Source organism: Euleptes europaea, chromosome 13, assembly GCF_029931775.1.
Source record: "Euleptes europaea isolate rEulEur1 chromosome 13, rEulEur1.hap1, whole genome shotgun sequence".
In the NCBI taxonomy this organism is placed as follows: Eukaryota; Metazoa; Chordata; class Lepidosauria; order Squamata; family Sphaerodactylidae; genus Euleptes; species Euleptes europaea.
Genome location: NC_079324.1, coordinates 50852904 through 50907730, shown reverse-complemented (window position 1 = coordinate 50907730; position 54827 = coordinate 50852904). Strand labels below are relative to the sequence as shown.

Below are 54827 nucleotides of genomic sequence, written 5' to 3'. Positions count from 1 at the left end.
GACGGTCCTGTTGGGAGCCTGGCTCAACAGCACCTTTCATCGCCGTCCACTCATGAAGGCGAAAAGCCGGAGATTCTCTCCTCAAGCAGCAAAGATCTGTCCAGCGAACCAGATGCCGATGCTCAGTCACTGATGACTGCTTGCCAACAGTGGCCTCTTAAAGAGGCCGAATGCCTCTCCTGATGTGCGCTAGATGGATCGGAAGACTGACCCTTTCATCCCATCCCTTCTGAGTTGGAAGGTCATGTTGCTCTGACCCTTGGTTTAGGTCCCCACGAGCAAGAGAGAGAAACTGGGCCCAACTTCTTGGCAGGATTAAAGAGCCAGAAGGGCTTAAAGACGGTCTAGTTTAAATTTCAAGGCCAACGTCATCTCTGAGAAGGAGTGACTCCAGTTTTCTTGGCGTGAGGGACGAGGTGGAGGCTATGAGAGAACTGAGCAGCAGCGCGGGATACTGGCTGGTTTGCTGCGCATGGCTTTTGACAATTGGACCACTTAGTGGTATTGAGGGGGGTTGTGGCCATCGGGAGGCCCACAAATGCTGTCCAGGTAGGAATAATGACTGCTCGGATTTCTCTCGGAGGAGAGCTCCATGTTACTGTGACACCTACTGTGAGAAAACGGGGGACTGTTGTGAAGATTATCATGCCATCTGTCAAGTATCAGGTGAGTTACTGCTCTGGGTAGCATAGATGTTGCCTCTTGTGATGCCTCTTGGATTTGCAATGTCATTATCCCCTGAAAATGTACCTTTTAAAAATGTTGGGAAGGCATAAAGGTCTCTAGAAAGGGGCTGTTCTGCATACTCGCTATCCAAGTGAACCACCGTTTCCAAAACACAGGGACTTGCAAAGTTGTGATCTGACTTCTCTGGCATTCTGCAACAGAGAATGTCCTGTAGATTCTGTGGGGCAGTGATCACTCTTTAGTAATTAAAGGTATCCCCCTAGACTAAAGGGCATCTTGGATATACAATCACAGACATTTACGTATGTGTCAGTAACATACCACCCAAGGGCCACAACGTCCCAGATATCATCCCATTTACCAGAATGGGTGGTAAAACCAAGCCCATGTCTACTGTCTTCTATTCTCTACCACAGAGTGAAGCTACTCACCAGTCCAGATGTGCGAAACAGGATTTTTTAAAAGAAATGTTTTGTTTTAATAGGGATATAAATTGGGAAAACGTCCAGTGTTGAAATTATAATGTTTTAGCTGGGTTATGGAAGTGTCTTAGCATTCTCTGTCTTAGGCCTGATTTTCATTGAGATTATAATGTTGGGTCTGGGCTAGGACATCTCAGATTTCAGGGGTTATGAGAATAGTTAATATGAGTGAATGGTATGGTGTTCTATACAACAAGGGGGAAAACCTGGACATAGAAAATGTTATGTTAAGGAGAAGGCTAGGCTACAAACCTTCAACCTCATCAATCTTTTAAATTTATATTTTTATTTATATTATTTATAGTCCACCTTTCTAACAGAGACTCAAGGTGGATTAAACATAGGTAGTCATTACAATCAACAAAATGGGACATTCAATATCCAACGCATTAGGATTTTAGAAATTTTCCCTATTCAGGGAATTTTTCGTAGGGACAAACTTGCAGCTGCGTGAGCCGCTCCCTGCAGTCTGGGGTGGTACAGCCCACATCAGGTGAACTGGGCCTTAATTTTAACAACAAATATGTTGTTTTATTGTTACTCACATTTCACTGACCTGAAAGTATGTCCCAGGAAGTGAGTCACCTACCCAGCATCAGCAAGAGACACCATGACTGACTGAAGATTTGAGGGTGGGATTCTGGTTCAGCTAGGGATGCTAGCCTCCAGGTGGGACCTGGGGATCCCCTGAAATTACAGCTTATCTGCAGACTACAGAGATCAGTACCCCTGGAGAAAATGGATGCTTTGGAGGGTGGACTGAATGGCACTGTACTCCACTGAGGTCCCTGTCTTCCCCAGACTCCATCCCCAAATCTCCAGGAGTTTCCCAAGTTGAATCTGGCAACCCTACCCCCCTCCATTCCCTGCTGGTGGCCGGGGGGGACAGGACCTGGCAACCCTAGGCTCAGCTCTATCTAGGGTTGCCAGGTCCCTCTTCCCAACAGTGGGAGGTTTTTGGGCAGAGCTTGAGGAGGGTGGGGTTTGGGGAGGGGAGGGACGTTGATGCCATAGAAGCCAAATGACAAAGCTGCCATTTTCTCCATGCGAACTGGTCTCTATCGACTGGAGATCAGTTGTAATAGCAGGAGATCTTCTGCTATTACTTGGAGGTTGGCAACCCTAGCTCTATCCCCTGACTGTACTGATGAAGATGAGTGGAGGGAGAATGGCCTCGTTGACAAGACTGGGGCCATTGATTTAATACTTGTTTTGGACTAAGGCAGCCTTGGCTCTCCTTCGGGCCAGCTCAAGATGATTGCGGGGTTGATCTGTGTGAATGAAGGACCAGGAATGTTAACATTTCTTAACGACTGCAGATGTTTCCTCAACTGGCAGTTCACCTGGAGGCGTGAAGCAGAAGGCGGCATCTTGCAAATGAGACTTTGCAGCTTGAACTCAAAATGGGCAAGTAGAGGGATGAAGGAGGTGCTCAGAGTTTCTACCCAATGTTAGATCAGTGAAGCACAGCATAGGGCCTGCAGGCCACGGGTAGCCCACAGAGCCATATTGTGTGTCCCTCGGCACCTACTCCCACGAGGCAGAAATTCCCACCTCCTCTGAGGAATGGTCAGAATGCCACTTATGAGGCAGCATTCTGACCCCTCCCTAGGGTAGGGGAAACATCTCCACTGTGCCCAAGAGGGTTATGACTGATGGTGATGTCATGGGGTGGCCCCTTAGCTCCAGCCAGATTCATTATGGCCCATGTTATCGTTTGAGATGTGCGATGCTGTGGGAACTCTGGGAGCAGTCGAGGGAGGGCTGCGCAAGTTGCCTTCTGGTAGATCTTCTGCCATCAGCAGAAGTGCCTGTTTGCCTCCGCTTGTACTCTGCTTCTAGATGTAGGGGTAAAGCAAATGCATTTAAGGCATTGAAAGGGACAAGCTAAGTGAGTTATGTATTTTGACAAGTTGGGTCTGGGTTCTCCAGCTTGCTTTTTCCTCAGTCACACAGCAGCTGTGGGGAAAGTCCTCAGGAGCCCAATTGGCCTTGGGACAACAGCATAGGTGGGAGCTCCTTCGCAGAACTACACTTTCCAGGGTTCCTCTGAGACAGCTAAGATAGTGAAGAGTCACACCCCTGGTCTTGGTTTGGTTATGATCTGCTTCTATAGGGACATATGCTGCTGACGATCATTTAAACAAATTCTTCTCTGCTGTATTGTCAGTTTTTGTTGCTGCTGCGGAATTGATATTTACTCTGGTTTTTCTAAACACCTGTATTGTTTGATGGCTGTTTCGTTCATGGGATTATTATCAACTACTGAGAGAATCAATTGATGAAAGGCGTGTAGGAATAAATGCCCAACAGTGCAATCCTAAATATAGTTACACCCTTCTAAGCTCATTAACTTCAATTGATTACGAAGGAGGAAACTGTGTTTAGGATTACACAGTTAAATAAGTACATAAATACAAATATCAGATATTGAAAATTCATGAACAAGTGAGGACTAATAACTTTGAAACAAAATCTCTTTTCTTAATTATTGGATTAAATTCCATCCAGCTAGAGCAAGTGACAATTTACTTATTTGCTCTTCCATAAGATATGGTGGAACGTGCTGTCAAGTTACAACTGACTTATGGTGGTCCCAGAGAGTTTTCAAGGCAAAAGGGGTTTAGAGGTGGTTTGCCATTGCCTTCCTGTGAGCCAGTGTGGTGTAGTGTTTAAGAGCGACAGACTCTAATCTGGAGAATCAGCTTTGATTCCCTGCTCCTCCACATGAAGCCTGCCGGGTGACCTTGGGCTAGGCACAGTTCTCTCAGAACTCTTTCGGCCCAACTTATTTCACAAGGTGCCTGTTGTGTGTGTGTGTGTGGGGGGGGGGGGAATGGAAGATAGTTGTAAGCTGTTTTGAGACTCTTTACAGTAGAGAAAAGCAGGGTATAAAAACCTATTCTCTGCATAGCAGCCCTGGACTTGCTTGGTGGTCTCCCATCCGAGTACTAACCAGGGCTGAACCCTGCATAGCTTCTGAGATCTGACAAGATGAGGCTAGCCTGGGTCATCCAGGTCAAGGCTGTTGGCGTATGTTAGAAAGCGTTGCAGCTCTACAGGCGAGTAAGCACAGAAGACTCAGCACGTAGTACAAAAGTGCTCTTTTATTCACAGTGACAGAATGCTCCGCTTGGTCATCAACTCTCCACAACCCACAACCCAATACATATATAACACACCTATATACATATCTGGCATAGTCTCTCAGCCAATCACCTGTTGGCTGCCTTGTCTCCAGGACTATCCAGCTCAGTCCAGTACAAGCCAGTTTTTCTGCTCAGTCATTGAGCTGTCATGTGACACCACCAATCACCTGGCTGTCACATAGATCTTTTACATCTGCTTGCCATGTGCAGTCTCATGTTCCAACACTCCTCCTAGACTGACATTGCAAGCCCCAATTTGCTTCTAAATAGTTCAAACTTTTCCGTAGACAAACATTTGGTGAAAACGTCAGCAATATTTACATTTGAAGCACAATGTTTCAGAACCATTAAACCATTGTTTACCGCTTCCCTGACATTCTGGTATCTTATTGTGATGTGTTTACTTCTTGTTCTTATACCTTGATATCCAGCCAATTGCTGTGCTGCAGTATTATCACAGTAAACACTTACAGGCATTTCACATTCAAGATTTAGGTCTTTAGCCAGTTGACACAGCCATTCCAGCTGAATCTCACTGTCGCTTAATGCAGAATATTCTGCCTCACATGTGCTGGTAGCTACATGAGTCTGTTTTAAAGACTTCCACATAACCAGTGCCCCATGTAGAAATAACACGTACCCAGTGGTAGACTTTCCTTCTTCTCTTTCCCCCCAACTGGAGTCACTATACACTGTGATTGTTTCCTCTGCATCAGCCTTTAAACACAACCTGGCTGAAGCTGAGCCTTTTAAGTATCGCAGCACCCTTTTTGCTGCATTCCAGTCTTTCATGTATGGACATGCACATTTCTGGCAAAGCAAATGTACTGCCATACAAATGTCTGGTCTTGTCCAACATGACAGATATAACAATGAACCCACCAACGATTGGTATTGATTTTTATCATGGAATACCTTATCATCCACCTCTTTCACATACCCTGTTGTCATGGGAGTCTCAGTGCTTTTGGCCTCTGTCATTTTAAATTTTTCTAGGAGCTGTTCAATCTTTTTCTCCTGGCACAATTCAAAATATCCTTCTGGGTTCCTGGTAATTTCTACCCCCAGATAATTTTGAATGTCACCAAGATGCTTCATTTTAAACAGTTTTCCAGTTGCCTCCTTAAACCAGTTTAGTTGTTCTTTTGTATGACACAACAAACAAAGATCATCAACATATAAAAATACAACACAGTCAGAGCCCTTTACACATTTGGTAAACATACAAGGATCAGCAACACCTTGCTTAAACCCAAGATTTGCCAATGCTTCACTAATGCATTGGGACCATGCACGTGCACTCTGCTTTAATCCATACAGAGCCTTATGCAATTTTAATACTCCTTGTTTACCCTTGCATTCAAACCCAGGGATCTGCTCCATATATATTTCTTCACTTATTGTTGCATTCAGATATGCTGTGGTGAAGTCAAAATGGTGCACTAACATGTTATCTCTGACAGCTTTACACAATGCAGCTCTTATAGTATCAGCCTTCACAGTGGGAGCAAATAATTCATCAAAGTCTTGTCCTTCAACTTGGGAATAACCCTTAGCCACAAGCCTGGCCTTCCGGAGTATCTTCCCTTCTGGACACTGTTTGACTTTGTAAAGCCATCTGCACCCTATGGCTTTTCTTTGAGCTGGCAGTTTTGTTACAGAGAATACCTTATTCTCTTTCAGGGAATCAAACTCAGTTTGCATGGCTTCTAGCCAGGCCTCTTTTTCCCTGCTTTCCAAAGCCATTACCTCCTGAAAGCTCTTTGGTTCTTTGACTTGTACATGATTTACATCAGTGGTCTCAAAACCATACCTCTCCGGGGGAATTCCTTTAGTGCTCCTGCTTGACACCCTAGGAATCTGTCTCCCCTCTTCAGCCCTTGGCGATGAAGCCCTTTGAGGAGACCCCTCCTGCTTCACCCCATCTGCATCCTGTGAGAGATCTGTCAATGGTAGCCCAATTTCTTTTGGCTCCTCCTGTCCATGAATTCTGGCCCAGTTATTACTCTCACAAAAATTCGCAGCTCTGCTGTAGCTGAGAGAATTATGTTCATCAGCAAACCTGTATGATTTCATGCCAGACTGATACCCAAGGAAGGTTAGTTTTTTAGCTCTCGCTCCTCCTTTCCTTCTCTTGGATATTGGCACATCAACCCAGGCTTTTGTACCAAACACTCTGAGGTAACCTAAGCTAGGATCCCTCTGGTACAAAACCCTATAAGGTATGTCTTGTATGGACCTGGTCCAGATCCTGTTGGAAACATAGGAGGCGGCCTTTATTGCTTCTGCCCAGTATGTCATTGGCAACCCTGCATCCTGCAACATGGAATACATTTTTGTTTGTAGCATTCCCCCATGTCGCTCAGCAACACCATTTTCTGCTGGCACCGCCACGTTGGCAACTCTGTGCCTCACACCTTGCATCTGCAACCATTTCTTAAACTCATTTGACATGAATTCTCCCCCAAAATCTGTTTGGAGAGAATCCAAGGTACATTTAAGTTGTTTCTGCACTCTTTTGGCCCAATACTTAAATGTTTCAAACACCTGTGACTTCCTTTTCAAAGGATACACCCAGGAGAATCTGGTGCAATCATCCACCAGAATCAACGCGTAATGGTTACCTGAGTGACTCTCCCTGTAGGGGCCTATTACATCTGCATGCACTACCTTTAATGCAGTGTCTGAGAGTCTCTCACTATGCTTAGCCACTGGGTAAGCCTTAGATTTGGAACTTTTGCATACCTCACAATCCAGGTAGTTCCCACACTCTTTAACTTTTTCCTTCCCCAGTAAGGCTAGCGTTTTCTTTATGGTCTCATAATTTGCATGAGCCAACCTTCTATGTAGCAGATGTATGCAATTGTCATGGGGGCTCTTATTAGTTATCATCTTTGCCTCCACATGCCTATTTTCTACCACATACACATTATTACACATTTTCCCTGTAAGAAGCACTTTCCCACCTTTGGATATCTTACAAGCCTTGTCTGTAAATGTTACAGTATATCCAGCCCTGTCAAGGGCACTTACACTTAGCAGATTGTTCTCTAGTTCAGGGACACATAGCACCTTTTTAAATGTATAGTTCAAAGCTGGGAACCACACACTCCCCTCACGTGTCACCTCAGAATTCCTTCCATCAGCGAGGCTTACGTGCGGCAAACTTGAGTCCCGTGTGTCTTTTAAAAGTTCCTGATGCCGGCAAATGGTCTGTGACGCACCAGAGTCTAAAATCCAGACACCGGCTGTGTCACTGTGCTCAGTCAGCACCAATGATGCCTTCTGACCGCTCACAAACTCACGTGACGACTGGTCCCTTCGGCTTTTCTTCCTTGCTTCTGGGCAGTCACGCTTTAAGTGATTTGTAGCCTTGCAGATGTAGCAACGTCTGACCCTCAGAACCACGTGCTGCTGTAAATCACCCGGCTTTCTCTGCTCCGCATTCCTTTCTCCGCCGGCAAACCTCCGCGTCTCCTGGCTTGGCAGGTTTCCCTCCGGCTTGGCAGGCTTCTCAGGATTTCTTGCAAGCAATCTCTTTTCATGTTCCAAAATTCTTCCAATAACATACTGTAAAGTTAGTTTATCAATTTCAACCGACTCCAGAGCTGTAATTAGCATGTTATACTGCTCAGACAGAGAGCTCAGGAGTATATAAACTTTATCATCCTCCGGTAGAGTCTTCCCCCTCTGCTCCAGCATTTGGAAACATTCAGTCAGTTCATTTATATGGTTTCTCACAGGAACTGACGGCAAAAGAAAAGTTCTGTACAAACGCCTCGTTATGGCTATCAAAGAGCCAGCTGTTTTTTGGACGTAGACCTGAGATAATGAGTTCCAGGCTGCTTTCGCTTTCAAAGCTCCCGTCACATGGACAAGCTGGTCGTCAGCCACGCTCAGCACTATGCTTGCCAGTGCCTTCTCATCTTTCACCACGTCCTGCGGCGTCTCAGGATCCGGTGGGTTGGAGACATAAATCCACAGTGCCTCTCTTTTAAGGTAGTGTTGCATTCGTAACGCCCACACATTGTAGTTGGTAGAAGTGAGCTTCTCCACAAGCAAGGACATTGCAGCTTGAGCCATAATTTCTCCCGCTCCCTGCTGCTCCTGCTCCGTGTCGCTCTCCTCCTCCGCCTCAGACGCACTGCTGCTGACAGACCTGCTGGGCACCTCCTCTGCTCCGTCTGACTCAACCTCAGACATCCACTCGCCTTCTGCTCACTACAGCCCTTGTTCCACAGATAGTACCTCTGCTCAGAACCTCCAGGATGTAGCGCAGTTGAGCTGTTCTGGGCCGATAACCCTGTTGGCGTATGTTAGAAAGCGTTGCAGCTCTACAGGCGAGTAAGCACAGAAGACTCAGCACGTAGTACAAAAGTGCTCTTTTATTCACAGTGACAGAATGCTCCGCTTGGTCATCAACTCTCCACAACCCACAACCCAATACATATATAACACACCTATATACATATCTGGCATAGTCTCTCAGCCAATCACCTGTTGGCTGCCTTGTCTCCAGGACTATCCAGCTCAGTCCAGTACAAGCCAGTTTTTCTGCTCAGTCATTGAGCTGTCATGTGACACCACCAATCACCTGGCTGTCACATAGATCTTTTACATCTGCTTGCCATGTGCAGTCTCATGTTCCAACAAAGGCTCCATAAGATATTCCAGATACAAAAGTCTTTTTAGCCTGGCCATGATTGCAGTGTTATACTATCAAGGAAAAGAACTTCCTTTGATACTTCACCTGGGCCCAAAACCACATTTCAACAGGGTCACAACCTGCTCAAAGTAACTGTACGTGGTTTGTTACAATGCCAGTGCAATGCACTCCCAAACTATGGATCTCTGGCATACTAATGTTGCTTCTGTGTAGCAGTTTTGCATGGGTTGCAATCCAATTTAAGCAAGACGATGGGTCCATACAAAGTCCAACAGGTAGGCTTCTCATTTTCACTCAGGGGGTCTACAAACTGTCAGCAACAAGGCGGCTTGTTCTTTTCTTTTCCACAGTGTTGCTTCTGTTTCTCTTCTCCACTGCTCCAAAGTATTGGAGGCAAATCAACCGCCTGAGGTTTTGCAAACTAGGGGCCATTAAAATAGTCAGCTTTGAGTCATTTTCATTGAAGGCCTCGCCTGGGAGAGGCCAGCGCTTATTTTAGTGATAATGGGAAAGTCCCCCGTGCTGCTCTGTCCCAACCTCTCTGCTACCATGGGCATCCTTTGTAAAGAGAATTGTCTGTTGATGTCGGTCACAGCGCTCCTGATGGGGTGGGAGGGCGGGGAGACCGCACCAAAAAGCCGTCCCTAATCTCCAGAGAGATTAGCCCAGTCACAACTCAGCTCGATTACTGAGCAATGGCATCTGCCCCTAAATAAAAGAGTCAGGAAGCTGGAAACCCACATAGCACCACCTTGTTGATTTAGAGACAGACTCGCTTTCGAAATATTTCACGAGTTGACCTAGGAGTGGCTGAAGAGTTTTGATCCATTTCATTCCATGCAAGCTAGTAATTAAGAAATTTAAAAATGAATTCACCTATCATTCTCTAGCGTGTCCAGATTCCATTCTGTACGAGCTAGTAATTGAGAAATTGTAAAACGAATTAACCTAACATTCTCTAGCCTGTCCAGAGTCTATTCCTTATGAACTAGTAATTAAGACATTTAAAAACGAATTCACCTAACATTCTCTAGCATGTCCAGATTCCATTCCATACGAACTAGTAATTGAGAAATTTAAAAATGAATTAACCTTACATTCTCTAGCATATCCAGATTTTTCGTATCACTCTAGAGAATATGATAGGTTCCCTATACCAAAGTTTCTTAAACTGTGGGTCGCGACCCCATATGGAATGGAATTAGGGGGTCGTGAAAAATTTGGCAACAGTATAAATTTCTTTATGATTTATTATCCATAAATGTTTGATTTGTATACCTATTTTATATACCTATATAACCGGGGTCGCGCAAAATTTTCTCGGGTGAAAAGGGGTCATGAGTGGGAAAAGTTTAAGAAGCCCTGCCCTATACCATGTTCAGAGTGTATCCTACATTGATTTATTTTTTTTAATTACTAGTTTGTTTATTCTAAATGATGTAATATTGGTATTAACATTTATTGATGTAATTGTATCTATTTTAACTTTGTTTTACTAGAACCCCTGACGAAGCTTATCACAAAATATATTGGGATCTAACAGTCAAATAAATTGCTGTCTTGCAATTTGTTCTCCTTTTTTTACTCCTGACCTGGATAGGCCAGCCTAATCTTATCAGATCTCAGAAGTAAAGCAGGGTCAGCCCTGGTTAGTATTTGGATGGGAGACCACCAAGGAAGTCCAGGGTAGTGAAGCAGAGACAGACAATAGCAAACCACCTCGGAATGTCTCTTGCCTTGAGAACCCCATGGGGTTGCCATAAATCTGCTGTGACTTGACAGCCAAAAAAGAAAAAAAAGTCCAGGGAGATTAAAATAATCTCCTACTTGTTTCTGGATGTTGCAGGGTTTACTTCCTGGGATTTTTTCTCTGTTAGATGATTCAGGGTTGTCGAAAAGAAGCTGTTTTGAGCTGGGGGCTGCCTGTAACCAAGGAAAGGCCTGCCACCAAAGCCTAGGAAAGACAAATATCCTTATCCAGAAGATGCTATAGGTCATTAATGACACACTGAAGTGGTTTAAGTTGTGTTCTGTAGGTTTTGATCAATGGTGTTCTGTTGTTACCTCCTTTGGGTCGGTCTCGTAGCAGGCTGGCTCTGGATACCAGTCTGGCTGTGTTGATTTGCTCTTTTACTTTACAAGGTGGGTATTGTAATCCAAAAATGCTTTTTGTAAATCCTCCAGGTGGAAGTCCCTGTCTGAGGGATCAGAACAAGTGTGATTGTAACACAATGGTTGACTGTAGACTATTGCTTTATATGTTTCAGGTAGTCATTGAAAGCATGCAGGTATGTTTGACTGTGAGTGAATTTTTGATATATATTTCCTTTAACGCCGCCCATTTGCTCACCGCTATACTTTGGACTTCCAGCTAATTTCCATTTAAACTACCTGGGCCGTCTTGACAATCTTAAACTCAGGAAAGTCTTTATGCCAGCTAGGACTAATTCATTGCCTTCAGCGATCCTCCGTGGCAGATTCCTGAAAACACATTACGCTGAAAGAGTCTGCAGACGTGGCGCAGGATGTCCTGACGCCCTGTCTCATATTCTTTTGGACTGCCATCTTTATGATACCCCAAGAGAAAACCTCATAAAACCTATAGTTTTGAACTTCTCCGCAAATAATATGAAAATACTTTACAAACGATTATCTGATAAGGATCCTGAGATAACCGAAAACGTGGCAAAATTTCTGACGATAGTAGTCAACCAATGGGAATCTAGTCGAAAGTAGAATCACAACATTAAGGAATGATTTATATTAATTTTATTTACTCTAACTTTTATCCTTTTATATACTGCAGATTGTACTATGCCAATAAAGGTATTTGAAATTAAATTTGATATATAAGGTGGTGCTTATGTATCCATTGCATAATTTCACAGCGGTGGTCCAGTAAATGTACTTTTTGTGTAGTTTGGTCCATGGTGAGATTTGATTAATTAACTGAGGTATAACTAAGAGCTCTTTTAATACCATTGTAGCTTTTAGTTTGATACCGTAAGTGTTATTTTAAGCCGCTCAATGGTCTATAATTTTTATGCTGTGGTTGGGTTTTTAGTGTTGGATTTTAATGTTAGAGTTTAATTAACAGCATTTAACTTTTTATTGTGTTTGGAAGCGGCCTTAGGCAGGTTCCCTGTAGAGGCAACATGAAGCTTTGCTAAATACACAATGTTAAATACATTTGTCCATTTAGGTCACTTAAAAAAAATTAAATAGACATTTTCTAGACATTTCTCAAGTTTGTACGTATTGTGGGAGCTCGTTGGGGGCAAGTAACAAGCTGAACTGGGAGTAGAGAAATGATACTTTCTCCCTGGCCACGTTGGGGTTAAAAGGAGGATTTGTTTCAGTAACTTATTTGGGGGTCAGTTAACTAGAGCCCTGTCCTCGGTTACCCCTTTAAACAAAACATTTAGGCAGCCTTCCAAGTTAAATTCCATAGTTGATGCGGGGAGGGGGTTATTGTTTAATCACCTGGAAGCTAGAAAGCCAGCTAACGGTTCCCTCTCCAACAGCGTATCATTTGTAAGGTGGCTATGGCACTGCATAGGAAATTTTTAAAAATCAAAAACAAACTTATTTTACAGATAGTACCAGAAACTCTTTTGAGAACTGGGCCAGCATGCCGTTCCTTGGTGAAAATCACGTGTAAGAGGTTGGGAGAGGCTGGGTTTCTCACTAAAGCAAATAAGTCACAATGGTAGATGAACCGTGCCTGAACTTTTGGACAAGCTCTGTGAGAAACGGAGAGCTGTGGAATCCACAGGATTCCGGGAGAGAAAATGAAGGTGACTGTCCGTGCTGTGGGGCAGATGCTTCCCATGTGGAAAAATAGACTACGCCCGGAGACAGACAATAGCTTTTAGGAGAGTTGTGAAATGGCTTGAAAGGGGTTTCGTTTCCTACAGGGCACACATTTCTCTTGTCACATTATCAGCTCTCCGCTAGTGGGATTTAGTGCCTACTCTTCATGAGAGGATCCTATTGCAAGACTTGAAATTTGGGAGTCTGCTATCGCTGCCTCCAGCATTAGAATCGGCGGTGAGAATTTTCAGGCAATTTAAACAAGAGAGAGATCTCATTATATGGTTTTCCAAAAGTGATCGTTCCAGTGTCAAGAATTCAAAGGCCACTGAAGGAATGGAGAGTGCTCTAATCCTTCTCGGCCACAGAAACACATCCTTGCTATCTCCAAAGTGACCCAACAGGGCAGCTGTTAGTGATGCGGGCAACGTTCCCCTTTGATCAAGACAATTGGCATCGCTCAAGTTGGGCAGGCTGGTTCTTATGCTGGCAAAAAAAGAAGCAGATGTTGTCATCTGGAATTCCTCAAGCATGAGAGAGTCTGAACAAAATTAAGATTGTAGTCTGCAGAAAATTTCCAAAGGCAACATTGGCCTGATACCTTCTTATTAGGACTAACCAACCAATATGCACAAACTTTCCAGTGCCACTGGATTCTTCACCAGAGTGGATGTTCAGCACAAAAAGCAAAAGTTAAAAAAAGAGGAGAGAGGGAAGAGAAAAAGATGCTTCAGTTTATGATGGGGTTCTGTAGAGCATTAAAGTGGAACACAGGAAATGTTGCAGATATAATTGGATTAGGTAATATTGGGTGCAAAACAGTTTTTGAGATGCACCACCAGAGGTGCACCAGTTCAGAGGGATGTCCCAAATTTTGCAGCAGACTTGCTCAACGGCCCAACATACCATTTTGGATCTCATGATCGGACATGAGTTGATTCAGGAATTGTTCGGGCCCACACCAAACAACCTGCCGGGGAGAGCGAGATATAAGAGTGACGAATAAATAAAATAAATAAACTTGAGCAGAAGCTGAAAGTATTTGCTGCTGCTTTGCTTTTGCTAATTTTGGGTGGGAGATCAGAAGCTGGCTCCCAGCTAATCGGAAGGATCTGCTTGGGTTTTCCTGATTCCCCCTTACCAAACTTTGCTGCTTCTCAGCCTCGCAATGAAAGTTTTTTTTGGGAAGATCAGAAGCGGAGTTTCAGGGGATTCCCTGTGATCAGCTCGAAGGTGACTTCTGATACCTCCCTAACCTCAAGGCTGGGGTGCAGCCTATTAGTTCCTTAGCATGAATGGGTCACAAACAGAGCTCAAATATATGATACACCCAATATCTGTTGGGTCAAGGGTGCATGGACATACTTGCAGTCAAACGTACATCTGAGGAACTCACCTTAAGCAGTGCTTTTTTGCTAGGCGCTGCAAGGGGGGAGAAGGAGCTTCCTTTCCCTAGATTTAACAGCCACTGGCCATCCATCAACCACTTCAAACTTTAAAAGGGGGAAATGAAATTTATTTTTTCCTTGACACTATAAAGAGAAAAGTTGCCACATCTCTCACACAATTGACCGATCTATTTGACCGCAGATGACCAAGTATCCGCTTCTCAGAAAGTGTCTGTAGCTGTTTTATCCAGGGAGTGACATATTTATTTCGTGCAATATTATTTTGTGGACATGCTAAAACAATGTGGGCTAGGGAGTTTATTTGATCTGGACAAAATGGGCATTTTCATTCTTCTAATTTTACTGTATCTCCCTTGTGTCTCGGCTGAGTCTAGGGCACTGCATCTCGCCAATAAGAAAGCTCGTCTGAACGTACGAATTTCTAAACAGCGGAAATAGTCTGGCAAGAAGAAAGTTCTGTTGAAGGGTATCTGGAAGAAGCGAGGTGAGCTTCCAGTTTCCTCCTGCCTGGTTTTAGCCAGTGGAAATGATAGCAGGGAGTTTGCCCCTTTTTGGCTCCACATGTCTTTCCTATGGCTTGTGGAGCTGGCAAAAAGCCCCCCTGCCACCATTTCCACTTGTGAAAAATGGACATGAGGGAAACTGGAAGCTCCCGTCCTTCCTCGCTGTGCTTCCTCCCAACACCAAGCACATTAATGCTGCTGAAGTTGAGTTCCCCCTATGCATATCTGACTGTGAGTCCAATCACACACCCGTGACATGATACTTGTCTAGTACATCGTGTCTTTTGGTCCATAGCTGAACAGCAAATTGGCAACCTGATCAGGATGCATACACTGCCTTGGTTAGACCACACCTTGAATATTCTGTTCAGTTTTGGGCATCGTGGTTTGGGAAGGATATCAATAAACTGGAACAAGTCCAGCATAGAGCAATGAAGTTGGTGAAGGGTTTGGAGACCATGTCCTATGAGGAGAGGTTGAAGGAATTGGGAATCTCTATGTTGGAGAAGAGACGCTTGCGAGGTGATATGGTTGCCACCATATCACCTTTAGCTATCTTTAGCTATTTTGATAGCTAAAGAGATGCCATGAGGAGGGTGGGGCAAATATGTTTTCAGTCATGTTGGATGACAAGACTAATGAATATAAATTACAGCAAAGGAAGTTTCATCTAAGTTTGAGGAAGATTTTTCTGACTGTAAGGTGTGTTCAACACTGGAAAAATCTCCCTCATGAGGTGGTAGATTCTTCATTATTGCAGGTTTTTAAGGATAGGTTGGATACCTACTTGTCATGGATGTTATAGTTGTAGTTCCTGTGTATTGCCCTGACCTGGATGGCCCCAGGCTAGCCTGATCTCGTCAGATCTCAGAAGCTAAGCAGGGTCAGCCCTGGGTAGTATTTGGATGGGAGACCACCAAGGAATACCAGGGTTGCTGTGCAGAGGAAGGCACTGGCAAACCACCTCTGTTAGTCTCTTGCCATGAAAACCCCAAAATGGGTCGCCATAAGTCGGCTGCGACTTGACGGCACTTTACACACACAGTTCCTGTGTTTGCAGGGGGTTGATGAACCTGTTGGTCCCTTCCAACTCCAACAAACAAACAAAGAAATAAATAAAATTGACCTTGCGGGTTATCAAGCATCCCTACTGGGACAGAGAGCCCGAAAAAGGCCTCTCTCCCTTTGAGAATATAAAAGCCAGCAAGTGTTTCTGGAACGGATTAAGGCCGATGGCTAAAAACAGCATAATTTGGAGGTTGTGTTTTGTGTTTAGGTTGGACTGTTCTACATGAAACCAATCCAAAACTCTATTCCTCTAAAGATATTCTGGTGGGAAGTGGGGAGGAACACGGGCAGTAGAAGCTACTTTGATACCTCATACAAGAAGATGCCTTAGACTGAATCAGACCTTAAGTCTATCAAGGTCACAAAAATCACAAAATCACACAAGGTTGGAAGAGACCACAAGGGCCATCCAGTCCACCCCCTGCCATGCAGGATCCCACAATCAAAGCGCTCCTGACAGATGGCCATCCAACCTCTGCTTAAAGACCTCCAAAGACGGGGACTCCACCCCCCCCTCCCCGAGGCAGCGCATTCCACCGTCGAACCGCCCCAACCTCAGAAAGTTCTTCCTAATGTTTAGGTGGAATCGCTTTTCTCTTAGTTTAAATCCATTACTCCGTGTCCTAGTCTCTGAAGCAACAGAGAACAATCTAGTTCCCTCATTAACATGGCATCCCTTCAAATATTTAAACATGGCTATCATGTCACCCCTTAACCTTCACTTCTCCAGACTAAACAAACCCAACTCCTTAAGTCTCTCCTCATAGGGCATAGATTCCAGACCTTTGACCATTCTGGTAGCCCTCCTCTGGACATTGTCTACTCCAGCAGAGAGACAGCTTGGTGTCGTGGTTAAGAGCGGTGGTTTGGAGCGGTGACTCTGACCTGGAAAACTGGGTTTGATTTGCCGATGGCGAAGAGGGGCCTGGCAACCCTAATATGGCTCAGGGTCACAGCATGTGGGAAGAGAGGGGGTTTAATACTCCCCTCCCACAGATCACTGCCTCCACTTTCAACTGCTTCTAGCCTTGGAAAGAAAAAAGAAAGAGACAAAGAGAGGGGTCCCTGCCCTTCTTTCCTTCCTAGTGCTGGAGACGCTCAGCAGAAGTGTACAAGAGGGGGTTAGGGCCATCCGGAAAGTTGCATTGAAATGAGCTTTCACCTTGCGCAGCAGCGTATTTTGACAAGAGGGCAGATGAAGATGGGGGAGGCAGGGGTTTGGCAGGCCAATGTATCCTCCCCTGCGGGACATGGGATTTTTAAGCAGGCACGCTAGACAGTCAAGGGCGAGGCCCCGAGAAGAGAGCTGGATGCAGTGAATCAGAAGGAAGGAAAGTTAAACTGTTTTGCCAATGGAGACAGGAGGCTTATTCGTCGACGGGTCTACACGGGTCGGTTTGGCCTCCTCTAAATTCTTGGAATTCCATCTGGTGTCTCTTTTGAGTGATGCCTGTCTGATTCAGCAATAAGCTACAGACGATGTGGGCCAAGAGAGAAAGGGAAGGAGAGAGTACCGTGCCTCATTTAGATATAGGTTCCCATCCTCCAGGTAGGGCCTGGGTTTCTCCCAGTATTACAACTGAGCTTCAAACTACAGAGATCAGTACTGCTGGAGAAAATGGCAGCTTTGGAGGATCAGCTATATGACATCAGCATAGGGTTGCCAACCTCCAGGTACTAGCTGGAAATCTGCTATTACAACTGATCTCCAGCCAATAGAGATCAGTTCACCTGGAAAAATGGCCGCTTTGGCAATTGGGCTCTACAGCATTGAAGTCCCTCCTCTCCCCAAACCCCGCCCTCCTCAGGCTCTGCCCCAAAAATCTCCAGGTATTTCCCAACCCAGAGCTGGCAAACCTACATCAGCATCCTTGCTGAGTCCACTCCTTTCCCCAAACTCCACTCCTAAATCTCCAGGAATTTCCCAACCCAAAGTTGGCCAACCCAAATTAGACTGCAAACCTGGGGAATCTTCTGAGTCAAATTTTGCCATACCATTGATATCTCTTTTTGCCTTTCTTTCTTTTCCACATTGTTTCTCCTTCAATGTTGGCTCTCATTCACTCTTCTTCCCCGGTCAACCTCTCTTTCTTGCCCACTGGGTCTTCTTCAACCTGTTTTCTTGCTCCTTTGTCCCGCCCTCCTTGCTACCTCATTTCTAGCAGCCGTTGACTGTGTGGTTGGCCCTTGGGGACCCTGGAGTGAATGCAGTTCCTTGTGTGGGACTGGGAGCAAAGACCGGATGCGTCAGGTTATCGTGCCGCCTCGGAATGGAGGAACCCCCTGCCCTGATCTAAAGCAGAGGAGAGGATGCCTTGGGGACAGCCCATTGTGTGAAACTGCAAAAGGTAAAGCTGAGAACACGGAGGTCCAAAAAGCACAACTTGAAGTCGGAATAATAAGCCATAGTGAAGTGTATAGGCTTAGGGTTGCCAGCTCTGGATTGGGAATTACCTGGAGATTTGCGGGGTGGAGCCTGGGGAGGGCAGGGTTTGGGGAGGGGAAGGGACTTCAGCAGGGTATAATGGCATGGAGTCCACCCTCCAAAGCAGCTATTTTCTCCAGGGGAACTGATCTCTGTCTGGAGATCCGTTGTAATAGCAGGAGATCTCCGTGCCCCACCTGGGGGTTGGCAATCCTACAACTCTCTGACACTAGATGTGGTAGTGATCATTGAACACATGAACACATGAAGCTGCCTTCTACTGACCCTTGGTCCATAAAAGTCAGTATTGTCTGCTCAGACCGGCAGTGGCTCTCCAGGGTCTCAGGCAAGGGTCTTTCACATCACCTACCCACCTAATCCCTTAAACTGGAGATGCCGAGGATGGAACCTGGGACCTTCTGCATGCCAAGCAGATGCTCTACCACTGAGCCACGGCCCTTCATTGTCTCAGATGACTAAAAAAGGGGCGATGAGACAAATGGCAGAGGAGAAGACCATCAGCGGGCAGTAGCTAGGGTAGCCAAGCACAGTAAATACGAGGATGGTCTCACCTCTCACCTTTTCCCATTAAGGTTTTGCATTCATATAGATAAACATAAAGAAAAGCATTAAATGACAAAATTAAAGTAAACCAATTTAATTTCACCAACCCGTTTGCTCTTTTGAGCCATATATTATGGGTTGGATCCTGCAGATCTCTTCTGCTAATGACCCTTTTCCCTGGTGCAAGAAGACTTCCTCTACCAGAGAAGGGCAACAAAGATGGTGAGGGGTCTGGAGACCAAGTCCTATGAGGAAAGGTTGAAGGAGCTGGGTATGTTTAGCCTGAAGAGAAGAAGACTGAGAGGGGATATGATAACCATCTTCAAGTACTTGAAGGGCTGTCATATAGAGGAGGGTGCCGAGTTGTTTTCTGTTGCTCAAGAAGGTCGGACCAGAACCAAGGGGTTGAAATTAAATCAAAAGAGTTTCCATCTAGACATTAGGAAGAATTTTCTAACAGTCAGAGCGGTTCCTCAGTGGAACAGGCTTCCTCGGGAGGTGGTAAGCTCTCCTTCCCTGGAGGTTTTTAAGAAGAGGTTAGATGGCCATCTGTCAGCAATGCTGATTCTGTGACCTTAGGCAGATGATGAGAGGGAGGGCATCTTGGCCATCTTCTGGTCACTAGGGGTGTGGAGGGGGGAGGTAGTGGTGAATTTCCTGCATTGTGCAGGCGGTTGGACTTGATGGCCCTGGTGGTCCCTTCCAACTCTATGATTCTACCTACAGGGGTCCCCAACGTTTTTCAGCCTGCGGGCCCCTTTAGAATCCTGACACAGCACGGTGGGCACAGCCACAAAGTGGCTGCCACAAAACCGCTGTTGCAAGAGGCGGAGCCAGTTTGCAAAATAGCTGCTGTATCTTACCTTCAGGCACATAGTGAAGATCCTTGTGCCGTGGTGGCAGCTGCTGCCAAAGCAACATTGTTCAGCTCTCTTGCCAAGGAGAAAGTCTCTGGGGTACCACTGTACAGTTTAATAGTGAAGGAGACCGCTGGAGGTGTACTGCATCTTTGGAATGTACAAGCAGAACACAGTGGAGGCAAATAGACTCCTATGAGCAGGCAGCATAGCTGTTACTCATCAGTTTTTGCAATGGACAAATATCAAATTACAAAAACAAGGAAAACAGATAAAATTTAATGCAAAAATTAATGTGAAAGCTCCAAACATTTAAGGTAAAATGAAATAGAAAAAACACACGGAAATCAATCAGTCAAGGGGGAGGGAATCGCACAGTTTTGGGGGTAATAAGGAATAATTGTTGTTTTATTGATGTTAGATTTGTAAATCTGAAAGACGTTGTTTTTAATTTTCTTCCTTTTGTTTAATTTCTAGTTTGTTAATGGCGGTGATTTTTATCTATTTATTAATTATTTCAATTTCTAGCCCACCCTCCCCATCCTAAGCCAGGCTCAGGGCGGGTAACAACCATAAAACTAACATATTTTTCCATATCACCCTGCTGTGATATTTGTTTTCTATTTGTTAATGCGTAAATTTTTATGGCTCTTTTGCAGAGGTGGCTAAGATTCTGCCTAATTCTTTTAAAAGGGACTTTAAGGACCCCTGGAGAAGACCTCACATGCTGATGAAGGAAAAACTGCCAAGGTAGGCACAGCTTGCTCAAGAAATCAGGCAGCTAAAAGCTATTGGGTCTCCCTAGTCCACAATCTTCTCAAACTTGTTTATAACTTTGGAATTTGAGGGTAGCGGGCATCACCTCAAAACAGCTGTCATGGGAGGTGGGACCAATCTCAAAATGCTGGGGAGCTCCAAGCCAAGCATCCTCCTTTCATGGGGATCCCCTGGACTTACAGCTCATCTCCAGACTACAGAGGTCAGTTCCCCTGGAGAAAACGGATGCTTTGGAAGGTGGACTCTACGGCATCGTACCCCACTGAGGTCCCTGTCCTCCCCAGGCTCCACCCTCAAGTCTTCAGGAGTTTCCCAGCCTGGTTGTGGCAACCCTACCCTCCCATCCACAGGCTCAAAAAGATGGCGGAACCCCAGTTCTACCTCATACCTCCTTCCACGACTATGATACACAATGTGCACGCATGATTCATCCCTTTCATGAGATGAACCCTGAGACCAGTGCTTCCCCCACCACCCTCAGTGCAGAGCCCTCGCTTCCCTACAAGTCAAGACCTGCACCCACATCTCTCTCTCCCTGGCCAATTTTATTGGCAAGGATGGATCTGCCATATTTAAGTGGCCAAACTCCTGTCTGCAGCGAAGCAAAGTTATTACTTCTGGTCATCCCCTGTATTCCTGTTCCAGCTTTTTACTATTATTACCATTTCCTTAAGATTTTCTCTGAACCCTGGGCTGGCTCTTTCATTTTTCTCTGTGGATGGGGGAGTAGGGTTGCCAGGCCCCTCATCGCTACTGGCAGGAGGTTTCTGGGGCGGAGCCTGAGGACAATGGGGTTTGAAGAGGGGAGGGACTTCAATGCCATAGAGTCCAATTGCCAAAGTGGCCATTTTCTCCAGGTGATCTCTATTGGCTGGAGATCAGTTGTAATAGCAGGAGATCTCCAGCTAGTACCTGGAGGTTGGCAACCCTATGGGGGAGAGGGTTCAGGACAAGACTGAGGCTGCACCGGAAGCCTGTCTGCCTTTTATCTTGAGATTCAAGTACTCCCCCCAGCAGCCCGCCTTCCAGGCTTTAGAAAACTGTTGTAGTGCTGGAAATGGAATTTTAAATAGGATTATTAGCAGACGATTATAGTAGAAAGGAATCTCCGAGTGCTAGGAAAAAGGGAGTACCTGCGTTGTCTCTTTACCATCTGGGCATTGATAATCTGGACCCGAGCCATCCCCTTTTAAGGCTGGAAGAGAGCTGGAGTGGGGGGGGGTAGGGGGGGACTCTATTAACTCGGCAGCTCGGAACAGCCAGTACACAGTTCATTGTTTGGCTGTAGTTCGTGTCACGGTTTGGGACACATGTTTGGCACGGCCAGTCACCTTAGCTCAAAGAAGCCGGCTCAGACACAGTCCCCATTCTCGTGGCACAAAAAAGAGGTCCTTTCAGTTCCGCTCTCTCATCAAGGAGAAGAATGCAGGGCTCAGAGATAACTGCGAGAGATGCCTTTCGCTCTTCCAGATGATCGGCCAAGGTGTACTCCTCCTGGTTCAGACTGGTTTCTCATCAAACGAGATGCGGGAACCCCTGTAATTGGGTCTGTGGTGTGGTTTCCTTCATAAATATCAATCAGTTGCATATTTATTCTTCCAAAGGGCGGAATACACGCTGCTCCCCTCCTCCAGTTTGCCCCCACAACAACCCTGTAAGGTAGTCTGTGTGGAGAGAAAGTAGGAGAGGAGACTATCTCAAGGTCACCCAGTAAGTTTCACTGCTGAGTGGATGAATCTGGGTCTCCCTACACTTACCACTACATCACACTACATATATGTGTGCCATCAAGTTGCAACCGACGTATGGTTAAGAATACATGAACACATAAACACATGAAGCTGCCCTCTACTGAATCAGACCCTCGGTCCATCAAAGTCAGTATTGTCTACTCAGACTGGCAGCAGCTCTCCAGGGTCTCAGACAGAGGTCTTTCACATCACCTACTTGCCTAGTCCCTTTAACTGGAGATGCCGGGGATTGAACCTGGGACCTTCTGCATGCCATGCAGATGCTCTACCACTAAGGCACAGCCCCTGTCCATGGCTCTCTAGGGTCTCAGGCTGAGGTCTTTCACATCACCTACTTGCCTAGTCCCTTTAACTGGAGATGCCGGGGATTGAACCTGGAACTTATGGTGACGCCAGTAAGGGGCTTTCAAAGCAAGTGAGAGGCAGATGGTTTGCCTCTGCCTTCCTCTGCAGAGTCTTCCTCGGCAGTATCCCATCCAAGTATCATCCCTGCTTAGCTTCCGAGATCTGACGAGATTGGGCTATACCATGCTACCGTTCCTCCCAAAACACCACACCAGCTCACAAATAAATAAATAGACAGCAGCCAAATAAATAAATAGCAGCCCAATTAGGAAAGGGCCCACTGCCAACCCCTGATTTGCTGCAACACAGCAGAAGCAGTCATTGCCTTTTGCTCTGTGTTGCAGTGTCAGGATGGGTTTCCCCAAGAAACAACTAGAACCCTTCCAAGCCTGCACAAATAAACTGATGATCTTTAGGGTTGCCAACCTCCAGGTGGTGGCTGGAGATCTCCTGCTATTACAACTGATCTCCTGCTGATAGAGATCAGTTCCCCTGGAGAACATGGCTGCTATGGCCATTGGACTCTACGGCATTGAAATCCTTCCCCTCTCCAAACCCCGCCCTCCTCAGGATCCACCCCCCAAAATCTCCAGAGAATTCCCAGCCCAGAGCTGGCAACAATCATGGCAGCTAGGTGGATGCCCCATTTTCTGGCTTGCTGCCTATTTGTGGATGGTAGGGAGTGCTTCAGGTCCCACTCCTAACAGCCATCATTGGTTGCTCTGTGAACAGCACCTGGATTTGATAGCCATTGCTTTCAATCTGCATACCCTATGGAGTAGGGTTGCCAGTTCCCTCTTTGCCACCGGCAGAAGGTTTTTGGGGAGGAGGGACTTCAGTGCCATAGAGTCCAATGGCCAAAGCGACCATTTTCTCCAGGTGAACTGATCTCTATCGGCTGGAGATCAGTTGTAATAGCAAGAGATCTCCAGCTACTAACTGGAAGTTGACAACCCTACTATGGGGGAAAGCTCCCCACTGCCCAAATGTTAGCTGTAAATTTGATCTTAAGTGAAAATATATTCCTAAATACGATGATCAGTTGGATGTTCCGGAGAATCAACAAAATCCATCTTCTGTGTCTTTCTGAAGGGTTGGGGGCAACCGCCTGGGTTTTGCATTGGACTGAGCCCTGGGTACCTAATGAAACGAAGATGTGTCCTCCATGCCTTGGCGTTCTTCCAGTGACTTGAGAGTAAGGAGAACAAAGTGCAGTGAATAGAAGTCTGGGGAAAGCTGCCAAGTGTTTTCTCTTCACACTTGTGGCCCCATGCTGGAAAGTAACCTCTCCCTTCCCGGCAATGCTCCTTCTATAAGACTCCAGCTGCAAAGGAACACGATGTTCTCCAAGCTCCTTTTTGTTGGATTAACAAAGGTGGGCCTCGGGATGAATCCCAACATGAAGTTTTTTTCTTTAATTGGAGAATACCCATAGAGGTTGTAGGCCAAACTGGAGGAGGGGCCAAGAGACCCACAATCAGTCTCCACATTTTTAAAAAATAGGGCTGCCAACCTCCAGGTACTAGCTGGAGATCTCCTGCTATTACAAGTGATCTCCAGCTGATAGAGATCAGTTCCCCTAGAGAAAAGGGCCGCTTTGGCCATTGGACTCTATGGCATTGAAATCCCTCCCCTCCCCTCCCCAACCCCTCCCCAAAAACTTCCCACCGGTGGCGAAGAGGGGCCTGGCAACCCTCTTTAAAAACCAAAATGCTCCTATGGGAGAAAGGGAGGCGCTTGCCAATGTGATCAAAGCAGAGATAGAGGGAAGTTGGTCTTTAACCTATTTCCTGAGAAGCTGTCTTTTGGCTTATCAAATCCTCTTTTTCCCACTAGGTGGGAAAAAAACCTTTCCCCCAAGGATGGAAAAGCAGCCAGAGAGCTCAATTTTGGCTGATACAAATGTCCCAGGGTAAAAGATTCAGCTCTCCATCCTCTCAGAAGCAGTATGATTACTTTCATAGCCCCCTGAAGCTGCATTTAATTTATTTAAGCCACTGAGAGACTGATTATATCTTTCCCGATATGCTGTCTGATTTGGCCCTTGTCTGAATGAATGATAATGGAAAACCTTAGAGGACTTTGATGTTAGGGCACTTATGTCCACAGCAATCCTGTGATGTGGGTTATTCAAATTTGCTAATGGGGAATAGAGGCTGGAGGAGAGGTTTCTTCAGGAAGGATATAATTTGGTTTCAATAAAGAGGGCTGAAACTAATCCATTTATAAAATATATTTGGTTAGAAAGGGATAGAGTTAAATCCTTTTGAAGTCCCTAGCTGTCTCCTTTATCTTCACTATTGTTAAGTGCGCAAAATGCAGGATGTTACCCAACTGAGTAATTTTAAGATCTGGAGAAATGGTGAGTCGGATATTCTGGAAGTACTTTTGGTAAATCCAGAAGTGTTGAATTATGAAGAAATAGTTTCCTGATCAGGAGGAATGAAATTGCCATTCTATCAGTTGCTCTGAATCAGATACACACGAAACACTTCAATGAGAAAAAAACAATGATTTAAGATCAAAGACATTTGAGTTTACAGTTAGTAATGGCCGTTCACAGGGCCCCGTGTTGCAGAGTGATAAGCTGCAGTACTGCAGTCAAAAGCTCTGCTCACGACCTGAGCTCGATCCCGACGGAAGTCGGTTTCAGGTAGCCGACTCAAGGTTGACTCAGCCTTACATCCTTCTGAGGTCAGTAAAATGAGTACCCAGCTTGCTGGGGGTAAAGTGTAGATGACTGGGTAAGGCACTGGAAAACCACCCCATAAACATAGCCTGCCTAGTAAATGTCGGGATGTGACATCACCCCATGGCTCAGGAATGACCCGGTGCTTGCACGGGGGGCTACCTTTACCTTTAATGACCATTCATCTGTGGGAGCTATAGCTAAGATACACTCACAATAAATCTGAATAAAAGCCCTTTGAGTTCTGTTAGAAAAAGGGAAAGGGTTGCTTATGGATTGCTATTCCTAGGATTTGAACCCAAGGCCCTCATCTCCAACTCTCTGCTGGCTATACTTGGCTGTTTGAGGTAGTGTCGGCATCGGTTTGTATGGGAAAGAGCAGCAGTGCCAGCAGAGGTTGTTCCCCCCCTCCATTCAATGTATTGCTTCAGTTCTTCAGAGATCCAGTGTGGTGAAGAGCGGCGGACTCTAATCTGGAGAACTGGGTTCGAATCCCCACTCCTCTACATGAAGCCTGCTGGGTGACCTTGGGCCAGTCACAGTTCTCTCAGAATTCTCAGCCCCATCTTCCTCACAAGGTGCCTGTTGTGGGGGGAAGGAGAAGGGAAGATTATTGTAAGCCGCTTTGAGACACCTTATGGTGAAGGAAAGCGGGGTCTAAAAACCAGCTTCTCTATTTTTTGAAGAGAAGCAGAGCTGAGAGAGAGGAAGGCAGCCGATGTAGGACAAAGATGTTGCATTCCCCACCAATGTTCGGCTGATTGTCTGGCAGCTCTGTTCTCACAGTGCTGTGCCAGCAAAGATTCTGGGCTCATTAGGGGGAAGGCAATCAAAGCGGTTTCCTTTTTTTTAATTAACCCCCCCCAACATATTATAAAACATACAACAACATACAACAGAAAGCATACAAACCACACGACATAACAATTCTGTCTGTCGATACATCTCTAGGACAAGTTACTGTTCCCTTGAGCAGCTGAAGCTTCGGTGTTGCTGAGAAACAGTGGCCATTTACGCATGGCTGTTTCCTCGCGGTCACCCCACTGACTACTTCGGGACTTTGATTATGCTTGCACTTGATCCCATTCCAAGACCTCTACCTGAGACCCACTGCCGGTCAGAGTAGACAATACTGACTTTGATGGACCAAGGGACATTCAGTATTAGGCAGCCTCATGTGTTCAAACCCATGGAATGAAATAAAGGAATAAAATGTGGGGAATCTGCCAGGCTAAAGTGGATAGGAATGAAGATGATTCCATTTATATGTGCATACATGTTATAGACTTGGAGGGTGCCTTAGACGCCATCTTGTCCAATCCTTACATAGTGAAGGAAATGCAAAGCTGAGCATTCCCAATGGATGACTCTCCAATTTCTGCTTGAAGACCTTCTTTGAGGGAGCGCTCACCATTCCCCTAGGCAATTGGTTCTATTGTCAAACCACTCTTACCATTAGCTTTTCCTAACAGTCATCTGAAATCCTGTCACTTAAACCCATTAAATCTACCCTTGCCTCCTGGAGCAGCAGAGAACAAATCTATGCCCCCTTCCATGTGATAGCCCTTAAGGTACTTGAAGAGTGCAATAATCCCCCCCCCCGCCCCCATACACTCATCTTTTCCAGGCTAAACATACAAATTCCTTCAACCTTTCCTCATAGGACTTGTTTTTCAGACCCACAGTCATCTCCTCTGATCCCATTCCAATTTGTCCACATATCGAGTAGAATGGAACTATTTGTTAGCGTGACTTGGATTCTGTGCTTCTGGTGTGTGTGTGTTTGCGTGTGTAAATGCTGGCAGAGAGGGTGCATGCAGTTTATAGGTTTTGTCCTGAGAATGTAGTTGTGCATGAGGCCCCTCCACCCAGATGATTTAATCTGGAGCTGACTACTGCAGCAGAATGGGTCCCCCTGTTTTGCCTGGGAGGATGCTCTTTGAGACCTAGGAGTAAACAGGAAACCACACAAGTGGTAGTTGGCACTCAGATAAGAGGCTTTGCTTAATGAATCTCAGAGACCAGGAGGAATGAGAATACCCAAACAGCATTTCTTGGTTATCCCCTGTAGGGGACCCCTATTTGACGCAATGTCTGTATTATACATACAGAAGAAAAAAGCCATCTGGGTCTTCTCTGTGACGAATGCTGGGTTCTCTTTAATAAGTCAACAGTGCACTTGGGTGCATGAATTGTATCCTTTTTTTCATGGATGAGCTAGCAAAGGGGTGCTTTGCAGCCCAAACGTGTAAATCGGATTTTTACCGTGCCCCCTGAGATTGAGGAAAGGTCTCCATGAGCCACTCTTCCTTCAGTAACAACCTTGCAGTCTCCCTGCATTATTGTCTCATGTACAGTCCTGTTTTGAAGATTGAGCTGGGGGGTGGCAGCATTTTAGCCCATTTGAAGCAGAAGGACTGTATAGCCCATCAACTGTCTGCACGTACCTGGCATCAAGAAGCGTCTACCTCCTCCCCGCCTCCCACTGTTGATCAGTTTTTCAGCTTAAAAGCAGTATTTTTAAATTAAAAAATCAGGAGCTGTGTGTTTAAATGCTTCATAATTCAAACAGTATTTTAAATTGACCAAACCCCGCCCCTGCCCCAAAAGAGGCAGATAGTCTGCCAGATCAAAGCAGATAGCATGATGGCGATGCTGCCCCAGCAATTCTGAACCATTGTGAAGGGGGCAAAAGACAAGTGTGGGGCATCTTGACTTAGCGGGTCGATTGGCTATGTGGCATCATGTCATCCTACTGGCAAAACAATTTCTGATTGGCTGGATCCTGTAGTTGGCAAGAAATATGCCTCTTCTGGTTTGGAGATAATGAGGGGGGGGGGCACTTGGAAAATGGGGCAAAAATGGGGCAGGAAACATTGCCCTCACTCGGATTTGTTTTCTGCTGAGTTGTTTTCTGTTGCCCCAGAAGGTTGGACCAGAACCAACGGGTTGAAATTAAATTGAAAGAGTTTCCATCTTGACATTAGGAAGAATTTTCTTACAGTTAGGGCGGTTCCTCAGTGGAATGGGCTTCCTCAGGAGGTGGTAAGCGCTCCTTCCCTGGAGGTTTTTAAGCAGCGGCTAGATGGCCATCTGTCAGCAATGCTGATTCTATGACCTTAGGGAGGGCATCTTGGCCATCTTCTGGGCATGGAGTAGGGGTCACTGGGGTGTGTGGGGGAAGTAGTTGTGAATTTCCTGCATTGTGCAGGGGGTGGGACTAGATGACCCTGGTGGTTCCTTCCAACTCTATGATTCTATGATTTGGCATTACCGTTTTACTCCACAGTGAAAGTTGATTGGCTATGTGGCATCATGATGTCATCCTACTGTCAACACAATTCCTGATTGGCTGGATCCTGTAGCTGGCAAGAAGAGCAATAAACAGGCGCAAAACAACGAGAAAAAGATAAAAGATTTAGGGCTGGTTTCAGAGAACATTTTGAACCCTTTAGAACTCTCTCTCTTTTTTTACATTGAAAATGTTTGTCCCTGAAATTTCCGTTCAGGTTTTGACGAAACGTGGAGATAACCTATTCTCTCTCTCACGCTATATCCTCAGTTACTGTATCTACTTCCGTCTGAAGCAGGTGGGAGCGGCGTGCCACCTGCGTTTCTGGAGCAGCCAGTTGGTGAGAGAAAGGCGCGTCTGTGTGGAGTGCCAAGGGGATGCCGTGGGAAGCAAGAAAAGATGTCAAGGGGATGGTCTGCAGGGAGCCAGGTGAGTCCTAGATCTGAAGGGACCTAGATTTGTCCTTATCTGGCTAGCTCAGCTGAATTATGCAGTACAGCAGTTGTACAAACTCTCGCCACCTGTCACATTGGGTGATGCCGGCAATCGAGGGCCCTCTTGCTTCTTCCTTTTCAGTATGTTTCAGGAGAACCCTCATTTCTTCGTGCCTCCTTGCTGCTGCTATAGTCTCCTGCTGTCTCTTATACTGTAGCTTCCTCTACGCTAGGTCTTTTATGCATGGTTGCTTCCCTCGCCATCAGCCCTCTGACGACTTTGGGTCTTTGTTGTGATTATGCATGCTGTTCCTGACCGTCAGAGGTTGCTTCTCTCCCTCCCTGCCTTTCCCTGCATTTTGCCCGCGTTTTTAGGGACCTGTTTTATTTCAAATTTGAAAACATGGGCAAAACGCGGGGAAACGCAGTGGGAGAGCGAGGTGACCTTTGATGATCGGAAACGGCATGCATAATCACGACAAAGACCCAAAGCTGTCGGAGGGGTGACGGCGAGGGAAACAGCCATGCATAAAAGACCCTAATCTCCCTTTCATGCTCTGCAACAAATTGAGGATTCTATACCCCACTTTTTAAAGAAATGCCACTGACCAGGTCTCCTCCCATAACATGTCGCTTTTTACTCTTCCTGAGAATTCATGCGATCAAACTACGGACAGAATACCTGACCCACTCAACCATGAAGTTCACTGGGTGATGTTGGGCAAGTAATTCTTCCCCATCCTAAGGTATCTCATAGGGTTGTTGTGAGGAAAAAAGCAGTGGAAGGGACAACTATGTATGTTGCCCTGAGTGTCTAGAAGGGCAGGATAAAAATGTTAACTGATCGATAGTCTCTATAGAAATGAATTGACTGTGGGCCTATCTAGATGTGAATGGGGGCAGCCATATTTGTTGCTTACTTCTAAAATGGGTCCCCATGTTTTACATAACAAGGAATATGTGGGTGAGGAGACCTGAACCTTAGCCCCTCTCTCTGCTGCCTTACCTTCCTGTCACAGCCCCTTCCCCGTCTTGGGGTGTGTGTGTTCCGAAGTGATGGAGTACAGCAAAGTAAGTTGGGGGTGGTGGTGGTTCAGTTCCCCTCACTCTTGTACACCTTTAGTTACAAATAATTAAGTCCCGTGTTGTGGACGTGGATGGGTCAGTCTCCAGAAAGTGGCTTGAGGCACTCCTGATAGTTCTCTTCAGTAGCTCCCACGCTTAACGATTAAACATATACCTGCATAAGGATGTCAAGCAAACCTTTTAAAGTATATTTTTAGCCACTGCTGGCTGACTACCTCAAAACAACCTTGTGGAGCCAGCGTGGTATAGTGGTTGAGAGCGGCGGTTTGGAGCGGTGGACTCTGATCTGGAGAACCGGGTTGGTTTCCCCCCCTCCTACACACGAAGCCAGCTGGGTGACGTTGGGCAAGTTACAGTTCTATTAAGAGCTCTCTCAGCCCCTCCTACCTCACAGGGTGTCTGTTGTGGGGAGAGGAAGGGAAGGTGATGGTAAGCCGGTTTGAGTCCCCCTTAAGTGGTAGAGAAAGTTGGCATATAAAAACCAACTCTTCTTCTTCTTCTGAATTGTGGTGGGACTAAGAGGTATGGTGCAGCAACCAACTGTGTTTCCTTTCCTAGAACATTCTGGACTGCTGCTTCAGTCGCTGGCTGCCAGGGCTCTTGGATGCAGGAGTCGTCACGGGACAACTGTGTGTGTCCTCAGCATTCCTTCATCTTCGTATGACATTCTGTCAAGCTGGGAGACAATTGTAAGAACGAGAGAGAGAGAGAAGTCTCAGATTCAGTTGCCAGTTTCTAAAAAGAACAACAAGCTGAAGACACCAAGGGTATACCAAATGCATACCAAATGCATTTAGAAGTACACCAAATGCAATTTTCATGCCAATTTTTACCTCAACGTTGGTACCGTTATAAACCCACATTTATTTTCTTTCTTTCTTCCTTTCTTCCTTTCTTCCTTCCTTCCTTCCTTCCTTCCTTATTGTCCACTGGGCTGTGTATTGTTTTAAAGCTCCAGAATGTCTCGTTCTCTCTCTTGAAAAGAAGGAAAAAAAATACCTCTGAAAAACCTTGTCGCCTACCTCTGACGCCGCAGCTAAAATGGAAGGTTGCTCTTTTTTCTGCTTTCCGCAACGACTCCCGCTATTATTTAAGGGAAGAATCAAATGGCAGCTGTCCACTTCTTTATTTCCTTTAATCGAAAACACAAAAGGGTGGAGATTTCAGTGTGCTCGTTTGTGGCTTTATCCTTTGTGTGATGCATCCCAGCAAAATCTACAGGACTTAAATGAGTAATTGCCCTCCCCACCCAATAAGCAGGACTTAAACGTACCTAACTTCTTTTGGATTATGTCCAAAGTTTGTGTGTGTGTTTTAATGCAAAATGCATTCTGGAAGTCCTAATCACATAGCTGCAGAACTCTTTTTAAAAGCCAAACAGGAGGGACGGGAAGTGATATCATGATTATTTCAAACTATACAGAAAGTGATGCCAGAGCTTTAAAAAAAGAATTCTTGTTAAGCTACCTTTTCTGAGGGAAGACCTAGCTGTGCGTGAAGCACCAGGTTCAGCACTGGCTGTTATCTTTAGAAGCCAGTTATACCACATACGTTATTTTTAGAAGAGCTCTTAAGGAGTTAAAATCACAGGCTTTCATTTTGCTTGATGTTTTTGGTGTTTCTTTTTTGGAATGGGGTATCAAATTAACTTTATTCCAAACAAAAATTAGCAATTAAGGGGATTTAAGTGATTCATGAGGTATATTTCCCCCCCAAAGTGGCATCCCAGAGTTCCACCTGAGCTATTTTTCCACTTGAACATTAGGTATGATTTTGAATTTCTCATCCTCGCCGTTGCTACACCTACCAACCTCATTTTCCTCGTAAAAACCCACAATTCTTTTTTTGTGTGCCATTTTGTTTTCTTGCTTGGAATTTTTTTCTCCATAAAATGTACACAGTATTCAATGTTATTTGTGCATCGCTAAATCAACATTCTTCATTATATGTGTAAATGATGTAAATTGTACGTATAAATACCTTATGAATTGTATATCAAAATCACAACATGCATATGCAATAAACCAAATCTATACAACCCACAGCAAAGAAAGGAGCACTTTTGACAAATATAGATATATCTATACTTATATCTAGGCTGACAGATAAATATGAATATATAAAGAAGTGAAATTGGGAACATTCTTTTGCGAATATTCACATATGGTAAATCCTGCCTTCCTGGAAGCTTCTATGGAGCTTCATTAGTGGATCATCCAGATGAAAGCCATAGAATTCCTTTACTGACGTGCATTAGAAATAGAAACTTTCTATGTAGTGTATAACCTATGAAGAGGTTTCTCAGAAATCATACCTGGGTCTAAAGAAACACAATGGGAGAAGATGTTCTTAATCAAAGTAAATCATAAAAATCCTTTTCAGATTAAGTAGTTAGACACAGGTATATTGAGCAGAAGGGCTTAAGACTCAGTTTAAAAGCCATGGTAGATTGATCTAAGTGATTAGTGTGCGAGACAGATTTGATTCTAGTAGGACCTTACAGGTCAACAAGATTTTGGGGGTCTAAGCTTTTGAGAGTCAAAGTTCCCTTTGTCAGATATATATTGAAAGCTTATATCCTGAAAATGTTGTTGGCCTCTAAGGTGCTACTGGACTTGAATCTCGATATCCAACTCCATACCAACATGGCTAACCTTCTGAATCTACCAGTATGCATTTATTTAAAAGAGTTTGGAGGACCACAGAAAGAGAGAATATCTATCTACTTGGCTTCCTTCTCACTCAGTTCTCTCTGTTATGAAAATATGCCTTTCTCCCCAAGCCATGAAATCTATGTCTTTTTTTTTTTTTTGAAGGAGCAGTGAGTATATTTAGTGGGAAATGGCTCATGCATATCAAAAAAATGTGCCAGATGTCACTAGATGCAAACGTTAGTAAGTCCCTAGCCTGTTGCACTCAATGATGGGGAAAATTGGATGAGTTTGTACTGAGACGGACCCTATCATCTGGCAAGTCTGTTACCCCATGAGGATTCACCACCCATTTAGAAGGTTTAGCTGAGCTCCCCTCCCTTTGCATATATATTCATTAACAGTAGCCAGCTGGCACCCAGGAGGTCCACACATGATGCTTACTGATTGGCCAAGAGACCCAATCAATGCTTAGACACGGTGAGTGCTGGCTTTTCTGAATTTAGCAAGAACTTCTAAGGGTGTTTAAAACTTCCCACTATTGTATGCTTAAGCCCAGGTTTGTAACCAAACTACCACTCCTTGCATCTGCATTCCCTTGTGGAGTAAATTTGCATGTTCTTATCGTGCTGTTTCCTGATTGGCTAAGGGCAGAATGGTGTAGGTTCCATGTTTCTTTTTCTCGACAATTTGAGCAGTCACTGGGAAAAAGTAGATTCCTTTGAAATATGGTGTTGGAGGAGAGGGTTACGGATACTGTGGACTGCCCCCCCCACACACACAAAAAATCAGTGGGTTATAGATCAAATCAAGCCTGATCTGACCCTAGAAGCTAAAATGACTAAACTATCGTATTTTGGTCATACTATGAGAAGACAAGAGTCACTAGCAAAGACGGTCATGCTAGGAAAAGTTGAGGGCAGCGGGAAAAGAGGAAGACCCAACAAGAGATGGATTGACTCAATGAAGGAAGCCACAGCCCTCAGTTTGCAAGAACTGAGCAAGGCTGTCAAAGATACGACATTTTGGAGGACATTGATTCATAGGGTCACCATGAGTCGGAAGCGACTTGACAGCACTTAACACTGGGAATACAATTTAAATGGATGGTGTGGAAGGAGAGGGGCCCTATTACTCTTTCCCCTTCACGGTTTTCCTGCTGAAAGTTGCCATGGCAACGCTGCTTTTACCTCAGCTGGGGAAAACATACAGGTATTTTGTTGGGCAGTTGTGCTTTAAGAGACCCAGTAGAGGGTCTTAATGCCAACTCCGCATTGGGAAATTCCCGGAGATTTGGGGGGGGGGGGAGACCGTAGAAGGCAGGATTTGGGGAGGGGAGGAACCTCAGTGGGGTATAATACCAGACCCCACCCTCCAAAGCTGCCATTTCCTCCAGGGGGACTGATCTCTGCAGAATGGAGATCAGTGGTGATTGCTGGAGACCTCCAGGACCCACCTGAAACTTGGCTGGCTCTACAGGGTGCTGATGAGAATAATGATGTCACTTCCCCTGTCTCCACAGAACAATTCAGGAAGCTTAAAAAAAATCAAAATGGTTTAAGATACCAAATAAACATTAAAATGTAGTGGACATCTTTGGTGATGTATGTCATGAGTATGGTAAGGTTACCATGCCTCTCCAGCTATGATGGGAGGCCTTCCACTGATTGCTTGCATTGCCTGCTGCTGTTCCAAGCGATGGCAGGGAATTTATTAAAAACCACCACAACAGTGTCCCCTGTGCCTGTACATCACTTCCACATTGTATCATAGAGTTTCCAGAGATTCCTAGAGCTACCTGTTGTCACTTCCAGTGACCTAGTAACATTGCCCCCACCCCACCCCACCCCTCACATCCCACCCCAACCCTAGTCATGAGCCAGAGGATAGGCTCCTCCGCATCAGGCAGAGAGACTGAAAATTCAGCCAAGGAGGGAGGGTGGGCGAACACCAGAGACCATCAGGGAAGGAGGCCCTAGAGATACCTCCAGAAGCTCCCTTTGATATGCAGGAGCCCCAGGAATCCGATTCAACACTCTAACCCTTGGATTACAGCTCTGCCATCTGTCTCAGAGCTGGACCCTAAACCCTCTACCCCAGAGACCACTGCAGCACTTGACAGACGCCTCAGGCCTACAAGGCAAGAAGCACCTCAACCCTGGGGGGACCACGTCTCTTATCGCCTCTTCCCCCCTCCCAGTGAGAGACATTTGGGATGAAAAGTGATGTCACTGCAATGCCACAAAATCACTTCTGGTTGCACAGCCAGACGCGACATCACGCATTGCAACGACACCCTAGCCTAGCCATATCCCAAACATTCTTGGAAATACTGTGGATTATGGGCCCAAGACAAGAGTCACTGGAAAAGTCAATCATGCTAGGAAAAGTTGAACACAGCAGGAAAAAAGGAAGATCCAACAAGAGATGGATTGACTTTATAAAGGAAGCCACAGCCCTCAAAGAGTAGTAAGCTGCAGTACTGCAGTCAAAGTTCTGCTCATGACCTAAATTCAATCCTGACGGAAGTTGGTTTCAGGCAACAGGCTCAAGGTTGACTCAGCCTTCCATTTGCCCTCAGTTTGCAAGACCTGAGCAAGGCTGTTAAAGATAGGATGTTTTGGAGGACATTGAATCATAGGGTTGCCCCCACATTCCAGTCATCCGAGGACAGGCTGTACAGAATGTGACCGGTGGGATCCAAGCTCGTAATGTATTGCTCAATCAATTCTGAAATAAAAAGCAGAGAATTCTTCCATCCAACCTGCTGTGATGCTTGAACTCCCTGACTTCCCTGTTAATGCAGCCCCGCAGCGCGTAATTTGTGTGATGAAAAGTAACGCCCGCTGGGATCATCAGATTGCACTGAAATAATTAAAAAACCCATCAAAAGAATGGTATGGTGGCAGCAACAAAAGAAGGGTTTTTGCTCCTTGTTTGGAATACATTTCCAGTTTTTGCCATAATTTTTTTTTAAAAACTGCCAAACCTGGTCATCCAGAGGCAGGAGTAATTGATGTGAGGACCCACCGGCAACAACAGGATTGATTGTTCTGCCTTTAACCCTGGAAATCTCTTTAACTGCATCTGCTTTCCACCCAAGGGAGTCCAGGGTGTTCCTTTGATGTGATTTACAATATAATTTGACACACCGAGCCTTCCATAGCCCTGGCTTGCTGCGTTTCCAGTTGCTCCAAAGCCTGCTTGGTACATCTCTATGGTTGCAGCTGGACCAGCAGAAGAGAACCTGTCCATGTCCCTCTGCCTTCTCAAGTAAATCCCCAACGGCTGTCTCCAAATGGCTGGCGTGTTGTCCCCCTGAATGTCATGGTGGCTCCTTCTTAAGAGCAGATGCTCTTTCATGACTGCTGGAAAGGAAATTTTAGACGTCTAAGATGGAGGTAAGAGCCCCGTGGCGCAGGGTTTTAAGCTGCAATACTGAAGTCAAAGCTCTGCTCATGACCTGAGTTCGATGCCGACGGAAGTCGGTTTGAGGTAGCCAGCTCAAGGATGAATCATAGAATAGAATCATAGAGTTGGAAGGGACCACCAGGGTCATCAACCCCCTGCACAATGCAGGAATTTCACAACTACCTCCCCCACACACACCCAGTGACCCCTACCCCACGCCCCAGAAGACGGTCAAGGTGCCCTCCCTCTCATAAACTGCCTAAGTTCATAGAATCAGCATTGCTGATAGATGGCCATCTAGCCTCTGCTTAAAAACCTCCAGGGAAGGAGAGCTCACCACCTCCCGAGGAAGCCTGTTCCACTGAGGAACTGCGCTGTTAGAAAATTCTTCCTAATGTCTAGATGGAAATTCTTCTGATTTAATTTTAACCCGTTGGTTCTGGTCCGACCTTCTCGGGCAACAGAAAACAACTCAACCTTCCATCCTCCCAAGCGCAAAGTTGCAGCAGCCTTTCTACAAAATCTGTGCAATGGATGAGATTTGTCAGCAGGGTGGAAAAAGAGATGGAAAATAACAGGGTGGTAAGGAAGGGAGAGCCCCATGGTGCAGATTGGTAAGCTGAAGTAGTCAAAGCTCTGAGTTCGATCCCGACGGAAGTTGGTTTGAGGTAGCCGGCTCAAGGGTGACTTAGCCTTCCATCCTCCCGAGGTCTGTAAATGAGTACCCAGCTTGCTGGGGGTAAAGTGTAGAAGACTGGGGAAGGCAATGGCAAACCATCCTATAAACATAGTCTGCCTGGTAAACGTCATGATGTGACGTCACCTCATGGGTCAGTAATGACCAGGTGCTTGCACAGGGGATTACCTTTCCCTTCAAGATGGAGGTGGGGAAAAGGACAATCTTTATTTTTTAAAAGAACACAACATCTAGGTATTTTAAAACCATGTCTGTATACCATATAGAAGGGAATGGAAATTAGCCATCACTAGAAGGGAATGGAAATTAGCCATCAAGGGAAGAATTTGCAGAGGAGAATTGCCCAGCCCACAGGAGGTTAAGCAATCCTCTCTCCAGACAAACCTCCTTTGAATGTGGCCCCACATCCTCATTATCCATCAAACTCAGACCAGAAAGCTCCCGCAGTGAAGACAGCTGGTCTCCGATGGCAACCCTGAGTCCAATCTGGGAGGAAGGATTTAAACCAGTCCAAGGCACATCCCCTGATACCTGCTTCTGCCTCCAAAGGAAGGATGGCATGATCTAGAAGAACAACTAGCAGATTTGTAGGGTTTCTAAGCCCCCAAAGCCTTCTGGACAGCAAGGAGGTGGCAAAGTAAATCTCTTTGGTGCTACCACAGAAGAGACCCTGTCCTGGATCACTACTCACCATGACTGGGTAAATGATGCAGGACCTCCAAAGATGATTTGAGAGTACAAATGGGCTATAAGAGAGCTGGAGGCCCTTAGGTTGCAACATCCAGAGAGATCTTGAACTAAAGCACACTACAAATTTACTCCATTTAAAACATCACGAGTTATCTTCACTATATCAAACAGTAAAGGGGGTGCTGACCTGGATACCCTAGGATAGCCTGAACTCCTCAAATCTCGGAAGCTAAGCAGGGCTGACCCTGGTTAGTGTTTGGACAGGAGACCACCAAGGAACACCAGGGTTGTGATGTGGAGTTAGACAATGGCAAACCACCTCTGAACGTCTCTTGCCTTGAAAACCCCACGGGGTCACCATAAGTCAGCTGTGAGCTGGTAGTAAAAAAAAAAGAATGCTCATTATGAAGGAAGCAAAACCAGGCGACACTCACAGCTGAAGGTCTAAGAATACCCCTCTGTCTGCAGAAAAGTATGATTTTACGCTATTCTAAAGTAAAACTCGAGATCAAGTAGGAAATTGCTGCTTTGCCATCTGAGGAACTTAAAACAAAATAAAGAGTTTTTTTGGTACGACAAGCAAAATTTCAGAGAGTATACTGCACATGCCTGGGGTTGTCACCAGATTTTATCTCAATTAAAATTGGAGGCAAATTCAGAAGTTTCTGCATGAACAAAACACAGGAGGAATTTTCCTGGGGAGCTAAATGAGTTTCAATTAAATGAAATTCCTTAGGATGGGAGGTTCCCCTTTCTTGTAGAAAGTTATTCTATCCGTTGATGGCACATTAGTGTCCTCTGCAGGGCTAACGGAAGTATTGCATTTTTGTACATTCTTAATTCATACACAAAGCAACAAGAGGCACTAAATAGAAATTAAAACTAAAACAAGCCCCACCTATAGTTTAAAACAACATAAGAAATTTAGTGACTATTTCTAATGCCTATTTCTAAACGTACTTATGGCTGTTGTTGAGTTTTGTACTACTGATTGATGGCTGATAATCCTATTGATGTTTTATTGATGGGAGTTTATTATAGGAGAGACTTTGTTGTTGTTGTAAAAAAAAATTTTTTTTGGCATCATTTGTTTTTTTCGATACTGAGAGAACTCACGGTATCCCTAATGGCATTCAAAAGTGATATCAGCCCTTGCAAACCCATGGGGTGAGTCTTTTAGTCTGCTGAGATGGAATGAGCATGGAACAATCTGTAGTTCATAAAAGAAGGGAAAAAAGAAAACTGGGGGGGGGGGGGGACGGCGAGCCAGGGCCGACTTGGAAGTACTGTCAGTTTTGCCTGGATCCTGTTATAGGCAACAAGAGCCCGGTCCTTGTGGACCTCAATCTGATGGGGGGGGGGTGTTCAGAAACTGAAATCTGTCCCCCCAAAGCCCCAGGATCCCCTGGAACTCCTTCGACTAACAGGTGCTGTGGGCAGCCAGCTATACGTTGACTTGCCTGGTGGCCATGTTCCGCCGAAAAACCAGGAGCGTGGGAATTCTCTTGTGTTTTAGAATGAGATACCCATCAGAGGAAGGAGAAGGTGACACCCCTTCCATATGAGGGGAGGAGGCAGAGAGAAAAGCACTCGGTCCTTTCAATGGACAGTGGCAGTAAGAAAGGACTGAGCGTCTTTAGCTGGAATTAGCAGGAACTAGGGGTGTGGCCTAGAGGGAGGTGGCGGAAAGTGCTGCCAAGTCGTAGCCGACTTATGGCGACCCCGTAGGGTTTCAATTGTGAACCTGGGCAGCTGCTGTGCAAACATGCCCCGATACAAGCATGACAGAAGGAAAGCGGCCTGCTCTAACGCAGAGAAAAACAGAGCATGCAAAACAATGCTCAGGAATAAAGCTTAAGTATGGAGACACATCCATCGCCTTGATGAAACCACTTTATTAAAATGAGAAAATCCAGGATGGGAACGTTCTGTTCCACTGCCCGGCACGACTTCTGAGCTCCTTACAACTGGAGCAAAAAGTGAAGGATTAAAACCAACATGATTAAAATTCATCCTGATGGGGGAAAATCTGAAGGAGATGCTTAGCTTAAAAAAAAAAAAAAAAAGCCTGATGTACCCACCAGGGTGGTCTTCATCTAAAGATGGTCCTCTTGACACACACCCTGTCAAACCACAGCTCAATTCACACAGTTTTGAATGGGGCCAATATAAAGCTAGCAGGGATGAGAGGACTTGCCTCCCTTTGTTTGCTAAAAAATGTTTTATTCCACTCCCCCCAGATTCCAGGATAACTAGGAGAAATCTCCAAATTGAAGCATGCCCAATTTGCCAGTTTTCAATTCATTCACATCTTATCCCCTTTCTTTATGTGCTCCTGAGCATGGATAAGATTGTTTGCAATCTCAACATATGCTTAGATCAACATTCTTTTTGTGCAGTGTGGTACTGCTCCTATGCACTGGAATAGTGCTACACACGTGCACACAAAATGGTATCAAGAGTCTTTCTGGTGGGGCATCTTACGGGTGTGTTCTTGCATGGATTGATAAGGCTGCAAAAAGCAATGGTCACGTGACTGAAGAAAAAAAGTCCATGCATGTATACATACATGAAGACAACAATGTTTCATAAATGTGTTTGTGCAAGCTGCTAATGTGGGGAAGGGGGCGAAGCAAAGAAGTTGAAGGAATGACAGGCTGTGGGCAAACTGACCATGCACACACAACTCTACAAAACTCAGAAATGAAAAACAGAATGACGGAGGATTCCTCACTCATATTCCACTTCGGAAACAAGACAAGGTGGTTGAGAATTCCAAAACAAAACAGGGAGAAATTGGGACGAGGAGGATTTCAGAAGCGCCTGCCATTAGTAAAGTGGAATGTGAAACCACAAGCAACCTTAGGCTGCGATATCTGCAGACATCTGGAATTGGTATACACCAATAAAAACATTTTTGTTTTGTATCGGCTCCCTACAGCAGTAGATCTAGGTCAGAAGACGTGGGGCTTCTCTCCAGAGATGTGATCTGCTGTCCCAGTTCCGTGATCTCCATCATGGTGAAAAGTTCTCAGTGATTCACTGAAACTCATCCAAGATATCCCTGTCTTCCCATTTGTTCTATCTCCATGCTGACTGTCGGTACCATCCCTTGCTGAGCAAGCACCTTTTGTGTAGCCAAAACTGCGTTTTTCAGATCTTGGGAGCTGTAGTGGATTTCTTCAGTGCTGGGCTGATGTTTCTTTTCCAGCATCTCCAGCACGTGGACCGCAAGAACAGCCTTGACGAGCAGTGCCGTGACTGCTACGTGCATCTTTGGACTTCCCAGAGCCTTCAGGTGCAAAGAAGTGCTGCCATCTGCAACAGGAGACACAAATCAAGCACTCATACAGTCAAGTTAGCATTGGGCATAGGGGAGAGCGCCTGGACTTGCTTGCTTTAGAATGAATATCTATCTAAGGTAGGGGCTGTGGCTCAGGAGCAGAGCATCTGCTTGGCATGCAGAAGGTCCCAGGTTCAATCCCTGGCATCTCCAGTTAAACGGATTAGATCATAGATCACGATGAGTAGCCGTGTTAGTCTGTCTGTAGCAGTTTGTTTGTAAAGGTAAAGGTAGTCCCCTGTGCAAGCACCAGTTCATTCCTGACCCATGGGGTGACATCACATCCCGATGTTTACTAGGCAGACTTTGTTAATGGGGTGGTTTGCAGTTGCCTTCCCCAGTCATCTACACTTTGCCCCCAGCAAGCTGGGTACTCATTTTACTGACCGCAGAAGGATGGAAGGCTGAGTCAACCCTGAGCCGGCTATCTGAACCCAACTTCTGTCGGGATCAAACTCAGGTCGTGAGCAGAGCTTTTGACTGCAAAACTGCAGCTTACCACTCTGCGCCATGGGGGCCCTTTGTCTGTGTGTGTGTGTAAAGTGCCTTCAAGTCGCAGCCGACTTATGGCGACCCCTTTTGGGGTTTTCATGGCAAGAGACTAACAGAGGTGGTTTGCCAGTGCCTTCCTCTGCACAGCAACCCTGGTATTCCTTGGTGGTCTCCCATCCAAATACTAACCAGGGCTGACCCTGCTTAGCTTCTGAGATCTGACGAGATCAGGCTAGCCTGGGTCTGTAGCAGTAGAAAAAAGCAAGAGTCCAGAAGCACCTTAAAGACTAACAAAATTCCGTCAGGGCACAAGCTTTTGTGAGCCACAGCTCACTTCTCATCGGAGAAGTGAGCTGTGACTCATGAAAGCTCATACCCTGCCAGAAACTTGGTTAGTCTTTAAGGTGCGACTGGACTCTTGCTTTTTTTTACTGGATTAGATCAGACATGGCCTCGACCCGAGACCCTGGAGAGCCGCTGCCAGCCAGAGTAGTCAACGCTGACTTTGGTACACAACGGTCTCATTCAGTATCAGAAAGCTTCATGTGATCACAGCTCAACAGCACAGCATGCCCTTAACACGATGAAGGCCCCTGGCTCAACCCCTGGCATGATTGCTTCAAAGGATCTCCAGTACAAAGGCTGGGAAACACTGTTGGAAGAGCCGCTGTCAGCACTCAAGAATGGGCTTGAGGGACCAATCCTTTGACTCGGGTTAGGCAGCTTAGCAGGTTTCCCACCTCTTTACGGTGGGATCTGGGACAAGGTGTGAGAAGCAGGGGAAGGTCATCTAGTGTGCACCGATCTAGCTAAAAAACTGGTGCAAAATTTACAAGAGCGCCAACAGGCCGTTGCACATTGCAGCATTCCTGGTCAATCAAATCCCAACCATCTCATAATATAGACAAGGCAGCAGATCTTCCAACAAGGGGGGCGAGGCACTAGGATTGCCAGGTCCCTCTACACTATCTGTGGGAGGTTTTTGGGACGGAGCCTGAGTAGGGCAGCGCTTGGGGAGGGGAGGGGCTGTGGATCAGTGGTAGAGCATCTGCTTTGCATGCAGAAGGTCCCAGGTTCAATCCCCGGCACCTCCAGTTAAAGGGGCTAGGCAAGTAGGTGATGAGAAAGACCTGTGCCTGAGACTCTGGAGAGCAGCTGCCGGTCTGAGAAGACAATACTGACTTTGATGGACTGAAGGTCTGATTCAGTATAAGGCAGCTTCATGTGTTCATGAGGGACTTCAATGCCATAGAGTCCAATTGCCAAAGCGGCCGTTTTCTCCAGGCCAGCTGATCTCTGTCGGCTGGAGATCAGCTGTAACAGCAGGAGATCTCCAGCTAGTACCTGGAGGTTGGCGACCCTACGAGGCACCGGTGGGAAAAGGAACAGCAGCTCAGGATTTGCCAGAGCAGTCAACTGGGTGAAAGTGAAGCGCTTTTGGGTGCAAGGTCTCTCTCTTTCTCTCTCTCTCTGGGGATTTGATGTGGGGCGTATATGTAGTGCCTTGAAGGAATAAAATCATTTCAAGACTCCACCCCTGGTCTCCCTCCTGCCCTCGGAGGGAACCGTGAGTGGTTGGGAGGCCAGACCGCCACACACCTTGGCTCCACCATGCCACGCAGTGCTGTAGACTGCTTAAGAGCCTGGGCCCGGTGGCTTTCAGCCAGCCTTGAAACGACTCCCGAAGCCTGGGAGAGCCAGACGCTCGATCGAGCAACCGGAAGAGGAAAGGAAACAACATTCGGGAAACAACAGCTGGCTCCGCATAAACATTTGGCTCGTCCTCTTTATACAGGCTGACAGCCCTGAAAGGGAAGAGAGAGAACGGCAGATGCTAAAAAACCATCGCATTAAGCAGGTTCATTCATCCGAAGGCTTAAAGTTCAGGTCGTCTACCATGTATGGTTTCACAGCAAGTTATGGCAATAGAGCAGAGTTAGGCTTACAATCAGGAGGGAATGACTTTGCATTGGGCCAACTACACTTTCAGACGTGCCAGCATTAAAAATAACTCAGCCTTTAAAGCAGAATTCTGTTGACTGATCAATCTGTTGAGTCAAAATGTTTTGTAACTGATTAATGTCAAGCGTGCCCTCAAGTTGCAACCGACACATGGCAACCCTGTGAAGTTCCAACTTCTGGGGTTTTCAAGGTGGTTTGCCATTGCCTTTCTCTGCATAGCAACACTTGTCTTCCTTGGTGATCTCCCATCCAAGCACTGACCATGGTCAACCCTGCTTAGCTTCCAAGCTCTGACGAGATAAGACTAGTCTGGGAGATTAGTGCTGCTTGATTAATTAATTCAACAAATTAAGAATTCGACAAATTAATAAATTAAACGTGGCAGCCATAGGAAGAATGAAAAAGTTACCCACCTGTGTTGATTCTGCCCCGGCAACACATCCCCCTATCTGTCCACCGCCCTTCTGCACCTGCAAGAAAGATGTCTGCCTTTCCTAAGATCCCACACCTCCTCCTCTTGCTCACCCCTTGTCCTCCAGCTCCATCAAGGTGTTGCTGAGATCAGAGGCGGGGAGATGACGCATCAAAGACACAAAGGTTTCCGGGCAGTCGCCGAACTCATCCAGCAGGAGATGGAGCAGGCCGGCCAGGCCCTTGTTACCATGAAGCAAAGCACAGTTTCCTGGAGAGGGGCCCCCCGACGGAGGCCGCCGCTGCACCACGAGGCTGGCAAAGACGGAGGCTTCCAGCCGCACTTCCTGGTCCTCATCTTGGAGCAGGGAAATGGCGGTGTCGATTAGGCTGGGGAGGCAGTGAGCAAGAGCAAGGTTGGTTTAGTTGGCGCTGGATGGCAGGGGCTCAAGGGGGTTCTAAGGTCATCTACATGCCCTGTGGTTTGGAGCAGTTCAACAGAGTGAGTACTGGACTGAACAGAACTGTATCACAAGCAGAGGGGAGCTTAAGTAAAACTTTTGTTCTCTTGTCTGTAAAATGGGAAGAAGGGTGACCCACATCCTTTAATTGTAATATGGTAAGAGAAGCTAGTTATTTGCCCTGATGGTCATCACATATGCCTCTAACTCAGCAGTCCTTTATAGAGAATACAAAGACATGTTCGCCAAAAAAAAGGGGGAGAAAGAAGAAGAGTTGTTTTTTATATGCTGACTTTCTCTAACCTTTTAAGGAGAATCAAACTGCCTTACGATCTCCTTCCCTTCCTCTCCCCACAACAGACACCTTGTGGGGTAGGTGGGGCTGAGAGAGTTCTGAGAGAACAGTGACTAGCCCAAGGTCACCCAGCAGGCTTCATGTGGAGGAGCATGGATACCAACCTGGTTCACCAGATTAGCGTCCACTGCTCTTAACAGCTACACCACACTGGCAAAAAAGAGAGGTGGTGACATCCAGATTTCAATTGTCAGTCAGGAAGTGTGAACTATTTCCCATGAATTCCCATACTGAGTACACGTTGCAGCCAATCAGCAATCACACTGTGGGTGTGAAGATGCCATGCTACCATGTGGTCAAATCTGATTTGGACATCTCCTGATGCTACTAGGGGAAATTAAGCCCAGTGAGCATTCCATACAGATCACACGGACAGTCCTAACCAATCAGGGATCACTAACAACACTAACATTTATGTAGTCCTTTCACAATGATTCACAAGTTGCTGAAAGAGATTATTACCATAAAATTATCCTGTGCTTAAGGAAATGCCTCCAATGTCCTGCAAAATGCACTCATATCAAGATCGTGGAAATACTTTATTTAAATGAGGCAATTGTCTAATTGTTTAGAAGGGTTTTGCTTAACTGATGGCTCTAAGAGGGAAGAAATAAAGATCCTCAAAGGAATCCCAAATCCCCTTACCACCACAAGGGCCATCTACATACCGGACAGCCAGGGCGCAAAGGGATTGGCTGGAGTCTTCTCGGGCTCTCCAAACCAAGCCTGCTCCTGCTATATTTAGTGACTTTGCCGCAGCCATTCTGAGCACCTCTGAAGAAAGGGGCTCGCCGCATCTTTCTATGATGACGCACCACCGTTCCAATAAAGTAAGATCCTCAAAACTGTCAAAAAAGGAGATAGAGGCTGCATTCAGACGTCACGAACAAACCTGAGTTTATTCAGAAAGGGGAAGGGCTCTGGTGAACCACCAACACCTGCTTGCCCCTCCCACCTGCTCCAGGGGAGAAACACGCACACACACCCCGCTCCTTCGAGGGACATCAGTGGGTTGCAAGCCTCCAATCAGGAAACAAAGCCATTTTGGTAAGGTGAGGGATTTTAATTAGCAAGAGCATTTTTAAAGTAACTGGGCCAGCAAGTTAGAGGCAGTTTACTTTTGAGACATTTGGTTCCTCGTACATCCCTGCAACCCCTGACATGGATGACCCAGGCCAGCCTGATCTTGTCAGCTAAGCAGAGTAGGCCCTGATTAGTCAGGTTCATGGAAAAGAGGTCTATCAGCAAGTGGCTACTAGCCATGGTGACTAAAGGGAACCTCCACAGACAAGTTGGTCACTGTATGAGACAGGATGCTACATTAGATGGACCACTGAACTACACAGGCAATGGCAAACTACCTGTTAGTCTCTTGCCTTGAAAACCCTACTGGGTGACTTGACGGCACTTTACACAGAAATGTGACTACGGTGAGGGACGAAAACGAACATCTGATCTTTCCTCGAAGCAATAAGCGATAACTTCTTATTAATTGCAGGCATGAGCCTGGTGAATTACAGAGCTTGCACACCCCCTTGTGGGTTGGCCAAGACTGAAGACAGACGTCCTTCAACTCATTGCAAAGTGTTGTGATGTCGAATGTAGGCGCCTTCTCAAACTGAGGTTTCTCTTAACCAGGATTAAATGGTGATTCAAAATCCGTTACCAGGAAAGAAGCAAACCCCGATTGGTTACGAGACCTGTATTTGACAACCAATTGGGGGGTTGGTTCCAATCTCATGCCTCACAAGGGAAAGATGGAGGGGGAGGGAGTGTGGAAGCTGGACCATTAACCAGTTTTGCACCTGCCTGTCCGAATACGGTTAGAAGTACGGCAATCGACTTACCCTGCAGTCAGGAGTGAGGCCAGAGCACACAGAGCATGGCATTGGAGTTCTGGGCTGAGGTCACCGCTTTCCACCATAGAGAGCAGGATTCCTCTGCTCTCTGCGCATGCAGGACCCAGTGGCTTATGGGAAACAGGCAGACCCTGACTGCTGTTGAGATGCACAAAAGCCTCCAGATACAACTTCAGAAACGCACAGTCGGTCCTTCCTTTCAGCACCTCCCCAAGTTTCTCCTGATCCACAGTGAGGAAAAAAAGGTGGAAGGTGAAAAAAGCCCCTCCAACTGATTCTCTGTCCACTTATTTTAGTCTTGGCTATAGCCTCGTCAAGGGGAGAAAACACAACTGGGAAGAAGAGGGAAGGGTTCAGTACCAATCTCTAGCTCATACGACACTTTAAACCTGCACTTTACAGGCAAGAGGTTTCTAACCAATCAGGGATCATTAACAAAACTAATATTTCTGTTCTGTTCGACATCTGGATCTGCTACTATCACATCTTGCTCTTCAGTGTTACCAGCTTTGCAAGGCATGAATGGAGGCAAGACTGTCCCTTTGCTTATTTAATTAATTAATTAATTAATTAATTATTTCCATTAATAGCCCTCCCTCCCTGGCCGAAGCCAGGCTCAAATCAGATTTGGCCACCTCCTTTCACTTCCTATGTTTAAAGCCAGGTCTCACCCATAGGGTTAGCTGCAGCTCTTTCATAAGATCTGGGTTTCTTCTATCCTCCATTTCGACCACCCAGGTCAGGATGGCTCCTTGCAAGTCCGTACTCCCACTCTGCAGGAGTGAGCAGACTTCACGGACTCTCTCTGGGCTGGCCAGCCGGGCTCCCTCACTACAGAGGAAGCGAACCGCGAGTTGGCAGAATGTAACGGAGCCAACCTGGAACAGAAGCAAGGAAAACTAGTGAGGCACAGGGGCCTGTATCTTTCTGCGCAAACAAAGAAACAAATTTAGATTGCAAAGATGATTCTGTAAAACAAAAACAAAAATTAAATAAATTCTACCCTCTGAATAATGCGATGCAAATGAAGCAGGTTTGCCTACAGCTATCTCATTTTGATCTTGCTCCAACTCCTAGGAGCTGGAGGGGAGGGGCTGTGGCTCAGTGGTAGAGCCTTTGCTTGGCATGCAGAAGGTCCTAGGTTCAATTCCCACCATCTCCAGTTAAAGGGTCTAGGCAAGTAGGTGATCTCTGCCTGAGATCCTGGAGAGCCGCTGCCGGTCTGAGAAGACAACACTGACTTTGATGGACTGAGGGTCTGATTCAGTATAAGGCAGCTTCATGTGTTCATGAGGAACTTCAAAATTTTATAATCTTCTTTTAACCTCAATATGTATGTACTTATTTATACATCTTTTATGCCAATAAAGGTCTGATTTGATTTGATTTGATAGCTGCTGCCAGTCTGAGTAGACAATACTGACTTTGATGGACCAAGGGTCTGATTCAGTATAAGGCAGTTTCATGTGTTCAAGAGCTCAGGATGGTGCACATGGTTCTCCCTGACTCCTTTTGACTCTCACAATAATCCTGTGAGGAAGGTTAGGCTGGGATAGAATGCATGGCCCAATGTCAAACAGAGAGCTTTGTATCAGAGTGCGAATTTGAACCTGGGTCTCCCCCGTCCAAATGGAACACTCTAACCAAACTAATATAGGATGTCTTCTGAAATCTCTCCTCTCCTGGAACCCCCATGGAATGCAAAATCCAACCACCTCTTTTCCTTACAACTCCTGACCCACATTCTTCTTGGATGTCTCTTTTGGGCAGAGGAGGGAGTGCTATGGGTCAATGCCATTGGTTCTAAATGAGTCATAACTGACCACCACCCTAGGCCAACATGGATACCTGAACATGAGATAAGCCAGCCTTCACTGCTGGCTTAGAGTGATCCAGGTCACCCCTCACGGCTACCCAAACTCTCTGTGCAAAGTCACAGGGACTGGTTCCAACCAGAAGGGACACAACCTGGAGGTAGGCCAACCGAACCAGAGGACACCGCTGCACAGAAGTGACCAACCAGATACGATCTTCCAGTTGGCGAGTGACGGATAACAGTGTGTCAGGAGACAGGCTGAAACGAACAGAGCAGAGGTGTGTTAAGCAGGGTAAAGCCAATCCCATCATTCAAGCCTAAATGTCCTTTGTGTGCCTCTTCTGGTTCACTTTTTATATGCCAGCAGTGGGCTAAATACGCTCCATAAGGCCACAAGTTTTGAGAATGACCAGAGGAGGCAGCAAGGAAGTTGTCAGCTCCCATGTCACCCAGCATCATGTTCATCATAACAAAGCACAGAACAGCTCCCCTTCTGTAATATGGGGATGTTATGCCTAGCCTACCTGTCAGGGCTTTTGTAAGAATTACTGTGATGGCAGCAGCAGAGGAGGAGGAGGAGGAGAAAAAGAAGGCTTTTATATGCCAATTTTCTCTACCTTTAAGGAGACTCAAACCAAATTGCCTTCCCTTCCTCCCCCAACAGACACCTTGTAATATAAGAGAGAACCGTGACTAGCCCAAGGTCACCCAGCTGGCTTCATGTGCAGGAGTGGGGAAACCAACCTGGTTCTCCAGATTACAGTCCTTCGCTCATGTGAAGGAATACGGAAGCAAACTCGGTTCTTCAGATTAGAGTCCACCGCTCTTAACCATGACACCATACTGGTACACTTTGCAAATACTTAAGTATTATTGTTAGCGATGATCATCGTTATTATTTTGCAGAAAAAGAGGACATGGGGGGGTGCAAACTTTCCCCCGAAAGATTAGCAGTCCCTTCTAGGGCATTGGGGAATCGAAGACTGTGTGTACAGAGAACGAGTAGAAATGGAACAGCCACTCACTGGTTCACACGCAACGCATGGGCCAACACAGATTCAATCTGCAACAGATGTCCGTGCAATGCATTGTGGAAGAACACTTCACTGGGCTGTGGCAACTCTGAGGCCAGTTGCAAGAGGAGGGTCCTGTATTCTGCTGAAGGAACAAGAGGCACCATGGCTTTGGCAGCCATCACCCGCGCAGCGTAAATGGGATTTCCCGCAAGCTGGATCAAGGGTTCCAGGAAGCAACTGGAACTGCTGTAGAATGGGGGGGGGGGGAATGAAATGAGCAATAAAAACGTAAAGAAACAGCCAGACTTGGATTCCTAAGAAATTAAATCAAAAGAGTTTCCGTAGTTTATTATTTAACAGATGTCTTGAAGATAACGATGAAAATTATAATCCAGTTACGCCTAAATGCTCATCTGCATGAAGGCGCTCATTTTGCACTGAAGCTGGACTGCCCCATCTTCCTAGCCCCTTCATGCCTCTCTCCCGCCCTTGAGACACGGGAAGGTCTGGCAGCACCCTCTGCTTTGGCTTCTTACCCGTTAATGCCATCTGTACTAGGCTGGAGTTTGGCCAGAAAGGCAAGGATGGCATAAAGGGAGGGGCAGAGGCGAAACTTCCTGCCCCGGGGTTCTCCTGACGCTACCACAGCCGAGGAGAGCTCTTCAAGCAGAATGCGCTTCAGCTGAGGGTAGAGGCTGAAAAGGGCCTCGGGGCTCACCCCGTGATGTCCATGGCTGTCGCCCTGACTCTGTGTTTGGCCCAGTAGGCGGACCGTTAAAGCACCTGAAAGAGAAACAAGTGGTGGGGGGGGGGGGAAGAGATACAGAGTCAGACACAGACAATCTGTCCCTTTTGAGCCAGAGAAAATGAGGCTTTTATTCTCTCCCACTCAAAGGGGAACAAACAGAGCCAGCAGGGCCCGTTGTCTGGAGACTCCCCTGGTCAGGATGCAACAGGAAGGACACACTTGGGAGGGGCCTTGGCTCAGTGGTACAGCATCTGCTTGGCATGCAGAAGGTCCCAGGTTCAATCCCCAGCATCACCAGTTAAAAGGGACTAGGCAGGTAGGCGACATGAAAGACTTCTGCCTGAGACCCTGGAGAGTCACTACCGGTCAGAGTGGACATTACTGACTTTGATGGACCAAAGGTCTTTCACTATAAGGCAGCTTCATGTGTTCATTTTGGTGAGTGGCTGTGGCTCAGTGGTAGAGCATCTGCTTGGCACGCAGAAGGTCCCAGGTGCAGTCCCCGGCATCTCCAGTTAAAGGGACCAGGCAAGTAGGTGATGTGTAAGACCCCTGCCTGAGACCCTGGAGAGCTGCTGCCAGTCTGAGTAGACAATAGTGACTTTGATGGCTCAAGGGTCTGATTCAGTATAAGGCAGCTTCATGTGTTCACTTACTAAAGAGCTGGATGGCAGCATTTCTCACAGCCCAGCTAGGGGAGCTGAGGGCCTTAAAGACCAGAGTCATCATGGGTGTAACGTACTGACGTAGTGCTGTCCCGAGACCGGAACCCCGGACCAGCGTCTGCAACACATGCACCGCCGAAACCTACAGAGGGCAGCCCAAAAGGAGACAACCGTTTTTTATATTGCATGATCCTCCTTGAATCTCAGTGAGACAGGTGGGCTGAAAATAAAGCAAAGAAATCAAAGCTCCACACACAAATTCTCTCCCGTTGCAGTCCTCAGTGGTGTAGGAGGAGAGTGTTACGGATACCCTGGACCACCAAAAAACAACAACCAGTGGGTTATGGATCAAAGCAAGCCTGAACTAGATGCTAAAATGACTAAACTGAGGCTGTCGTGCTTTGGTCACATTGTGAGAAGACAAGAGTCACTGGAAAAGACTGTCATGCTAGGAAAAGTTGAAGGCAGAAGGAAAAGGCTGTAAATCCCTGAAATACATAAGCAAACAAATAACAAACCCCAGAACAACTCTGCTTCTGAAAGCCAGTGTGATGTAGTGGTTAAGAGCGATGGACTCTAATCTGGAGAACCGGGTTTGATTCCCCACTCCTCCACATGACGCCTGCTGGGTGACCTTGGGCCAATCACAGTTCTCTCTTAACTCTCTCAGCCCCACCTACCTCCCAAGGTGCCTGTTATGGGGAGGGGAAGGTGATTGTAAGCCGCTTTGAGACTCCTTAAAGGTTGAGAAAAGCAGGGTATAAAAACCAATTTTTCTTTTTTACCTGAGGCAAGTCCAGGGTCTGGTTCCAGTCTCGGGAGAGAGGCGTGCTGGCTAAGGCTAGCAAAGTCTGACAGCAATGTGCTAGAAGAGGGTGGGACTTGGTGGGGTCCTCCCCAACCAGAATGCATAGGAAGAGCATGGGGAAACCAGCTGCCCTTCGAGTAATGGAGCTGCTCCTGGGGCTGCTGAGCAACACCAAGCCCTGAAAAAATAGAAACCAAGGAAACAAGTTGGCAGCAGTATGGAATCAGACCACTGGTGTCCATGCAAATGATGCATTTTCCCACTAAGCACGTTCTCTGCCACTGAGCAATAGTGTGAAGATGGGTATAGCCATGGATGGAGTGTAGTGAATGCCTCAGTAGTAGAGCATTTGCTTTGTATGCAGAAGATCCCAGGTTCAATCCCCCACATCTCCAGTTAAAAGGATCATATAGTAGGTGACGCAAAAGCTACTAGACTGTGTAGAGAATACTACTTTGATAGACCAATGGTCTGACTCAGTATAAATCAGCTTCATGTGGTCATGGGTTTGTACTAATGCTTGTGTGATCCCTGTTTCTCAATTTACCAGTAAGTTGACAGTCAGTTCAACTGTCAATTTTGCTTCTGGTTTTATGCTTCAGGGAGACTTTTCACCATATATACATATTAAAGCTGCTTATATACATTTATTCATATATAAGGTCATCCTTCACCTTATCAACGTATTTTAAATAAAATTACAAAATGGCTCCATTAATCTGTCCTTTCCACCTCCAGATTTTTAACATGTGCGAATTTTTCCACCTCACGATTTTTCTTCGTTTAAACTGCACCACACTAAAAATGTGCAATTTCCTCCCCCCCGCTCCCATGACAGACAAAGTTATGTTTGTATTCTAAATTTCAACGGATTGATATCAAACGTTTTCAGCTAAACATTAGGAAGAACTTCCTGACAGTCACAGCAGTTCCTCAGTGGAACAGGCTTCCTTGAGAGGTGGTGGGTTATCCTTCTTTGGAGGTATTTAAGCAGAGGCTAGATGGCCATCTGTCAGCAATGCTGATTCTGTGAACTTAGGCAGATCATGGGAGGGAGGACAGGAAGGGTTGCATCAGAGTTTGGCTCTCGTGGCCCTTTCTTACATGCCCAGGGTAATGCCAGTCACAACTTTGGGATCAGGAAGCAATTTTCCTGCAGGCCCATCTTCTGGGCATGGAGTAGGGGTCACTGGGTGTGTGTGTGGGGGAGGTAGTTGTGAATTTCCTGCACTGTGCAGGGGGTTGGACTAGATCAAAGCATCTTAAACTGTGGGTTGTGACCCCATATGGGGTCGCGTAACTGAATGTGGGGGTCGTGAAAAATTTGGCAACAGATTTCTTTATGATTCATTATCAGTAAATTTTTGGTTTGTATACCAATTTTATATGCCTATATACCCGGGGTCGCCTAAAAATTTCTTGGGCAAAAAGGGTTCACAAGTGGAAAAAGCTTAAGAAGCCCTGGACTATATGACCCTGGAGGTAAGAACATAAGAACGTAAGAAAGGCCCTGCTGGATCAGACCAAGGCCCATCAAGTCCAGCAGTCTGTTACAGTGGCCAACCAGGTGCCCCTAGGAAGCCACAAACAAGACGACTGCAGCACCACCATCCTGCCCGTCTTCCACCGCACCCAAAATAATAGGCATGCTCCTCTGATACTAGAGAGAATAGGTAGGCAGCATGACCAGTATCCATTCTAACTAATAACCAATAAGGTCCCTTCCAACTCTATGATTCTACGTGTTGATGGTGTTTCAGGCCACCTCCTCTGCTCTTAAAATGTTACATTGGTCTTCACCTGCGGACGGTATATTTGAACACAGAGCGGGCCAATAGTCAAAATATCACCTGTGCTAGTATTGCCCTCGGCACATCTTGAAGCTCCGGGTCAGGGTGGCTCAGCAATGCGGCACAGAACTTGGTGAATCCCACGCTGCAGCCCTCTACGGCTCCCTAGGGTAGAACCAGGATCTGTGAGGGTTGCCAGTGAGTAGAATCAGGTTGCACACCACATTATATACATTTATAACAGCATATATGCATTGATTCTTGTACAATTTGATCCTTCAAATTTGTATACATATACAAGTTGATCCATTGATTGAGATATACGCAGCTGTGTTGGTGACAGCATAGACACCAGCCAGTACACACTTTCTACATCCAACTTCTTCACAATTCAAACTTCAAGAGGGTGAAGCAAGTAGCTGAATTCTGTGCCGCAATATATAAGATCCATCAGACAAAGGGGCTGTGGCTCGGGGAGGGGCTGTGGCTCAGTAATAGAGCATCTGTTTGGCATGCAGAAGGTCCCAAGTTCAATCCCTGGCATCTCCAATTAAAGGAACCAGGAAAGTAGGTGATGTGAACAACCTCTACCTGAGACCCTGGAGAGCAGTTGCTGGTCTGAGTAGACAATACTGACTTTGATGGACTGAGGGTCTGATTCAGTGTAAGGCAGCTCCATGTGTTCAAAGCTGGGGCTTGGTAATTTAACTTAAAATGAAGAATTTTATTAATTCGAGGTCTGTTTAAATTATATAAACTATGAATAGTATATTCTATAGTTTTAGTTACTGTATATTCTCGAATTTTAGTTCTGTAACTGATACGAATGTTTTTAATGGCATTTGCCATATCAGTAAATGAATCTGAATCTGAACTGCAAGATACTGAAGACTTGCAGATTATTATTTTTCTTAGGGACTTCATTCCCATCCCTTGTAAACACCCCATCTGCGACTCTCAAACTATGTCATAAAGATTCGCCGCCCAAATAAAAAATGATTAGTGATTTGACCTGAGCATGTCACAATGAATAGCCCTGTGAACCAACGGAATGTCTGGCCATATGCAATAAAGAAGAAGAAGAGTTGGTTTTTATATGCCGACTTTCTCTGCCACTTAAGGGAGAATCAAACCAGCTTACAATCACCTTCCCTTCCCCTCCTCACAACAGACACCCTGTGAGGTAGGTGAGGCTGAGAGAGAATGACTTGCCCAAGTTCACCCAGCTGGCTTCGTGTGTAGGAGTGGGGAAACAAATCCAGTTCACCAGATTAGCCTCTGCCGCTCATATGGAGGAGTGGGGAATCAAACCCGATTCTCCAGATCAGACTCCACCGCTCCAAACCAACTCTCTTAACCACTACACCACGCTGGCTCTCTTAAACTGAACTGGAACCTGTCTGGAATCAGGAGTACGGCAGGTCTCAGCACCAGCGCAACAAGACAATTAATCACTCCTTGTTTTTGCCAGGACTGAGCCTCAGTTGTGGAGGTCCAAGAACATTTTTTATTTCAACTCTTATCAGCAACAGGCTGGTCTTACCCAGTGGCGGCACTTCAGTAAGATCTCCTGGAACACCTCGGAGGCCATTTTTACCACCGGGAGTGGCAGGACAGGTCCAGATCCCATGGGTGGTGGAAGAGGCAAAATTTTC

At 46.1% G+C, this 54827-nt stretch overlaps 1 protein-coding gene across 1 annotated transcript; it reads left to right on the top strand.

The window, feature by feature from the left end:
- The first annotated feature begins 410 nt into the window (after nt 1-410).
- Nucleotides 411-30670, top strand: LOC130486436 (somatomedin-B and thrombospondin type-1 domain-containing protein-like). The gene is made up of 5 exons (XM_056859709.1): nt 411-666; nt 17940-18125; nt 20283-20373; nt 28748-28906; nt 30556-30670. Exons 1-5 carry the CDS (start codon nt 426-428, stop codon nt 30659-30661), a joined length of 783 nt encoding a protein of 260 aa, XP_056715687.1. The 5' UTR covers nt 411-425; the 3' UTR covers nt 30662-30670.
- Nucleotides 30671-54827: the final 24157 nt, after the last annotated feature.

What these genes read in the sequence shown, in the direction of transcription:
- LOC130486436 (XM_056859709.1), top strand. Translation starts at nt 426, where the DNA reads ATGAGAGAACTGAGCAGCAGCGCGGGATACTGGCTGGTTTGCTGCGCA. An exon ending in TGCCATCTGTCAAGTATCAG is followed by an intron (nt 667 to 17,939) that starts GTGAGTTACTGC and finishes CCTCATTTCTAG; the next exon opens with CAGCCGTTGACTGTGTGGTT. An exon ending in ATTGTGTGAAACTGCAAAAG is followed by an intron (nt 18,126 to 20,282) that starts GTAAAGCTGAGA and finishes GCTCTTTTGCAG; the next exon opens with AGGTGGCTAAGATTCTGCCT.